This window comes from Apium graveolens, chromosome 2 (genome assembly GCF_009905375.1).
Source record: "Apium graveolens cultivar Ventura chromosome 2, ASM990537v1, whole genome shotgun sequence".
NCBI classification, from domain to species: domain Eukaryota; kingdom Viridiplantae; phylum Streptophyta; class Magnoliopsida; order Apiales; family Apiaceae; genus Apium; species Apium graveolens.
Window position 1 is genome coordinate 143951189 of NC_133648.1, and position 72089 is coordinate 144023277.

Below are 72089 nucleotides of genomic sequence, written 5' to 3' on the forward strand. Positions count from 1 at the left end.
CTCACCAATCTCACTACCCTTCACACTCCCCTTTTGGTTTTTAGTGGATTTCACAACAAGCTTCTATTGAGAGAAACTTTTGACCTTGATTTTGGAATTTTTGGTTTTGTGGCTTGGGTAGGCATCTATTTGGTCACATTCACAGATGCCATTGCCACAGTTGATGACAAAGAAGCATGTGGTTGAGAAATAGTGGTGGAGACAGAAAAATTTACCTTACTTACCTGAGGCTGTTCTATGATTGGCATGTAAACAAGAGCAATGTCCTTGTGATGATTTTCCCTGTTCAAGTCAGCAATAATTATCTTCTCTAAGACCCAACAAGCTAACTTGTTTGTTGGGTTCTCAATGGTGAGATTCTCAGAAACAAAATTAGCTAGCATCATGAAAAATCTAGCATAATAGATATTCTTAGACATCTTCTTAATATCCCCTAATTTACTCTCTATCTCATAAATGACAGAATTGCTAAAATTGAAATACTTATCACTAAGAAGCATGTAAAGCATATGAACAAGTGAGTAAGATACAACATCAAAATTGCTTATTTTTCCAGAAAACACCTTGATAAATGAATCACACAAAAAACTCCATTATTTTCTAAGACCTAATCTCCTAACATCATCACCTAATTTAGTGGCATCAAGAGCATAACCCATAAAAACTAGCATGTTACTGACATCAGTGTCTGTGTGTGGAGCAAGTGTGTTATTTTCAGGCAATTTAAAATACTTTTCAATTGCATCACAGTTAACACAATGTTCATTACCTTTAAGAGTGAAGGTAATAGTATTGTCCTTTGAGTTGAACACAACTGTAGTCCAAATTTCCTCTACAACCTCACAGTAAATGGTTGGGGACTCAAGAATGGCATAACTCAATTTGCAGTTTAGTATGAAGTGCATCATCTTATGATAGTCTTTAGATACCGGAATTTGCTTGTTCACCAAAGCCACAAAATTGTTCTTTTCATAAACAAACCCAGTTGAGGACATGATTTTGACTATGAGTGCCATTGCTGTGATTGAGATTAGTTGCAGAGAGAGTTTTTGCTTCTTTATTTTTATCGTAGATAACCCGCAGCCGCTACCCTTCGGGTGCGCACTGGGTAAACCCTACGGGCTCACGCAAGAGTTTTTGCTTTTAGGAAGAAGAAGTTAGAGAAATTGCTTTGAGAAAGATAAAAATAAAGAATAGAAATGTAATTAGCTTTTATACTTTCTCAGAAATAAACTGTCAAAAAGTAAAAATTAAAATAAAGTGACCAATCAAATTAACCCAAAATAGCCGTTTAAAAAAAAAGAAAAACTGTCAAAATTCTAAGATTATCCGTTGAAATATACATACAGGCTGTAAGTAAATTCAACGGATGATGCTCAAAATTAACGGCTAAGACTGAGTAAAATTCGACGGATGATGACATTATTACCCAGAGTAATAATTGATACTTCTACAACTAATAAAGTTCAACAGATGTTCATTTTCAACGGATAATGAACATCCGTCGAGATATAAATTTTGACTTAGCCAAAATTTACATTTCTAACAAGAAATATCAAATATTATTCTGGCTGTAATTTGATTTGCTTAGACATCAAAATAGATTATGAGTAATTAAGAATATCTAACTCACTTACCAACCTAGTGAAGGTGGATTCATTAAGTGATTTGGTAAAGATGTCTGCAAGTTATTTCTCACTTGGAACAAAATTAAGTTCCACAGTACCATTTATAACATGCTCTCTAATGAAGTGGTACTTGATGTCAATGTGCTTGGTTCTTGAATGTTGTACTGGATTTTCAGTGATGGCAATAGCATTTGTGTTATCACAGAAAATAGGAATCTTATTCACTTGTAAACCATAGTCTAACAGTTAATTTTTCATCCACAAAATATGTGCACATCAACTACCAGCATCAATATATTCAGCTTCAGCTGTAGAAGTAGAAACTGAATTTTATTTTTTACTGAACCAGGATACTAGCTTGTTTCCTAAAAAATGACAGGTTCCTGTTGTACTTTTTCTATCAATTTTAAAAACATGCATAATCTACATATGAATAACCAGTTAGATTAAAGCCAGAATCTCTAGGGTACCAAATGCCAAGTTTTGGTGTTATCTTGAGATATCTGAAAATTCTCTTAATAGCTATTAAATGAGATTCTCTAGGATCATCCTGAAATCTATCACAGAGACAGGTAACAAACATTATATCTGACCTACTAGCTGTTAAATATAAAAATGAGCCAACCATGCCCCTATAGCTTGAAATATCCACAGACTTTTCAGTTGTGTTTAATTCAAGTTTAGTTGCAGTGTCCATGGGAGTTTTTGCAGATATGAAATCCATTAGATCAAACTTCTTCAAAAGATCATAAATATATTTAGTTTGACTAATGAATATTCCATCACTAACTTGCTTAACTTGTAAACCAAGAAAGTAAGTTAGTTCTCTCATCATGCTCATTTTATATTTATTTTGCATCAATTTGGCAAACTTTTTTCAAAGTTTATCATCTGTAGAGCCAAATATAATATCATCTACATAAATTTGAACAAGTATACTATAGCTATTAACATTTCTAAAGAATAAGGTTTTGTCAACAGTACCTCTAGTGAAGTGATTTTTGAAGAGAAACTTTGACAAAGTATCATACCAGGCTCTAGGTACTTGCTTCAATCCATAAAGTGCTTTCAAACGATAGTAGACATATTTTGGAAAATTTGGGTCTTCAAAACCAGGAGGCTGACTGACATAGACTTCCTCCTCCAAATCTCCATTCAGAAAAGCACTTTTGACATCCATTTGATAGACTTCGAAATTGGCACGGGCTGCATAGGCTAAGAAAATTCTGATGGCTTCAAGTCTTGCAACAGGGGCAAAAGTTTCATCAAAATATATTCCTTCTTCTTGACAGTATTCTTTCGCAACCAATCTAGTTTTGTTCCTTACAACTATGCTATTTTCATCCATCGTGTTTCTGAATACCCACTTGGTGTCAATAGGATTCTTTCCTTTAAGCTTGGGTACCAGCTTCCATATTTTATTCCTTTCAAATTGGTTTAGCTCCTCTTGCATAGATAAAACCCAATCAGGATCCAACAGAGCTTCTTCTACCTTTTTAGGCTCTTCCTGTGATAGAAAGATGCTATATAGACATTCATCATGAGTTGCTTTCCTAGTTTGAACTCTTGAAGATGTATCACCAATGATCAGTTCAAATGGGTGATCTCTAGTCCAATTTTTCTGTTGAGGTAGATTAGCTCTAGATGAAGAGGCCTCATTGTTGTCTTGATGTGTGACAGAGTTAGAAGAAACTCCCCCTAAGTTTGTGGATATTTGATTTGTAGTTGGGGTCCTTTCTGATTGTGATTTGTATTGGCCCTCAATCTCTATTGATGATTCAACGGATGTTGAGTTTTGCCTTTCGAAGGATGATGCAGATTGTCTCTCGACAGATGTTGAATTATATGCTTCATTGGTTGTAGACTTTTCTGCATTGTCCTTAGGTCTTTCTTCTTGATCACTATCATCACAAATCATCTCAACATTATCAAATTTGAGGCTTTCATGGAAATCTTCATCTTGTAGTCCTTCAATCTTTTTATCATCAAACACAACATGTACAGATTCCATAACAATGTTGGTTCTGAGATTGTAGACTCTATATACTTTTCTAACTGCATATCCAACAAAGATGCCTTCATCTGCTTTGGCATCAAACTTCCCATGTTGATCAATTTGATTCCCTAAGATATAGCATTTACAGTCAAAGACATGAAGAAAGTTTAGTGCTCGCCAAAGAAATATGCTGAGTGTAGCATGCAGTATTTACAGCTTCAGCCTAAAAGTATGTTGGTAACTTTGATTCTTCTAACATAGTCCTTGCAGCTTCAATAAGAGATCTGTTTTTCCTTTTCACCACACCATTTTGTTGTGGGGTTCTTGCTGCTGAGAATTCATACATGATCCCATTCTCTTCAAAAAATGATCTCATCATAGAATTTTTAAACTCAATTCCATTGTCACTTCTGATTCTTCTTACTTTGAAGTCAGGATGATTGTTGACTTGCCTTATGTGATTGATGATGAATTCACTAGTTTCATCTTTGGATTTTAGAAAATATGTCCAAGAGAACTTTGACAAATCATCCATAATTACTAGGCAGTATCTTTTCCCTGAGATTGACAACACATTGACTGGTCCAAATAAATCTATGTGCAATAGTTGTAGAGGTTCTTCAATTGTTGAATCAATCTTCTTTCTGAATGATGCCTTGATTTGCTTTCTTTTCTGATAGGCATCATACAGTCCATCCTTTGAGAATTCCACTTCAGGAATACGTCTCATTAAGTCTTTCCTGACTAGCTCATTCATAGTTTTGAAATTAAGGTGAGATAGCTTCTTGTGCCACAACCAACTTTCATCTTGACTTGCCTTGCTAAATAGACAAGTGACAGATTCTGCATTTGATGAATTGAAGTCAGCTAAGTACACATTTCCTTTTATCACTCCAGTGAGAACCACTTTGTTTCTATTCTTGTTGGTCACAACACAGGCTTTAGAATTAAATGTTACTGAGTTGCCCTTGTCACAAAGCTGACTGATACTTAACAAGTTGTGTTTGAGTCCATCCACTAAGGCAACTTCTTCAATGATGACATTGTCCTTTGAAATCAAGCCATATCCCACAGTATAACCCTTGCTGTCATATCCAAAAGTGATACTTGTGCTAGCTCTCTCCTTAAACTCAGTGAGCATGGTAAAATTTCCAGTCTTGTGCCTTGAGCACCCACTATCCAAATACCAAAGATTCTTTTTATTTTCCTGCACATAAAAAAATCAAATCAAGTTGATTTTGGTACCCAAGTTTCCTTGGGTCCTGTTTTGTTAGCTTTTTCTTAGGTTTCTTAGGCTTGTCTTCATTTGACTTTAGAATTTGAGATTCATCCTTAGCCAATTGAATAGAACCCTTAAAACCATTCATCATTGCAGAATTATCATGCACAGGCTGATTAACATGGAAAGCCATATTTTGTGAAAACATGTTATTCCAGTAAGGCATGTTAAATGGCATCTGTAGCATACTAAATGTAGCATAGTAAGGATTTTGTGTAAATGCCATATTAGCAAACTGTGTATTCAAATTATGTGCAGGTATACCATTCACAAGCATTGTAGGCATACTGGGAAATAAAGGAGGTGCGGACATGGAAGCAGGCATATCAAGTTTGCAATTAACAGACAAATTATTAACACTACCATACTTAACACAAATTTTTCTTGATGCATATTTATCAAGTGTGTAGTTATTATATTTGTTAATTCCTACTTTCACATTTCTATTGTTTTTCCTTTTAGACTCTGTTCTCACTTCAATTTTCTCCAATCTATCATTTAATTGCTTAATGGACAGATGCCCTATATTGACTCTCTTGTTCTGTTTCACTTGACTTGTTTCTCCTGGAACAAAGTTCTTAGAAACTGATCCATATTTTTCATTTAATTTAGCTAGCTTAGCTTTGCTAACTGGTTTACTTGCACTCAACGAATGCGGCTCATTGTCTTTCAATGGATAATCTTTTTCATTATTCGACGGATAATTTTCATCATCCGTCGAATCCACATCCGTTGAAAGTCCTTCAACCAGATTGGAATCAAGCTTCTCTTTGTTCTTTTTCCAGGCTGTATCACAAAAGGATTCTATAACTTGAAATTTAGTAATTTGAGCATGGACATCTCTAGATGATTTCCATGCCTTAATTACTTCCTATTCTCGTTCAAGCTGATTTCTTAAAATCTTCTCTTTCTTTAGAGATTCAGTCAATTCATCTTTGGAAGTCTTGCATTCTATTTTCAGTTTTTCAAACTCAACAAATTGAGTCTCTAACACAATACTTCTTTCACTCAAAAATAGATTGTTCTCTTTAAGATTAGTGTTTTCTTTAGTGAGAGACTTGAGTGTAACACGCAAATAATACAACTCAGTAGACATGTCATTTATGGCATCATTACACTCAGCTTTAGATACATGTGATATATTAGTGGTGATTACTTGATTACTTGATGAACTCACCTCTGTTTCATCTGATTTGGCCATAAGTGCCAGATTGACATAGCTTGTATCTTCATCATCTTCTAATCCATCTGCAGCCCAGTCATTTTCATGTGTGATGAAAGCCCTTTCTTTTTGTTTGAGGTACTCAAAATATTTCTGTTTGTAATCAACAGCCTCAAACTTCTTTTTACCAGAATCAGACTTTGAGCATTCACTAGCAAAATGACCTTCCAAGCGACACTTGAAACATTTGAATTTAGACTTATCAACCATGTTTCTGTTTGACTTGGCTGCTCCAAAATTCTTCTTGAATTTGAGCTTAGCAAATCTCCTGGATAGAAAAGCAAGATGCTCATCTATGTCATCCATGTCATCTTGATTAAGATTGTCTTCATGTTCAGCTACTAGCCCTTTTCCCTTGCCTTCACAAACTCTATGGTTTGGTGCAGATTCAACAGCTTCTACATTTATCTCCTTCTTCTTTTCTTGCTCAGCAACTAGTGCAATGGACCCTCCTTTTTTTCTTCCTTTCTCTAGCTTTTCATCTTGCTCTATTTCAAACTCATAGGTCTTTAGAATTTCATACAATCTATCCAAGGTGAATTCCTTGTAGTTTTGAGAGTTTCTTAGTGAGACTGTCATGGGTTTCCAATCCTTTGGTAGAGATCTAAGAAATTTGAGGTTTGAGTCCTTTGTTTGATAGACTCTTCCATGCAATTTTAGAGCATTTAGTAGCTTTTGAAATCTACTAAATATGTCAGTGAGTGACTCACTTTCTTCATTGTGAAAATGCTCATATTGCTGAATCAAGAGTTACATTTTGTTTTCCCTTACCTGCTCAGTTCCATCACATATGACTTGAATTGTTTCCCAAACATCCTTAGCAGTTTTGCAGTTTATGATGTTGTCAAACATGTCACCATCAACACCATAAAACAAAATGTTCATGGCCTTTTTATCTTTTTGAACTTGTTCAATGTCTGGATCAAACCATTCTGCTCTAGGCTTTGGGACAGATGCTTCATTTCCTGTAGCAGCTCTCATAGGGACATGTGGGCCTTTCTCAATACAATTCACATGCTTCATCTTGAGATAGGAGATGCAGGTGCATCTTCACCTTCCAATGGTGATAGTTGTCTTTGTCCAGAAATGGAATCTTTACTCCAACATCCTTTTTGCTCATCTTGTTAGTTGTTGTGATCTTTAAACTCTTTGTTCTTTAAGAGTTTGCTCTGATACCAATTGTTATTCCCAAACAATCTTAACGAGAATTACAGAGGGGGGGTTTAATGTAATTCTGGCTCCTTTTTTATTTTAAGAACATTTATACTATAAATATATAACTGTGTTTGATTTAGAAATGGTGTGGAATGAAAGTAGAAAAGAAATCAGATCACAAAGTAATCAAATACAAGTATTTAAAAACTTTTTGGTGGATTGAACTTTTCCACCAAAGATATATATATTAAGTTGAGAACTTTGTGTAACAAAATTGTTCACAGCTGATTACAAGTTAAAAATACAAGAACTGAGAAATTCTTTACATACTTTGCTTTTTCTATTTCTCAGGTAATTGCTTACTTGGATACTATTCAACTTGCTACCCTTGGTTTATATATCACCAAGTTACATGATAAAAAGACAATATAATAACACAAGTTATATCTAATCTAATCTTCATGCTGCTACACTTCTCTTTCCAGTATCTTTAAATATCATATGTTTAGCATGGAAATGGAAATACTTCTTTATTCTCTAAATCCTTCAAACAGGCTGTCACATTCCCTTTGCATACAACCAACGCATGTGACTATCAAGTCACTATCAGCTTCTCTTTTGAATTTGAACATCCATTGGAACTTAGATTGATCATCTGTTGGAACTTAGATTGATCATCCGTTGGAACTTAGATTGATCATCCGTTGGAACTTAGATTGATCATCCGTTGGAACTTTGGTTGATCATTCGTCGAGACTTATGTTGATCATCCGCTGACGCTTTGTGAATCATCCGTTGAAACTGTCTTCTTGGCAGTTAACTCTATTTCATTGATACAAGATTATAAGGCATCTAATATTTATAATTCACCATCCTATCTTGCATATCAATCTAGTAGTCAACATGACTTAAGCATTCTACAACTCCTAATTCACTAAGCCATTTAAGTATACAGAAATGTGTTGCTAATCTTATTGTACATAAGCTACTCTTTCAACAGATGTTTAAATGATCATCCGTTGAAATCTACAAAATCACTTAAATAAAGTCTACTTAGTATTTTGTTCAAGTTATCATCAAGTAAACAACATATTCCTAACAGATACCAATTGTTAGGTCATGAATACAACTGTAGAAAGGGGTGAATACAGTTTATACAGATAAATCGAATTAAACAATCAACAAATCATAATTAAAGTGATCTGTTGAGAGTTTAATTATGATTTGTTGAGTGTTTAATTCGATTTATCTGCATAAACTGTATTCACCCCCTTCTACAGTTGTATTAAAGACCTAACAATTGGTATCAGAGCTTGTTTTTGATACAAAAAAGTTTAAGAACTACAATCAATTTATAATGGCAGATAAAGAACCTCAACAAAATCCCCCACCTCCTCTACCGGCCAATCAACCTATCAATCATAATATGAACAAATAGGAGGCTATCAAGGTTCCAATCCTGAAGATATATGAATATCCAATATGGAAGGTGAAGATGGCCATGTGTCTGGAAGTAACAGATCCTGAATATCTGAACATGATTTATGATGGTCTTCATAGGCCAATGAAGCTAGCTGTTGTTGTTGCTGGAGAAGAAGAAAAGATGGTTGATAAGGACAAGAATGACTATTCTCCTGGAGATCTTTCATCCATTATGAAAGATTCAAAAGTGAGACATATTCTTCACAGCAGTCTTGACAATGCTATGTCTAACAAAGTTATTGGATATAAAACTGTCAAAGAGATACGGGATACTTTGGAAGTCAAGTGTCAAGGAACCACTGTTATTAAGAAAAACATGAGGACAATACTGACTCAGGAATATGAACAGTTTGACTCAAAATCTAATGAGTCCTTGACTGAAATCTATGATAGATTTCAAAAGCTGATCAATGACTTGTATCTGGTTCATAAGGAATATGATCTTGAAGACTCTAACTTGAAGTTCCTTCTTGCACTCCCTGAAAAGTGGGACTTAAAAGTCACATCAATCAGGGATAATTATGAACTGGATGATATAGTTATGATAGAAAAGTTTTTAAGTAGCACACCTCAAATCTACAATATTTAAATTTTAAATTAAAATTTTAATCGTTAAAAATATGTATCAGTTAAAAAAACGTAATATGCAAACACTATCAAACAACTTATTCTGACTTAAAAATAAGCTAAAAAATAAGGGCTGCTTATTATAAGGACACCCATTAAAAAAATAAAAACTAAAAATAAGACATCTTTATAGATCAATTTTTAAAAGAGGACATATTAGAAAAACACCCATAAATATAATCAAATTTATTATAATATTCCTACTTTGTTTGATTTTCCTGCAAGTAATTTTTGCTCATAAATACATGTAGTTGAAGTTCCTAAAAGGCTGAGAGGACCGACGGGGATGGATAAGGTTCATACCATAAATATGGACCATCAAGTTGTCCTTCAGATGAATGAAAGGTTCCAACCCGTTTCAGATTAGGACAAAGTAATTTTTGAACTTAGTAACTTCTGAGGGAAACTCGTGAAGCGATGCATGTCATTTACTTATGTTTCTTGGCGTGATGTTCCAAGAACTTTAAAAATACATTATGGAATTATGTCAAGGTATCACATACATTGTTCAATTATCGTGATTTATTTTTCTGCAACATTATCTTTGATTAACTGTACTTGTGTGTTTTCCCTTTTTTGACTTTTTCCAACAAAGATACATTATACCTGATGAATGTGAAACATGGGTGTTGAAAACCATTCAGTCATCTTGGAAGACACGTTAGAGCCGAATTAAGAAGGCACATTATAAAGCATTTGAAACTGATGAAGAACGGCTGGAAAATAGGCCAAATGATATTCCCCCTAAGAGTTTCAAGATGTTGCTGGAGTACTGGAATGGTGAAAGCAAAAAGGTTTCCTAATTCCCCTTGAAATTTCATATTTAATTCTATATTTATATTTGATCTAAGTGACACAAAGGTACTTCACATTTTTATAGAAAAGAGCAGCGACAAATGTAAGAAGTCGATGTGAGTATACAGACACGCACACTACTGGTCCAAAGACTTCGCACAAATTCGAAACAATATGGTATGTTAGTACTTATCATGAATGAAAAACATAAAATTTATATAGGCCATAATCTCAATTATGCAAATTAACCTCAATAATCTAGTTGTTATGCAAATATATGAATGTGGGCGACCTTCGGGTTACATATATTGTTATAAATCTCGAAATTAATTTTCTATATTTCTTTTGCCTAACTTGTTCATTTTTGTTAAAAAAAAAGACAAAGAATCAGTGTCCACCACTGGAAGCAGAGGTATTTGTTAAGAATCATGAGCGTACTGATGGTCGTGAGTATAAGACCAACACTAAAGAAATAAAAAACAAGATTGTAAGTCTTTTTTATTAATTTTAGTGCTTCGGAATATCCGTTAATGTCGCAAGATGGTTAATTAGTTGTGTTTTGTGATTTGTTTGGTGTTTAGTAGATTTATTTATGTACCTAAATGTATTTTTGATTTAATGATTACTAATTGTGAATTTAATTGGTTTAAATTGTTCGATTATTTTAAAATAAGTTAGTGATGCATTTAAATTATTGTGTGACCGAGTGTTCATTTATTTTTCTGGTATGTAGAAATAGATTAAAGAAAAAATCAGTATGAGCAAAGATCCCAACAAGGAACTACTTTCTGATGGAAAAAAACATGGGCCATCTTAGCTCCATGGAAGATGTCCTGATGCTACAAAAGGTTACTCCAGTACTGCTGTTTGATAAACACTTATGTACTGGAGTTGGCAGGATAGATAAAGCAGATTCTGGTGAGTGAAGTCGAGGCATCGATGACCAAGAAGGTAGAATAAGAAGTGGATATGCAAGTCAACAAGAAGGTGCAGGAGAACATGGCCTGGTTACTTAAAAAAAATAGCCGACGCAAATCCAGACATCACAATCAATCATCAAGATTTCTGCACAACTAGCGATGATGACAATTACCTCACACCAGTTATTGGAGGCTCTGAACTTTAGATTTTAGATGTGTACCTTTTTACATATACTAGTACAAAGTGTTATCGTACTAGCTTTCAAATGTTTATTTATCGTCCTAGACTAAGTACCTATTCTTTTGAGTATGTGGAGTTGGTGAATTGTGTGAAAACTGTAGTATTTGGTGGGGTTTGTGAAAACTAATTTGGAGTTTGGTTTAAATTTTTTATTTTGTTGACTTGGATGAAAACCAGGTTCTATGGCATGTTGAATTTACAAACCATTCCTGTCAAATTTTTTTTTGAAAAATATGTTACATTGGGTACTTAAATGTTACAAAGAAATTGGTATAATACAAATCATTACTGTTACAATATGCATCAAAGGTAATATTAAAGTATGTCTATAGTATCACATTATGTATGTTATCTTTGCAAACAAATGGGGCCTAACATGTGGGGCCCACACGTGGGCCCCACCGGTGGGCCCAAAATGGGGCCCACCTGTGGGGCCCACCGGTGGGCCCCATTTTTTTTGGAAATTCTAAGTGCAAAGGTAACATATATATTATGATACTATAGACATAGATTGATGTTACCTTTGACAGCTATTGTAACAAAAATGTGAATGTTACACCAGGGCAAAAATAATGTTACCTTAAGGGCCAAAGGTAACTCGAAAAAAAGCAAATTAATTTTTATGTTCCCTTAGGGCTTTTTCTGGCTGTGGTAACATTGTTTTGGGCCTGTTGTAACATTTTCTTGATGTTGCTATAGGCCAATTCATGGCGTAGTGTGAAGATGTGAAGATTAGAGATATCGACCAGTCAATTTCTCATTATCGACAAGTCAAAATGTATATAGAGATATCAGATATATCGACAAGTCATCTCTACATATAGAGATCTAGAGACCTTGACAAGTCAAGAACACTTATAGAGAACTCAGAGACCTCGACAAGACAAATACACTTATAGAGAACTTATCGAGATGTCACTTCTATATAGAAAAAAATGGAGATCTCGACATAAACCTCAAATACAGTAATATAGACAAGTTGAAGATTCAATATTACCAATCAACAAATGATCTATTCACTTAGATTGTAAAGTATACAAAAGAAGCTTGAAGAGTACAAGATCAATGTCTAAGATTAACTGACAAAGGATGGTCACAGACCTACAAGATTTGCAAAGATTTACTAAGCCAAAAATAGAAAGAATCAAAGGTAGCTTAGAAAAGGGTTTAATATATCTTATTTCATGTTGTGTAAACCCGTGTTTACTAATCTATAAAGTAAACACCGGTCCTTTATTTTAGTTGAAATAAACAGATTTAAATTTTCTTGTACTCTCTCAAGGAAGAAGTTGAGTACTTATATTTTTAAGAACACAAAATTTGTAGAAAGACAAACTTAATTAATACAAATTAAGTGAGTTTTGAAATATTATGCTTGTTGTTTTATTTCAGTTAAACACAATATCTCTGCAAATTATAAACTGCTTTATTAACAATTATCCAAACTTTTAAAAAGGCTAAAAATCAAGAAAACACATTCACCCTCATGTGTTGTACTCAATATCTAACAGAGAGATTGAGTAGGTATACTGGAGATTCGGAAAGAGGAGAAAGAAATAATAATGGAAAGATGATCAGGGGCGCAATCCCCAGCCACGAGGACCAGTGATTAATACAATTTTTGGAGGATCGACTGCAGCCGGATTGTCTAAAAACTCAAGAAAAGCTTATGTTAGAGAAGTCATGCACATCATTGGAGAAGCTACGAAAAGGGTCAATACAAGAGTGGCAATGACATTCGATGATTTTGACTTGGAAGGGGTCATGTTTCCCCATGACGATCCCCTAGTCATAACACCAATCATAGGAAACATCTTGGTAAAGAGAGTCCTTGTAGACAATGGACTATCGGTAGACATCTTACACTATGATACCTTCATAAGAATGGGATACAATGATTCTCAATTAACCCCAACTGATATGTCGATATATGGTTTCGCTGGAGTTGAATGTTCGGTCGAATGCATAATTAAACTACCTCTAATAATGGGGTAGGATCCCAGACAAGCCACACAGATGTTGAATTTTATGGTGGTTAAGGCTTGATCAACATATAATGCGATCATGAGGAGGACATGTATATATGCCTTCAAGGCAGTCCCCTCATCCTACCATTCCGTAATCAAGTTTCCAACCAGAGACGGGATAGTAGAAGAAATAGGAGACTAGAAGATACCAGAAGCTATTATGTAGCCTCGCTGAGGGCCGATATAGCCGGGGGACAGTTCGTGCCCATCGAATATCAGGATATCCGTGAGAATGATGAGAAGCAAGGAAAACAGGTCAAAGATTTGATCCCGATCCCTTTGGTTCCCGAGGATCCCGAGAAAGTAACTTTCATTGAAGCATCATTGGAGGAGCCCCTTGGAGGAAATTTAATAAGGTTCTTGCAAGAGAATAATGATGTTGTTGCATGGTCGGCAGCATATATGCCCAATATAGATCCGGAGTTGATCACCCACAAGTTGAATGTGGATCTGAATTGAAAGATTGTAAAGTAAAAAAAAAAGAGTTTTGCCCCTGAAAGGCAGGAAGCTATCAAACAAGAAGTTGAGAAGCTCTTGGAGGCTGGTTTCATTGAAGAGATACAGTTTCCAAAATGGTTAGAAAATCTGTAATGGTAAAGAAGGCTAATGGAAAATGAAGAATGTGTATTGATTTCACTAATCTGAATGATGCATGCCCGATGGATTGTTTCCCTCTCCCAAGGATAGACACTCTGATAGACGCTACCGCGGGGCACGATATGCTGAGTTTCATGGATGGATTTAACGGATACAATCAGATCAAGATGCATAAATATGACATCCCCAAAGTATTATTTATCACTAACTTTGGTGTTTTTTGTTACCTCGTTATGGTATTTGGTCTCAAGAATGCATGAGCCACATATCAAAGATTGGTAAACAAGATTTTTAAGGACCTTATTGGGAAGACCAAGGAGGTTTATGTAGATGACATGTTAGTCAAGAGTCTCAAGAAGACATATTATGTAATCCACCTGAGGGAAGTTTTTCAGGTCTTAAGATATCACAAAATGATGTTGAATCCAACCAAGTGTGCTTTCAGAGTAGCATCTGGAAAATTTCTAGGATTGATGGTTTCTAAGAGGGGAATTTTTCTAAGAGGGGAATTGAGGTCAATCCAGAAAAGATAAAGGCCATCTTAGACATGGAACCTCCACGTTCCGTAAAGGATGTTCAGAAACTTACCGGAATGGTTGCAGCTTTAGGACGTTTCATCTTTAAGTTCGGGGACAAGTGCTTACCATTCTTCAAAGCTTTAAAGAAAGTAAAAGGCTTCGCTTGGACTAATGAAAGTCATATGGCATTCGAAGAGTTGCAGAAATATATGGGTGAAGCACCTCTATTGGCTAAACCAGTCTTGGATGTGACCCTGTACTTATACTTGGCTGTCTCTGAAAATGCCCTGAGCGCCGTATTGGTGAATGAGGAGCTTAAAGTTCAATTCCTATATATTATATCATTAAGATTCTGCATGGGGCTGAGTTGAATTATTCGACCATAAAAAAGTTTGCTTTGGCCTAGTTGATGGCCTCAAGGAAGTTGCGTCCTTACTTCCAAGCTCATAAGATTGAGGTGCTAACAAATCAGCCTCTGAGAAACATCATTCACAATCCTAAAGCCAGTGGAAGGCTGATCAAATGGGCCGTAGAGCGGGGGGAATTTGACATTAAGTATAAGCCACGGACGGTGATAAAAGCTCAGGCCTTGGCTGACTTCGTGGTTGAGTGTACCATCCCCAACCAAGAAGTCGGGGGGCAGGAAGATGCTATACCTCAAGGCATGGAGGGCAAAAAGGAGAATGAAGGAGAACATATCAAGGATAAGGAATTCTGGGTACTCTATTTTGATGGAACATCAAAAACAAATTCAAGTGGAAAAGATCTAGTTTTACAAAGTCCTAATGGATTCCTAATTGAATACGCTATGAAGTTAGATTTTCCTCCCACAAATAATGAGGCTGAGTACGAAGCTCTAATAGCTGGACTAGGACTAGCTGGGATATTGAGAGTCAAAAACTTGAAAGTTTGTAGAGATTCGAAGCTTGTGATCTTTTAGGTCAGGGGGAATTCGAAGCAAGGGACGAGACTATGGAAAAGTATGTACGCCTAGTGAGAGTTGTGATGAGTCAATTTGACGAGTGCCATGTCGAGCATATCCTAAGAGAAGAAAATGCAAAGGCGGATGTGTTGTCCAAATTTGCCTCTTCGGAGGTGGAAGAAAGTTTCGGGAGTGTGTACTTTCGTGTATTAAAAAACACGAAGCATTAATGTTAAGTTTTTTGCACCCATTGGCTTGGGGGATCGTGGATGGATCTCATTAAGGCCCATATCCAAACTGGCTGGCTTCCAAATGGTGTGATGGAAGCACGAAAGTTGGCTGTGCGAGCACTGAGATACTCTTTGATCGACGGAATCCTATACAAGAGATCTTATGTGGTTCCTTATCTTAGATCCCTTAGGCTCGACGAGGCACGATTGGCCCCTAAAGAAGTACATGAAGGTATTTACAGACAACACTTGGGAGGCCGGGCCCTTGCGCACAAGATAACTCGTTTAGGCTTCTCTTGGCCGGAAATGATGGCTGATGCCAAAGACTATGTGAAGAATTGTGATCATTTCCAGAAGCATGCACCGGTTGTTCAAAAGCCTCCCAAGATGCTAACTTCCATATATTTTCCCATTCCCTTCGCCATGTGGGAAATGGATATTCTCGGGCCCTTTCACATGGCCACAATGCAAAGGAAGTTCTTGATTGTGGCTATTGACTACTTCACTAAATGGATCGAAGCCAAGCCTTTGGCCAAAATTACGACCAAGCAGGTTGCATAATTCCTGTGAGAAAATATCATTTACAGATTTGGGATTCCTCACATCTTGGTAACCCGATAACGGAAACACAATTAAACAATGAGGAATTCAAGAAGTACTGTGAGGATAATGAGATTGAACTACGGTTCACTTCCGTAGCCCACCCTCAAGCCGATGGGCAAGCGGAAGTGGAAAATAGAATTATCTTAGATGGATTAAAGAAGAGGATTGAGAAGTCCAAGAACAACTGGGTGGATGAGATACTTCCAATACTTTGGGCTTAAAGGACCGCATGTAGAGTCATGATAGGAGCAACACCCTTTATGTTAGCATATGGGGCAAAAACGGTCGTTTCAGTGGAGATATCACATTCATCTCCGAGAATCCAAGCATACAATGCTAAAGAAAATGAGGAAGGACAAAGGTTAGCCCTGGATTTAATAGATGAAGTGTGGGATGAAGCACATGCAAAGATTATGGAATATCAAAGAAAGCTTCTTTCTATTACAACCTAAGGGTGAAAAAAAGATTCTTCAAGCAAGGAGATTTGGTCTTAAGGAAGGTGGAAGCCTCTAGAATAGGGTAGAAAGGAGAACTCGCCCCAAATTGGGAAGGGTCATACAAGGTTAAGAGCGTTCAAGGAAGAGGATCCTACAAGTTGGAAACTATGGATGTGAATGAAGTACCAAGGACTTGGCATGCTCAAAACCTTAAGACCTATTATATATAGTTCCTTTGAAAAGGAGAGTTTACATATTGGCAATAAGGTTCATAAAAACCATGAGATTTGGCTTCTTAGGATTTTATATTTCAGTTCAATAGGATTTCTCGAGTTTAGTTTACAAAAATCTATGTAAGGGATGAATCCCAAAGATTTATGAAATTTATGAAGTTTTCAGTTATGCCATTAAGTTTCTGTGAAGCATGGAATTGTGATGAGAAAATAAAACTGCGTAAAGGAAGATAAATTTAATAGTTCAATGCATAAAAAGCAAGGACGATGGTTTAATGTATAAAAGCACGAGTTCTAAATAAATAACAGCCACACAGGGCTTAATAAATATATCAGTGAGTGGGAGAACCCTCAACGTCAATGCCATCCTCTCCCTCACTCTCGATGGATATCCCCTCAGTGCCGCTCTCACCAAAAGAAGAGCTGGACTCCTCTATGGCAGCCCTGGAAGATGACTCGGGAGAAAGAAAGAGCTCAGTGCGAGGAACGTTCTCGGAAACCACCACGCAAGCACGAAACCTCTAAAGGAGGGACTCATAATCTGGACAAGGATAGTAATCGGGACAAGCATCATTTACGGTCCCGAGGGCCAATCCATAACCAGTCCTAAAGAACTTGGGAAACACCGTGTTATCTCTAACCTTCACAGACTGAGTAAACTCCTCTGTATCCAAATATGCATCAATAATCTCATCCTTCTCAGCTTTAAACTACACCAACTCTGCTTTGGCCTCCAAGAGTTCTTCTTCCTTATGCTTCATTTTCATCTCCAAAGCAGTATGTTTGACCTTCTGCTTCCTTAAGGCCCTGTCGGATTTTTCCGAAGCCTTCTTCCAAGATTCAGCATGTCGAAAAACTGCTTGAAAATGAGCATTAGTCTGAAACAAAAATAAACATGAGATAAGGCAAGAGTAATGCTTCAAAAAGATGAATAAAATAAATAGGGAAAAGGCATACAGAAGCGTTGGATTGAGCTCCCATGAGCTTCACTCGCTCTAGGTCTTGACCAGCCACAACATCTGTAAAGTCCTTAGGGGTAATGGAATGGTAGGACCAATCCCAAGCATGCTTCGTGGAGCCAACCACGGTGTCCCCTCGACAGAATCCCCAGAGAGGTTGAAATAAGCCCGTAGGGAGAGGAGCAGGAATGGTTGTGGCCTCAGTTCCAGATGAGAAGGCCTTTATCGCAGGTTCTTTCTGCTTCCTCAGGAAACTGCGCTCAGTAGCCTTCCCACGGGTATCTAGCCCTGCAAGCCGAGATTTCATCATCCTAGACGTTTCTTCAATGACCAGCACGGTGGCGTTATTTATTTCCTGAGCCACTGAGAAGAAAACAGAAACAAAGAATAAGTTATGTTAATAACAAATGAAAAACAAAAACAAAAGTAAAAAGGATGAGAAATACTCTGTAATGTGACTGAGGAAAGTCCCACATGGATCATAGAAAACTCTTCCAACAAAGTCCAACTCACGATCTTGCCCTCATCTTTTATAAGTTCTCTATATATGAGATTTTTCTCATCTGATAGGTGAATGATTTTGGGGCTACCATCACTAAATTTACCAAAAGAAGACCTAAAAGGTTTGCCCGAATCACCGTTTTCCAATTTTAAACCAACAAAATTATCCCTCCAATGCTGGTTGTTATCTGGAATGGAGGCACCGTTGAAAATTTATGAATATTTGGGCCTCTACCTGATGTAAACCCAAACACAAGAGGTCTGGGCACTATTATAACACTGAATTTTTTCCTAAAAACGGCTATAGAAAGGGGAAAATCCTACCTAAGGCATAGGACCATAAAACATATGACATTCCTCCAGGCATTGGGTGGAAGTTAACAAGGGTTAACTTATAAATCAGCTAACAACCTAGGAATAAACTTCTGAAAAGGAAACCTGAGCCCCGCAACAAGGGCATCTGCATAAATAAAAAGAGTATCGCTTTTCCAGTGGCATGTACGATCACCACCGTCAACAGGCATTATCCTAAGGGGAGGACGAACATTGTAAGTTATGTTAAGTTTATTAATGTCAGCTACGTTATACCATTTATTGCAATAATCAAAAGAATCTAAGTGAACATCAGATATGTATTCATCTCCCCTAGAGTTGATCATATCTAATAGAGACATATACGATGAACGAACTTGAATTTCGTTACCTCTTTTTGAAGATGAGGCAATCTTAGCATCCCTTTATGCGCTCTTATCCGCCATTGATAAAGATAGGATGAATGCTTGAGACTGGAAGCTGGAGGAAGAAGGTGAAAAATTAAGTAATCTTCAAGCAAAAAAACAGAAAAACCTTAACCTGAAAACTTTGCTGACCACCTGAGAAACCTTAGGAGGTTGGGAAAGGAGAAATGAGAGGATATTTGGAAATGAGAAAGTGAAGTGTGAGTGATCTCACTTCACCCCTACGCATATATAGCCCCCCAGCCGGTCATTGGGCCGGTAAATGAAGAATTTTAACCGATTATAACCGGTCAAAAGCCCAGCCCAAAAAGCCTGGGTCCAATTTTAGAAGCTTCTAGGACATTCAAAATAATAAAAAATATATATATAATTAGAATTTGAGGAAACTCTAGAACATTCTGGAAAAATCACGGAAAATAAAGTAGGAGAAGCCCAATGTACGACCCATATAGAAGGCCTAGTTTATGGCTCAGTTTAACAAAAGGTGATACACCCAAAAAGAGGCCCACAAAAGAGCCCAATTAGGGTTGAATTTCAATTCTAGTCGAATGAATCCTGATCAAATTCGATCAAAATATGATCATAATTCTGGTCGAAAAACCCACGACGAGGAGAAATTGGACCTTAATTCGGTCAAAAATTAAGTAAAAGGGTAAATCATGACCTGAATTAAGTCAAGATTCTGATCGAAAATCCTCCTTGTCGAAAAACCCATGAGCAGGAATTATGGGACCTTAATTCGGTCAAAAACTAAGTCAAAGGGTAAATTCTGGCCTAAATTCGGTCAGGATTATGATCGAAAATCCTCCTGATCAATAAACCCATGATCATGAATTATGGGACCTTAATTCGGTCAAAAATTGAGTCAAGGGGTAGATCCTGACCTATATTCCGTCAGGATTCTGATCGAATTTCATCCTGGTCGAAAAACCCAAGAACATGAATAATGGGGGCTTAATTCGGTCAGGAATTTAAACCAAGGAAAATCCTAACCAAAATTCGGTCAGGATCCTGGTTGAAAATCTACCTGACCGAAAAGCTCACGAGAAGAAGAATTGGGAGCATAATTCGCCTAGGATCCTGGTCGAAAATGTATTCCTGGTCGAAAATAAGTTCATTGTCGAATAATTTTTCAAAAAAAAAAGGAAAATTAAGGAAAAAATCCTGCAAATTAAGAAAAAAATCCTGAAAATTAAGGAAAAATCTTGAAAATTAAGGAAAAAACTGAAAATTAAAGGAAAAAATCCTAAAAATTAAGGAAAAATACCAGAAAATTCCTAAAAATAGGAATAATGTGAGAAAATGAGCGTGAAAAATTACGAAAATTGTAGAGAATATGTGGTAGCCTCGGATAAGGCAAAACATTGTAAATGTGTAGTTCGCTCTATACTTTATGTTAAAAACCCCATGCAAAGGAATAAAGAAACTTAAATTCTACAAAATCTGGTACGATTTCCCAGAAGTTGGGGTTCCAATGATACATAATAAAATAATTCATGATTACATAATTAATGTGGAATTAATTATGCCCAGTTTGGGTTATAAATGAAGCTCAATTAAAACGCTCAAAATCCTGAATATTAGTTAATTTCGTAATAGTAAATATGTGAAAAATCAGATGACAAGAAGATTTCAAATAGGGGTGTAATTTCTTGAAGATTGGCCTCCAAGAAACCTCATAGGATAAGGAATCAATTTCCTACATTTTAGGACTCTCAAGTCTATTGTAAATCTGAGATTTACCCACCAAGTTTCCTAACACTAATTCAATTCAAGGGCATCCCATGCCTATATAAGGGGTCTCACCCCCGACGTTTTTTTGACTTGATCTTTAGCACACGGCAAGTTACGTAGGTATTTTGTGATGGCAGATTGAGTCACGAAACACGAGAGCAGCCAAATAGAGTCTTGAAACTCACGAACCCTAGTAATAAATACAACTTTAAATACATCCTAAGTTTTCACCTATAAGAAATAGAAATAAAAAACTATACAATACAAATAATAGAAAACATAAAATTATGTCAAAATTTTACCTAATTATATTATTTTAATTTATAATTAATATTTCATATAATTAAAATAATAATTATAATGCTAAAAAAGGTTCACTTAACTTTCATATAAATAAATTAAAGTAAATTTAATATATAATTAATAGGTGTAATTAATGACCATAATTATGTTATTAAATGCTAGAAAAATATTTTAATAAAACTTTTCAGAAAAATGAAAATTCAAGAAAAATATCATGAAATGTTTTGAAAATTCTCTGATCCTCTGCTATAATATTATTTATAGATTAATTTTATCTTAATTGTGAAATTCTGATGTGTTGGTCACATGACTTGCTGATAAGGAAAAAAAATAGGGTAAAAAAAAAATGCCATTTTGAAGTTTTACTAATAATTTACTTGTGTAGGCCGGGATCCAGTATTTTCTGAATCCTTATGTATAAGTTTTTAACATCCCTATAATTTCTTAAGAAAAAATTAGAATAATGACTTGTAATTTTGAAAAAAAGATTCAAAAAAGAAAAAAAGAAACAAAATATCTTATTTCAACCGGCCAAAATAGAAACCCAAAGGCTTGAACCAAAGTCTCCCGGTATAAATAGAAAGCAGATTCGAAAAAAGCAAAGATCTTCTTGTTGAGTCGCTGTCAATTCCTTACTTGTTCATCCAGACTCCCTCTCTAATCATTTCATTTTTGCCTCCTTGAACAATCCAAGAATAACACTCCTTTCTCCTAATATATAAATCATCTTCTTATACACACAATTATTATGTTTCTTAGTATACGTATTTTTGGCAATTATTTCCAACATTATTCTTCTAGTGATTGGTACAAATGGCGAGTTCGAGTGGGTCGACGGCCCCTCCTCGATCGTTTTCGAGGCGGATTGAAAATGATGCTGCTGAGGCTGTTGATAGTGAGCTGGTGCCCTCCTCTCTCCCCTCCATTGCGCCTATTCTTCGTGTCGCCAATGAAGTCGAAAACAAAAACGCTAGGGTTGCTTATTTGTGTATGTCCCCCCTATCTATTTGCTAAGCTGTTTTTTAGTTCTAGTACTAATGTACTCTAAATTCAACTCACTACAAAATCACGTTATCTATTGGTGCGCCTATAAATTTGATTAATTATTGGTGAATGTAATGCATAGATTATATGTGCAAGTTTTCATCTATTACACTCACTTGGAAAGATAAATTTTATGTAAGGGTTAATTATCTACCGACTCACCTTTTTCATTCTAATGTATCTTAGTAGATCACCCACAAATTTTTGGTGTCATATGAATCCCTAATTTCAAATTAGGTTACATTCCATTAAGTTTTAATATTATAATTAACGGGAAAGCCGAGTAGGATTATTTTTCTGACTAAGCATGCCAACTTAGTCTGGACTCTGGACCTGCTGATATATAATTTCATTATATCTGATTTGTAGAGTTCACCCATCTCTCTTTTCATTAGAATTCAACCTGTAAATTTACAAATTTCTATAATTTTTATAATTACCGTGGCATACTATCCTAAAGCCCTATCATCACATTGCCAGGTGGACAAAGCCGGTAAGTCCACATCATAAAATTTCACGAAAAATATTTATTTTAACGCTATTTTTTTAAATATTCAACGGAGTGTACCTTATTTTGTGTCAAGTGATTTAAATTAGACCAAAAAATTATCGGTGATCCACTTGATATATTAGAACAAATTAAGTGAGTCAAATGATAATTAACCCTTTATTGTAAATAATGTAATGATAATTCTATGTTGTTCAAAATATAAAAAGTAATAATAATAATAAAAATGAAGTTGCGATATTTTAAGTTATACAAAATATTTTGTACAATTTTAGTTCGGCACGAATTTTGCATCGCGCAGTAGGATTATGGAAAAAACTAATATGTTCTGTACTTTAAGAATTTTTCCTTAGTTTGATGTTATTAAAATTAGCTTGAAATATTTATATTATCTCATTAATACTTGTAATTGAAGAGTAAATTATTTTGGTGTTTAACCTTTGTGCCCCAAAATGTGTATTATGTGAATAATTTATAACTGCTATGATGAAATTGATGGAATTTGAAGAAGGAGCTCTGTAGTTGAAAATTAACTAAAACAACAACATATTTTTTATGTAAGGCAAAGGGGTTGTTTTAAGTTTTCAGTTGCTACTTAATAAATTGGTTCTTAAAGTCCCTAAACAAGAACACATAACAAAATTACTATGTAAAGTACATTTATCATGTTTAGACTGTTAATTTAGAAAGGACTTATTTAGTCAAAAAGGTTCAGTACCTTGTATAGTTGAAATCAGAACTATGACCATTCATAATGTCTACTAGAATAACATCTATTTCCTATAATTAAACCTGAGTTAAAATGTTGACACGTGGACTGCCTTTTCAGTTTGCGCTAAATGAGAAAAATGGAGGAAGTAAAAGATTCTGTCGAATTCTGTACCTAGAAATCAAAGGCAGCAAGTTGCTTGTTTCACTGATTAATTCCTAGAATGTTTGCAGTTGAAATTTTCAATTCACATGTATTACAATGGATTTATGTAACGGACAACAATATTTTTGTATATGTTTTCCTTGATTGATTTTATTGACAAACTGTGTATCATACTTGACAAATTGTGTGCCGTCGCAAGGTTTAAATTTAAACAAGCTTCAGGTACCTACTCATGTAGCCATTATAAAAATGGAGAAATAATCCTTTATAAAGAGCATCATACTTGGTCATGGATATCAAACTGTTTTATTTTGATTTAGGTCGCTTCCATGCATTTGAGAAAGCTCACCATATGGATCCAAAGTCAAGTGGACGTGGTGTTAGGCAGTTCAAGACCTACCTGCTGCATAAACTTGAGAAGGTTGACATAAGAACCTTTTCTTTATCCTAATTTTTTCCATTTTAAATGTTTCTTGGATAGTATCGTGAATGTGATATATTTTAAAAATAAAAATAGTTTCTTGCATCTGTACAATATGTATTATGAGAAATATTTGTATATATGTTGGACCATTGGTACATATAACTTTCTGTATTTGTTCACTTCTCTAGAGTGATTGTAAAAGGATAATATTACTGAGGTTTTGGCTTGTGATTAAGAAGGTTAAGAAAAGCTTGATTTATCTAACATTTATCAACTTTACTTTAATATAAGCTGCAACACAATTCTATATAACAAAAAATACTTCAATATGACATAATGAAGAAAGTTCTTCATGTGACAGCTGATATCTTTAGATGTGGACATATTCTTCCTACACTAAAATTTCAAACTGACGCAACAAACTATGTCCTTATTTTTGTAGGAAGAAGAAGAGGCAAAGCATCAACTTTCAAGAAGCGATCCAAAAGAAATACAGCTATATTACCAGAACTTTTATGAGACCAATATCAGAGATGGACAATATACAAAGAAACCGTAAGCTTGATTACATAATTTAAATGAATATATGATCTATTCAGAGGTGTTGCTACTATCTGTTTAACTTCTTCGAATTCATTATCTTGAAGTGAGGAGATGGCTAAGATTTATCAAATTGCTTCTGTATTGTATGATGTTCTAAAGACGGTTGTACCTGCTTCAAAAATTGATTCAGAGGTTTGTTTTGCATAAGCACTCAAGTACATGTTCTGATGAAAAAACTGTGATACCTGACAATCTATTGGATTAAGACTTTAATAACCTCGACTGAGACTGTTGCTGCAGACCCAAAGTTATGCCAAAGACGTTGAAGAGAAAAAAGAACAATATGAGCATTATAACATTCTTCCCTTGTATGCTGTTGGAGTTAAACCACCAATAATGGAACTTCCAGAGGTTGTCCTATGAAGGGTTATTGAAATGCGATTTTCTGGGTCTATTTAGATATTACAAACCATTACGATTTTTGTTAATTGTCAACATTTAGGTCAAAGCAGCACTTCGAGCTTTACGTGATGTCCAAAATCTTCCGATTCTCAGACCACCTGATGATGGACATAAGTCTGTAAATGATATTCTTGAATGGCTTTCTTCTGTCTTCGGCTTCCAGGTAACCTCTGTTGCATATCTAATTTTCAACTTCCATTCTTTCCCTGCATCTTGCACCTATCACCTAAGGTAGACTTCTAGACAAGCAGGTTTAGTCACTGAAGGACTTCAAAGAAGGAAGTTTCAAGTTCAAGGACCTATCAAGCTGTTGTTCTTACCGGTAGAAAGCCAGCTGTTTGATTGACATTTATTTCTTAAAGATTAAACATCATTCGTAATATTCTCAAATATCTTGAATAGAAATCTGACCACAGTAGAAAGCAATATAAGACTAGGCATACGATAACCAGTAATTTAGTTTTTGAATTGATTAGTAATTTAGTTTTAGTTTGATTAGTAACTTGAATATGTGTAAGGCGCCCCCGCGTGAGAGAGAGAGACAGAGCTCTACCGATTAGAATTACGTTATAAATTAAATAGTTATGTTGTGATGTTATTATCACAAGTAGAGTAACTGATATGATCAAAGGGAAGCTGCCACTATAAACTATGAAAATTGACAATGTATAACTTAACTACCTATTAGTGTTCATTTATAAGACATTCTATCTAGTCTATTATCATTGCTTCTTAGGTAGTAATGATAATAATAAATCTTATTATTGATTATAATTGTATGACTATGGTCACTTCATTTTGCTTGGTATTCTTAAGAAAAAAGCTCATATCAACTGACCGTTTTCTCATCTTTCATGGTTTAAAGAAAGGAAATGTTGCAAATCAGCGGGAGCACTTGATACTTTTACTTGCCAATATTGACATAAGGACTAAAGGATTTGAAAATTATGAACAGGTAAATATACATATAAACAGACACATATGAGTTAACATATAAGAAATGTATATATACATGTGTGTGTGTGTATGTGTGTGTTACATGCAGTCATGCATAAGTTTATTAGTTGGCATCTCTGCGACTCTGCGCGTTTTATGCAATTCCTAATGCAGTTCTACATACTTCTATTATGTTTAGCATTTAATTTATTTTTTATGTTGAAGATTTAATAAGATTCATACTGCAGCTGGACAACAATACAGTACATCATCTGATGGATAAAATTTTCAAAAACTATCGGTCTTGGTGCGCTTATTTGCACCGTCCGGTAAATATAATGTAAGTCCACTCTGTGATCCAGGGAGCTATGTTATATGGAATCATTTCAACACCATATGCTATTATTTTGGTGAACTCAAAATCACATGTTTACTCCCCCCCTCCCTCCTCTTGTTTCCAGGTATCCACAAGGTTCCGATAGGAAACAACTAGAGCTTCTGTATATTGGCCTTTATCTTCTTATTTGGGGGGAAGCATCAAATATTCGATTCATGCCGGAATGCTTATGCTATATTTTTCATATGGTATGCATTGTTTATAATTTGGCAAGTAACAATGAATTTGTTTTGAAGTACCAAACCCAGGTTCTTGTATTCTGTTTAGAAACATGCTCAATTAATAAAAATTAAACAAGCCTTTAACATTTAGCTCTTATAGTAATAAAATTATCCAGCTTATATTTATATTGTCAATCTTTATTTAGTGTAAGCCTTTAACACTCTAGAGCTTCTGTTTGAGTTTCTTATGATTATGGGTTACTCTGTTGACCAGAAGGGGTGAGTGCTGCAAAAAAAATTGTAATTGACACCTGAGTCTTCACAGTTCTACTGTACATCCCTGTAGTTTGTTTGACAATAAGAAACATTCCATCTTCAAACAGAACCAGTGCAATTGTAATCATGAGAGACTTTTACCCTTTGCTTACTGTCTACTAGTCTAGCATTACCCCTCATGTCTTAGTCACAAAAGGTCTATGGTTTCAGCCTTGTCGAAGGCACATGTGTATGGGTTTTTATATTCTTGTAGCAAACTTTTAGAAAAGACAATCCTTGGAAACTTTGTTTCCACAAAAAACTTACATGATCTTGTATAAGAATGTTGCTTAAGAATTCTCCTTTCTCTTGATGTACAACGATGCTCCATTGCTTCTAATATACCCATAAAAGACGATGCAATTTGAAGGCGCTTCTTGGCACGATTAGTATTAGGATTCGAAATCTAATCACTTGAAATCAGGTCACCCAACTCAACCTCTAGAAAATTGCTAGGCACGATCAGCATCAGATTCAAAATTTAATCATTTGATTTCAGGTCACCCAACTTAACCTTCAGAAAATTGATCTCCATTGACCAGAAGAAACATAACATCTGATGTTTGTTGTCAATAGTTATTTATTTGTATAATAGTATTGAGGCTTTGAGGAACTTATGTTTCAGTCAATTGCAATGAGGATAGAACAATTTTTCCCAAGATGCCAAAATTCCTACAAAGTAGAGAAGCTCTTGAAGATCTTTGCCAGAATAACCAGAGAGTGTATTGTGCATCTTCGCATTAAAATGATGTAATTGGCACATTCTTCTGTTAAGACTGGTGAAGTATCAAGTACTACCAATACATAATCGTAGATGCATTTTCTTAATCTGTTCTAACTTTTATAAGAGTCTAGCTTCTTTCACTAAGATTGAGCTTTTGACGTGTACGTAGTTCTTACCTCTAGTTATTCTTTTCTCCGAGTGAGTTATTTGTTAATTGTCATTAATACGTGTTTCTTTCTAATTGCCTAAACACTTTATATATCAATTTTTTGGGAAGAAGAATAACAATTTAGTTCCAAGGGTACCCAACATAATCCATTTTTCAAGTATTCTTTTTTAAGTTCCTTCAAAATGAAGAAGGAATTTAATGTACCTAATTATAAAAATTACGGAACATAAGGTGTTGTCAAATTTGTGATGCCCGGATGTATTTGTGCTCACTGTTAGGGAATAATTAAGATTTGTTAAGTCAATCATTTTTTTTCTTTCTACACTAATTTGAAATTAACCAGTTTGTTTTTATTTTTGTTATTTTTTTTAAAATAAGATGTCGAACGAGATCAATGGAATTTTATTTAGCAATGTCCAGCCGGTAAGTGGAGGTGCATATCAAACAACAATGCGCGGTGAAGAATCATTCCTTCAAAATGTTGTGACCCCAATATATGAGGTCTTGCTTAAGGTAGCACAACTATACTACTATATAACTATTAATTTTCTCCAACAAGGCTTTATTTAAATATTTGATTATATGTATATTTGTGTGCAAAAGGAAGTCAGGAGACATAATAACGGTAAAGCAAGCCATTCAGCATGGAGAAACTATGATGATCTGAATGAATATTTCTGGTAGCAATTTTTTCTTTTTTAAAGAAATGTGGGTTGTTATTTGCTTGAAGATCCGCCATCATTTTCCGGCTATTTCGTTTCAGGACGGACAAATGTTTTAAGCTTGGATGGCCTATGGACTATAAATCAGCCTTTTTTGTGCATTCAGAGGAGAAAATGCCTACTACACCAGTAAATTCATGCAAAAACACATATATAATACACATCAACACAAGTGCATACACACATAAGTATTTAAATCCAGTTGAAATATCTTATGCTTTTTTTGTGGCGCTGATCTATTATCTATTTATTGTGCCAAAAGTGATGTTTTAGAAAATGTGAAAGGAATGCCTCAAGTAGAAATACCCTTAATAAGTTGGAATACAGCCTAGATGAACAAAGAATATAATTATGAGAGTAGTAGGTTTTCAACATGGGGAGAAATAGTATTGGTGTTGAAACTGTGATGCTTTCAATATCATTCAATGTTTAATTTTTTGCTTTATGGAGATGCTGTTGAAGGACTGTTTTTCCACCATCAGTTCTAGCAATTTCCAACACTTTGGATATTGTAGTGTATGGTTTTAGAGTATGTTGTAAATTTTCACTTTCGTGATCCCTAACCTAAAGACAGTGATGCCACGAGACTATCAAGGAGTTCAGTGTCTATGAACTATGAGGACTAATGAAAAATAATAACTGGCCAGGTAGCTGAGAGTAAAAAAACGAGTATTAGAGGTATTAAAAACAATTAGTTAATTAACGATTATTGTAAGGAAATGGAACCAAAGATTTCACTTAAAAAGTTTATTGAGTACCTTCTTCTTTACATGGAAATGGTGGAGAGCAAGTGAGCAACCTAAGACTAAGAATCTTAACTCTTAAAAATCTAAGAGAAGATGTTATATAAGCTTGGAGCAAAGGGATAAGTATCAGTTGTTTGGAAGCCTATCTGTACACCTTGCTCTAATAGTTGTTTCTATAGTTAATCTAATTAGTTGATCTTGATGTTCATAGGTCATTATTTGTGCATGTTAGTTGCAGGCCTATAATGAGCCTTTTAGTCTCCTTTAAGTAGTTCATTTGAGGATCAAAGTAGCTGATAACGTAATTTGAATCTAAGTTTCTAAGTGGCTAAGTTTGATTCCTCTGTTTCGTATTCTACTCATCAGATTCTCTAATCTCCATGCATCTTTTCGTAGTATATAACTGTTCTTTATCTTAATCCGTGTCGGCTGCCTTCCCCTTCAATTTTTCAAAGCAATGTAATCTTGACAAATAATTTTTACAACTTCCAGCATAGTGTGAATAAGGCCGATTCTACTCACTGCCAATCACTTTTGGTTGAATTTAATTCAAATTAATAATATCAACCTTGATGTAAGTTCTGCCTCAGTGATGAGGCAGCTATTCTTTTCCTGTCCATAATTTTTAGTCAAAATACAGGAATCTATATTTTGTTCAATTTGTTCTTAGATCTTGTTTCAATTAGTTTCCTGTCTTGCAGTATTTGCGTCTTGTCACCTTGTTTCATCAAAATAATGCATTTATATTCCTTCATTACAATTTTGTTGCACAAATTATGTCTAGCTGTGAATGATGGTGATCATATGATCAACATAATGACAAAGAAATTCAAGGCTATCCTTTTATGTAGATAAAGTTCAATATGGAACTTTTGGTAGTAAATAAAATGTTTCATAACCTTTGGAGTCTTCTTTAGTCTGTTGCATCTTTCATCTTATTATGTAAATAATGTTCATCAACTGATTTTTTATCTTCGTACCATGTTAAGGTTTTTATTGACATTGCTGAACTATTTTTTACGCCATCTATAATATTCTAAGATATGTATGCATCAACTTGCAGGGAAGTAATCAGGTCATTTCCGGAAAAAGAAAGCCGAAGACAAATTTTGTTGAAGTCAGGACATTTTTGCATCTCTACAGAAGTTTTGATCGTATGTGGGTATTCTTTATATTGTCACTCCAGGTAATTCTAAAACCTCGGTATTTAGTTAAAAAGCATTTACTGCAAATATATATGCTTTAACACCATGTCCTTTCAGGCTATGATAATTATTGGATGGAACCATAATGGATCTCTTGCTGTGATCTTTGAGGAAGAAGTCTTCAAAAACATATTGAGCATTTTTATCACTCTTGCTATCTTAAATTTTCTGCAAGGTATTTGTAATTCTTTACCTCTGCCGTTTTCTTTGATGTAATACATACTCAAGTGGCTAGGAATTTAACACAGAATGGACCGAATACACTAATGATCTTATACACATCGTTTGTAAAAAATCTGCTCGTTTGTAAAAAATCTGCTACGTAAAATCTTTGTAGTAAAAAACTTATGATTAAAAAGGAAGACAGTGCATGTATTGTATGCTCTTATCCTTCATCAGAAGAGATTTGTTTAAAAAAAAATTGACCAAATACAAATAGATAATTTGTGTGTATCAAATAAAATCTTGGAAGTCTCTCGCTGTCTATATAAATATTTATGTTTAAATAACTAACTAAAACCAAATAAACTATATAGTTATTCTAAAGTTGATAATGATTAGATAATCGACAGATTACACTGGCTAGATCTATAATATTTAAATCACATATGCATATACGATATGTGCAAGGAACCTGTAGAAGCATGGGTTACATATCAAAGGTGTCACTCAACTGAAGGTCATATATCAGTTTAATTATTAAACTTAACGGGGTATCATTTGAATCACTAAAATTATAATAAAATATCAAACAGATACCTCAAAATATGTGTTCAAGAATTAAAAATTATTTTATGGAGTTTATATATTTTTCTTAAATTCCATTACAACCCAATGCAAATATATGAATTCTAGTATTTTATGTAATATAGTAAGATTTTTAAAAATTTATCTACTATTTATTTTTATTTTTGTAGTCATTTTCTTTATTTAAATAAAAATAATTAGTAGATAAAATTTTAAAAATCTCACTACATCATCTAAAATACTTTGAATTTATAACTTTTCATTTGGTTGTAATAGAATTTAGGAAAAATGTTTAGAACTCCATAAAATAAATTTTAATCCTCGAGCACATATTTTGAGGTATCTGTTTGATATTTATTATGACATTAGTGACTCAAATGATACCCGTTAAATTTGATGATTAAACTGATATATGAGTTTCAGTTAAGTGACCGCTTTGATATTTAACCCGTAGAAGCACATGCTTTAAAAAATTCAGGGTGGCCCTAGTGTGGCTCTCCCCTTATAATTATATACTAAAAGACTTTCATTTAAGTTCATCTATTACTTATTCATGATAGTTTATCCTTAGAATTTGTCATTCTACCAAATATTGCACAGCAACTCTGGACATAATCCTCAGTTTCAATGCCTGGAGGAGCTTGAAGTGGACTCAGATCTTCCGCTACCTTATAAAATTCTGTGTTGCAGCCTTCTGGGTTGCTCTCCTGTCAATTAGTTATGCGAGATCGTTTCAGAATCCAACAGGAATTATTAAATTCTTTAGTACCTTAGGAGGGAATTGGCGGGACCAGTCATTCTTTAGCTATTGTGTTGTAATATATTTGATACCCAACTTTTTGGCTGTCTTGCTTTTTGTGCTTCCTCCTGTACGAAGATCAATGGAACGTTCAAACTGGCGTATAATTAGTCTTCTTATGTGGTGGGCTCAGGCAAGCACATTAATCTTTTCTATTTTGTGATGAAGTCAGTGTTGCACTATATAATTCATCTATAACGCTTCTCAGCCAAAGCTCTTTGTTGGAAGAGGCATGCATGAAGACATGATTTCCCTTTTTAAGTAAGTAATCAAACTAATTAGTAGGTGTATGGTGTATTATAAGTATGAATGTATTTTTAATTTTGGTGCTTCTCGTTCTAGAAGCAGAGTGCTGCCCCCCCCCAACAAACGCCTCCTTCCTTCCCCAACCCCCCTCTTTTCTGATATTGGCCAATGATATTTTTAGCTTTTATTTTTATCTTGCTAACATATTAACTGTTGCTGTTAGGTACACACTATTCTGGATTACTCTTCTAATAAGCAAGATAGCATTCAGCTATTATGTGGAGGTAATGTCATCTATATTTCATGCTGTTATGTGAAATTCTGTCTGCGGAGTGAAAAAACATGGAAGTTGTGTCATATGCGATCAATATACTAATTATAGTACCGATAATAATCAGCTCACAGAAGAGAACTATTTTTTCCATGTTGCCCTTTTGTTTTAGGAAAATTGAATATTAGTTATCAAGATTAAGTTGCAATCATATGGAGATGACCAAAGATCTTATACAAGTTAGCTTAAGGAATATTACTTGAGCGTGTAGGTTACCGCTGCCTTGAGACCTAAAACACTGATGTATATATATAGAGGCTTGTATTTCTCACCTGTTATTGTCGCTGTCCTTTAGTTTACGTGTTTCTTAACCATGTCTTGTACTGTCTAGTTTGATTTTGAGGCTTGACAAATTATGAAAGCACAGTGTCATTGTGCAGGGAAAGTCAAATTAGTATAATGAATCTCTATGAAAATGGCATTCCTATATGCTTTTTTATGCGAAAAAAGTGTAATTAATGATGAAATTTACAACTATGTGAGTCAAGGTGTGTATTGTTCCTTGGCGCTCCAACTATGTATAAGTTGGGCCATTTTTCTACTCTATAGAAATATCATGGCAGGAACGCTAAAATAACACATCAATATGTTGATTAGTTTTGCAACTGTCCTAGATTACTAGGACAGAACTACTTCCAATGTATCTCGTGCATGTTTTTTTTGTGGTAATCTGTTAATGCCTTTTGTGTCTAGATCCTCCCCTTGGTTGCACCTACAAAGGTGATTATGAAGGTGAAAGTCAGTAACTATGAATGGCACGAGTTCTTTCCAAATGGTAACATTTTAATTCTTTCTGGCTGAAGTCGAGAAGAAGAAAATATTTTGCTTGTTTACTGCAGAATATTTCATCATGGTTAAGCCCCAACTGTTTTAAACTTGATTAGGAACTCGCAATATTGGTGTGGTTATTGTTATATGGACTCCAGTTGTCATGGTAAGTAGTATAGAGTATTTCGGAAAGCGCCTATTTTCATTTGTGATATTAACAAAATACTAATAATGTAATTGTTTTATAGGTCTATTTCATGGACACTCAGATATGGTATTCTATTTTCGCCACCATTGTTGGTGGGATCAATGGAGCTTTCAGCCACCTGGGTGAGGTTAGCTATTAACTTTTGGAACTTTAGTATATTAAACTAAAGAATTATTTCAATGGTAACGATTAAAATCCTTTAGTTAGATTATTTTTCCGTTAAGTCAGATACAAGCATGACTACTGAAATCCTTTAACATTATGATTAGGTTCGGACACTTGGAATGCTGCGGTCTCGATTTGAATCTGTTCCTTCAGCCTTCCGTGAGCGTCTTATTCCATTTTCTAAAGAGATGGCCAGGAAAGAGCATATGGTAACACAATCTCTATTAGAATTCCTCTAATCATTGGGAATTATAATGCAAGTTGGTACCAGTGGGAGTTTTGTTTGCGTAGATTATCCTATTATTGGAACATATGAACAAGACTTTAAATCATATTTGACTCTGTTACCCCGATGCTTCATTTCACTTATAAGTACCGGTGAAGGACACTTGACACTAATTTTAGACCAGAAATTTAAATATATTACTTTCACTCCTCGTTTTGCCTAGTTCTTGTTGCTCCTTGTCCCGAAGTTTTAAAATATTCGTCAAGTCCAACACTTGTACCCGTATCCATGTTGGACACTTGCAGCCAAGTCTGGGTATCAAAGGCATGCAATGCGCGCGCACACACAGTTCGATAACTACGATCTGTTAGGCATAGTAGAGATAATTTTCTAGTCATGCCATTTGAGACTGTTGTTTTGATAAAATTTTCGGCAATTAATCTTGAAAAGTGGGAAAACATTCGTTAAGTATGAAAGAACCCTGTGTCGGTCACAGTGATCCAAGAGAATTCACTACACGTCGAACAGTAAATTGTATATTATTGTCTACGAAAATAAACAGAATTCAGTAATTGTATAAAATCTGGATTCGGTTTAGTATTGAACATATAAAAGTTCATATTCAGTTTAGTGATATAAGCATGGGCTACGGGCTATTTGCACAAACTTTCAGAATTGATTTATACGAATTCTTCTCTTGTTTTTTCTTGTTAAAAATAATTTTCTATAATTTGCATAAACACTTCTTATGTATGTCAGGATGATCCAACGGGAAAAAAGAACTCCGCGAAATTCGCCCAGGTGTGGAATGAATTTATTATTTCTATGAGGATGGAAGATCTGGTTAGCAACAGGTTAGACTTGCCTCCTCCATCATGCATGCATCATTTAATATATGATTTCATTTGTACAGATGATAAAAATGTACTGAGTTTTGTTTATTTATATGTATCGATCTATTTATCTTTGTATTTATCCTTCTTTTAATTTTTTAGAGAAAAAGATCTTCTTCTTGTGCCATATTCATCGACTAGTATTGTCTCTGTTGTGCAGTGGCCTCCCTTTTTGCTTGCTAGCAAGGTGGGGAAATTAAAGTTTTTGTTTTTCATTTAGTTATTCAATGGACTTCTTTTATTTGGCTTCTTGTTTCTTTGTTTAGATTCCGATTGCATTAGACATGGCAAATAATTTCAAGAGCAAGGATGATGCTGAATTGTTTAGGAAGATTACTGCTGATGATTATATGCGCTCAGCAGTTATTGAATGCTACGGAACACTCGGGGAGATACTATATGGCCTTCTCGAAGATGAAGATGAAAAACTGTAAGAATGTTTTAGAGACCTACGTTGGGTCATGTCTTAAGCTGACACCGATTCTTTAATATATATTATAACTAGGAAAACAAATGAACCTCCTACTAAGTAATTGTAATAAAAATGATTTATTATGTTCATGAAGTTATATATATATAACCACATGAAATCTATTAAAATAAATAATTAAATTTCAAATTTTCTGGAAGCACCTTCTTAAATACCTTAAAAACTATATTTCCCATAACATAATGGAAGTGCTTAAGTAGAAATTAACGCATTACAATGTGATCTGAAATCATTATGATAATGTAATAAAAGTATCGACTTTATGCATTGTTACCATTCTTTTTACAAAATCATCCTGTATAGTTGCACACTTAATAAAGCATTACTTTCTAATTATTTTGAAGCATTCGTATCACGGTTTTTGTTTCTCCCGCAGGATTATTAGGCAGATTTGCCATGAAGTAGATGTTAGCATTAAACAGAGAAAATTTTTAAGTGAGTTCCGGATGAGTGGTTTGCCTCTACTCAACAATAAGCTGGAGAAGTTCTTAAATCTCTTGGTAAAATGTTTGTTATGGCTGACATGACTATAAATTCAGTTTTTTGTATTTATAGTTATAAACTCTCTCTTTTTTTTTTCTAGAATTTCTGACCGCTGAAAGTTTACCAAATAATCGGGCATAATGTTGTATATTTGCAGCTAAGCAATTATGATGCTAATGATATAGAGTCATACAAATCCACAGTAATTAACATTCTCCAAGATATTATGGAAATTATCACCCAAGATGTTATGAATAATGGACATGAGTAAGTGTTGTATTCCGACAAACTAGTGGTTATTAAATTAAGTTTGAGGATCACTAAAATTTGTTCGTGACTTAGCTTCCTCTCATTACAGAATTCTTGAAAAGTCTCATCAAATTGACATACATAATGAACATGATAAAAAGCAGAAGTTTGAAAAGATAAATATTCACCTTGCAAAGAATCAAACCTGGAGAGAGAAGGTACGTATTCATAAACTATAATAGTTGATTCTACAGTATCTTTATGAATGTCTCTTCAAAATCCTTCTTTTTTGTTTTTTATAGGTTGTAAGGCTTCATTTGCTTCTCACAGTTAAGGAATCGGCAATAAATGTGCCTATGAATTTGGAGGCACGTCGTCGCATCACCTTTTTTGCAAATTCCCTGTACATGAAGATGCCAAACGCTCCAACAGTTCGTGCTATGCTTTCCTTTAGGTTAGTTCATTGTAACTCATAGCTCCTACTCATGTCTTCTTAGACATCTTATTCCTAATGTTATTGATGCTAACATTCGATCTACCGTCTAGGGAATTTTTAAACTAACTATAATTTGACATTTACTTGAGAACAAAAAAAATCAATAATATTTATACAACTCTCAAAATAAAGTTATGCAAACAGGAGTCTACACTCAATGTATCATGTATGTCTCTTAGTTAGAATTAAGTCGTCTTTCTCTTTAATCAAGATTATAAAAGTTAAATGATATGCAATCAAATGATATCATCACGCTCCAAATCTTCCTTTGCCTCACAATTACGCTTCTCGTGGCTAGAAATAGGTGGACTATCTCCTAGATGATTACCTCCTATCATAAATAGATAAATCAAAATTCTTGTTAAATTCTTAAGTCATTCAATTTAATCTAAATCTGATTTTTTAAATTATTTTTGTTAGAAATAGATAAAGGTAATCTTTTTTTATAGATCATAAAAATAAATAGTATCAATTCAAAATTTCTTCTCAAGTTTATAAGAATTTGGTCGCCAAGATGATAAACATAAGCAATTCATTTATGCTCAAATGACTCAATTTTTTTCAATAAAGAAAATACAACTTGATCGTAAAGCATTTCAGTAATCTGTGTTAAAAGCAATGTCACTTACACTACTCTCATACATTTCACAACTTGCAATCAAATAAGTCGCGTATGAAACATAACAATTATTACATGTGTTATATACATAAATATTTCAGTAATGCGCCTATTAGTTAAAAGATAAAAATTTCCACTGTTTTTATATTAGAGGTTTGTTATATTGATCTCCCCATAACTAAATATGTTTGAGGTTTGTTATATTGATCTCTTTGGGCTCAGGAATTCATATATAACTTAAGTGACGCAATAAACGCCTTTTCTATTCTTTTACTAACAGTTTATGTAATGGATTTCATTCGCCTTACACGTTGTGCTCAAGATCATGATTGCAAAATAGACTTATGCGCCTTGCAAAGAGAAGAGATTATAACTCATGCAGCTTATTTAGGAGGTTGATCGTTATGCGTTTACCTATACCTTAAATGTTTGTGCGGTTTTTTGCTCTTTTACTCCGCAGTTTATCCGGGTACTACTATGCAAATGTGTTTTTCTCTTGAACAACGCCCGAATTAGTGACGCCCGAAATACTGATTTCCTACAACATTTTTTTTAAATTCAACCAAGAAACATGTGCAAAAAAATAATAAAATGAAGTAAAAATGATACAAATATCGGTTCGGTGCGCAATCCAAACTCTTTCAGGATAAAGAATAAATCCGGATCCTAAATTTCAGGTTCGATAAAATCCTCAGGTCGGATTTCCAGCAAATCGTATTTTTTGTCATATATATTCAATTATCCCTTATTCCTTCACGCTTTCGCTTTCAGATTCCATATTTCTTTAAAGCACCTCACGCTTTATAAACTAAACTTTGTCTTTAAAATCTAATAAAAAGTGTATCAATTGTGAGTTTCCATTAGGTTGGGATGTGTCCGGAGTTTCTACGTAGTGGAAATGTGCTTGTCAATATTTACCTAGTGTACACTGAATTTATCTCTCTAACAACTTAGATTCCACATTAGATGATCAACTCTTCAAAAACTTTCATGTCGTCTTATTTGATCCTAAATGAGAACTACATAAGAATAATTAATTTGTTATGAAACATGGGTTGTGATTGTAAAATTGATTCAATTTATTACAATTCTGTATCTACAGTAATCATAAGTCGTTGTACATAATACATTTTTTATACTTACATTAAATTCCATGGTATTCATTTTAAAAGTTTGAATCATATTTTGGTTCATAATTGAAAACTTTGTTATCCATGAACAAATACTCGTTTTAGTAATATTAAAAAAAATATTTACATTAAATATATAGTTTTCATTTCAAATTCCGTTCCACATTTTGGTTCATCATTCAAAAACTTTGTTATCCATGAATAAATACTCTTTGTAGTAGTAATAAAAAAAGATTCTCCTTCTCTTAGCAAGTTATATTCTAGTATGCTCCTTTAAAGGAGGCAAAAAACATGTGAATGCCGCACATGACTCAGCCTTCACCACTAGGCTAGGTCATCTGCAAGATATACTCAACTATGCATAATCAAATTAGTTAATCTTTATGATTTTGACTATTTTGTTTCCCAATCAAATTGTTTTTTCATCTATCTTTCGTGTGCACAATAATTTCATTAGATTTCTATCTTCTATACACAACATTATCAACTTGTTTTTAATGAATCGATTTGTGTGTAAGACGTTACTTGCATACATCTTTGGGGGGGAGGGTTTCCACATTTTAACATAATTTCTATTAATAGTAATTAAATTTTAAAATTATTTTTTCCAAGTATGATATATGATGATTCTTAACATTTATTTCTGCAATTATATCATTTTATTTCTGTGAACTGTTATTTATAAATATTAATATACATCATATATACTTGAGTTTCAAAATTAATATTAATTGTCAGCCTTTAAAATATTATATTTTGGGATTGTTTACTATAATAAAGATTTTCGTGTTCAGTTTATTTTATTATTTCTCCTTATGTTTTGTCAATTTTTATTTCGTTTTAAATTTAAATAGATTTCGAGGTTTGATCCAATAATGTGAAGCCCTAATGGATTAGATTTTGATTGTGCTATTAAAAAACCGACAACGATATGATTCGAATCTAACCAAAATTTAAATGGATATGGATATGAATTTAATCAGATGCTTCCATGCCAGATGTGGATTATCTATGAATATTTGATTGGACTTTGAATTGAGGATATAACACATCTTGAAGATAAGTTTCAATTGGTAGTGGTATAGTACCACAATCATGACAATTAGGATACAATTAAGATAAATGAACATACCGCATCGAAATCCAAAAGAATATGATCTAAAATATTGTGGATGTACATATATATTTAATAGTTTGTTAGTCAACATAACTTTGTACATCAAGGAGCCAAGGGAAACGTCAATTACCAATATCGAGAAATTGGTGAATTGTTACCAAGCTGTTACAATCGTGTGAAGTCAGATCTATTAACGTGCCATATCATTTTTTTTTGAAGAATCAGACAATAAGAGGAGACAGTGAACCATTAAACACCATGATTCAAGATGATCTTGTTCATGGTTAATAAAAGGAAAACTTATTTTTTGAATTGGGCCTCCAATTCGGAATTTCACAATATAAGATTTGTATGTAATTGATATGTTCTTAAGATAAACTGTTTAGTGCCTTTGGTTAGACCAAACTCCAAGTTATCATATCTTTGTTTGGATTTCAACTAAAGTTGATGTTTGAATCTACAGATATATAAAATTGATCAAATGAAACCAGTATTAGAATAGAAACCAAAAACTAGTGATCGTTATAGTTATAGTTGGTGACCATTAGCTAATATATTCGTAAATTTCCAACTGTTGTCCCCCGCATTTCCCCCTCATTTAGTAGTTAATAGTAGTTAAGAGTATGTAATAAGTGATCGCTTGTAACTTAGTGACTTAGTGATCGACACCAAATTCTCAGTATACAAATTATACAATTTGATAATCTTATAGCTTAACTATTTCTATATATAGTGATTGTTTGTATGAAATTTAGTAATTGTAAAATATTTCTAGTATCTGGCCTATGTTAGTTTCTAATTAAAGCAGTGCCCTGTATATATGTGTTTCAGATAAACAAATTGAATTTTGGCGGTAAAGATATCCAACCAATGTATGTTAAATCAAATTAAATGATCTCAGATCCTTTATGAAAATTTATCTTAAGTTCTACAATTTTCATGATTGTTGCTTCAGCATCAATTTACTGCTTTAGTGCTTACATGCAAGGTTATCACGGCGCCAAGTCGACCCTCGAAGCCTGAGTACCTTCGTGAAGACTAGTCGACAAGTCGTCCGACTAGTCGTAAAAAGTCGACAAAGTGTTCATTATACGTATAATTACTAGATTTAATATATAATATATTTGAACACGTTAATTTTATAATTTAGATCAAAAGTAATAGAATAATTAGTTCAAAATAAGCATGGTACATCACAATTATGGTTATGAAGCCCCCAAGTCGGGCTACGAGACTCTTGGGTGACCTTCACGTCAACTAGTCGACGACAAGTCGGGCTTGGAGACTTTTGGCTAGTCGCTGACTAGTCGTCGACTAGTCGTCTTCGTGATAACAATGCTTACATGCCCTTAAAAAATATAGTAATAGTTGCATTCTTTAATAGCATGAATCACTTATTATTCTAAGTTTCCTTGTTAGTGTTTTGACTCCATATTTCAAAGAAGATGTTCTTTATTCCGAGGAGAAGCTCAACAGAGAAAATGAGGATGGAATATCAACTTTGTTTTACCTGAAAAAGATATATCCAGGTATTTTGACTTTGATTCTTGAACAGGCCCGTCTTAATTTATAAAGTGTGAAGAGCTTAACTGCCTAAATTTCCTGTAAAATAGATGAGTGGAAGAATTTTGAAGAGCGGATGGAAGATCCAAATTATTCAAGCAAAGACAGGACGGAATCCACACGTCATTGGGTTTCATACAGGGCTCAAACACTTTCTAGAACAGGTTTGAAAAGAAAACAATGCATGCAATCTATCTTTTCCATCAGACTAGCTTTCAAGTTTTAAAGCTTTTTGTTTTTATTACTCTCCAGTAAGAGGGATGATGTACTATAAGCAAGCTCTAAATCTTCAGTGTTTCCTGGATTATGCTGAAGATGATGGTAAGTGGTTTCTATCATAATTTTGTGTTTACATTCTATATTGATACTTTCGCCTCCTATATCCAACTAGCAATATGTTGACGCCAAGTAGGACCAGGCTATTGCTATTGATTGATCACTCATGCTTTTTTGCAGCTATCTTTGGTGGCTACCAGACTATAGATATGAACAAGGAACATAAAAATCTCGTGGATCGTGCCCAGGCATTGGCAGATTTGAAGTTTACATATGTTGTTTCCTGTCAGGTCTATGGTGCTCAGAAAAAATCCAGTGATAAGGAAGATCAGAATAGTGCTGCCAACATTTTAAATCTCATGCTAACGTAGTTCACATTGGCTTTTGGATAATTATTCTGCAGTACATAGGAAGTTGACTGTAATATTAATCGATGGTAAATTTCAGGTATCCGTCTTTACGTGTTGCATATATTGATGAAAGAGAGGAAACATACGATGGAAAATCAAAGAAGGTTTATTACTCTGTTTTAGTCAAGGGAGGAGACAAGTTAGATGAGGTAAATAGTATAACAAAAAAGGAAAAAAAAATCAGAAAATGATTTGCATGATAGCTATAATGACAATAATATACTGGTTTCTCCTCTTGCACTCATTATATAATGGTGAAATTTTACTAATATATTATAATATCAGGAAATATATCGCATCAAACTTCCTGGTTCGCCAACTGAAATTGGTGAAGGGAAGCCTGAAAATCAAAACCATGCAATCATTTTTACCCGTGGAGAAGCCTTGCAAGCCATTGACATGAATCAGGTAACTGTATTGTTTCTGTTTTACCTTTTGTATGTAACCACCTGCTTGCCAAGTGCCTAACAGCTTGCATTTAGGATAACTACTTCGAGGAAGCTTTTAAAATGAGAAATGTATTGGAAGAATTTCATAAGACTCATCATGGACAAAGAACTCCGACGATATTGGGATTGAGAGAGCATATTTTTACCGGAAGGTTTGATTACTCATTATATCTCATGTCATGAAAATAATTTGCTGGATTTGTATTGTTCTGCTATGTTTAAATGGAAAAATTATACAAGAGAGATTTCAAAGTCGTAAGGTATATTTTGATGAGGTGCCTTTATATATTTCAGTGTTTCATCTTTGGCTTGGTTCATGTCCAATCAGGAAACTAGTTTTGTAACTATTGGCCAAAGAGTATTAGCAGACCCACTAAGGTATGCCCTTCTTTCCTTCTCTATGGATTTTGTTATGCAGTGCAAGCAACATTTCATGTTTTTTCACTCATATGTGTGCACCCATCGCGATTTTTTTTGTGTTGATGGGAATAGAAATAATGTATTGATGTATGAAACGTATGCAGGAATAGGATAATTTTGGACTCTACTGGTTTAAGCAACTAAAAGTTAACTTCATCTGACCCTATAGTTTGTACCAAATACACACACACACACAAACACATATATATATATGTGTGTGTGTGTGTGTGTGATCAAATCCTTTGCTGGCATATTGTTTCACAATTGGTGGTCTCTTAAACCTCGTTTTCCATGCTTCTGTAAGAAAAGGGACATACTCAATTATCCTGCTTAGAGCAGGCCCTGAGGAGGGCAGGATGTACGCAGCCTTACCCCTATTTCCATAGAACAAAGAGCATGTTTCCAGAAAATGACCCCGGAAAAGCTGGATGAATCGAACCAATGAGCTTTAGTTGGGAACCTAACCACCAAACTTTAAAATTGTATCCACAACCAATTTTAGGAGATATTGTGTCTCGATGTTGTTTTTAACTTTTTTTAAGTTGCTCTTTATGTTATAGGATTGTGCTAAGTAGGGTGTTATGTTACTGAAATTTAAATATCGTGGACACTGCTTTGTGAGTAATATTCCCAGAACCAATATCGTTGACCAAGTAGGTTATTTATAGTAATATTTGCATAAAATGTTAACTATGATTTCCAGGGCACCGAACCAATAATGTGTAATCTAAATGTTCTCACCATCTAATGTACTATGAATTCGAGTACTTCTTTTCCGCTCTGTAATCCCTTAATTCTGATAATTGATCATAGGCTGCTTGAACAATCTTTCATCTGAAGTGTGAACTGTACCTGTACTTGTGATTTCTAACTTTGGTGATTTTTTGGCTCTATAGTACATTTTAAAATAAATTAATAATACTTCTTTGTTCTAAATATCTAAACTGCATGTTCTTGTTACACAGAGTACGGTTCCATTATGGACATCCTGATATATTTGACAGAATTTTTCATATAACAAGGGGTGGCATAAGCAAAGCTTCAAAAAAGGTTAACTTGAGTGAGGATATATTTTCAGGTAAACCTCATCTTAATCTATATTTCAATGGCGTAATGACCTTTTATCCCTTCAAGTATAGACAGCTATACCCATAGAACCTTAAACTTTAAAAGCGTTCCTTTTCGCCACTCGGGTATCAAATATATACCTTTTAACCATTTTTCCTATTTTTATTCCATTAATACCCTTACAAGATTAATATATCCCTTAAAGTATTAATGTACCCCTTAGCCCTTCAAATATAGATCAGTGTACTCATAAACCCCTAAATTTTAAGTTCTACTTCAGAAAGTTATCATATGGACCCGGATTCAATCATTTTTGAGTTCACTTCCATGGGATTACTGATACCCTGGGAGAGGGTGGCATGAGAATTCTTAAAATGAGCTACAGAGTAAATGAAAGTCCGAGGGGAAGATCTTCAGAAGTTAAGCATAATAAAACGAGTCAAACAGTGGATAGCCCATGTGTTACTATTCCAATGAAACAAAAATAACGTAAGAAGTTGGACATGTAGAACATGTATTTAGTTGAGAAACAACAAGGAATGATAAATTGAAGACCCAAAAGATAACGCCCAAAGTTGTTGAAGTATTGGCAAACCTGAAGAGGCAGGCTTGCTCCAGACCACTGAGTAAGATTTGTCTGCACTTAAAATTTAACGAAAAGTTAGTAGGAAATCTATTAATATGAAGGATCAGCTGAAGGCACTTCCAGTTCCAGATCAAATAGTGTCAAAAGATAATAGAAATAGGCCACTGCATACAAAGAACGTAACTCTTCTAAATCTAGAACATTTTGTTAGGTCCAAATCTTCCTTAGAATTCACATATTACAGTCTAAGCAAAGTATGGAACGCACCTTGTATCTCAGAATGAGCACGCGGGCATAAGAAAAGGAAGACGAAAGCCATTCCCCAGGCCAAAAGGTGCCTTGCTTGCCAGCTTCTTCGTCAATTTTCTCCACAAGAGCTTCTTCGTCAATCTTCTCCACAAGACCAGACTTAGTTGATGACTTGTCCTCAGACGAGCGCCATGTTTTGGAAGGGCCACATGGAAACCATGAACAAGAACGACATCCAGATTAGGAATATCTAATCTTTTGCTACATTCTCCATCAGCAGTAGACAAATTATTATCATTTACCACTCCACCAAGAGGCTTATCCCCACTGTCAACATAATCACCATCACCACTTGTTCTAGAATCTTGTTTCTTGGTAATTCATATATTTTCTCAGGACACTTCCAGTGCAGCTTTTCAGGATTGATCAAATAGATCATGTCAGTAAATTGAGAACAAGTATTCTTTTTGTCTGACATATCATCATTTACAGAATCTTTGACATTTAGATCATTGCAAAGAACATTTAATAACATCGCTCAGGCATAACTTTGAGTTTTCAGGTCATTGGAACCAGTTATTTTACCATTAGCACAATTTTCAAGCCATTCACGCCATGTTTTATCCTCTACATTCGGTAGAACTTAAAGTTTCAGAGTATGTAGGTATACTGGTCTATACTTGAAGGGTTAAGAGGTACATTAATACTTTAAGGGCTAAGAGGTATATATATCTTGTAAGGGTATTAATGGAATAAAAATAGGAAAAAGGGTTCTTAGGTATGTTTTTGATACCCGAGTGGCGAAAAAGAACGCTTTTAAAGTTTAAGGATCTATGGGTACACCGGTCTATACTTGAAGGGCTAAAAGGTCATTAAGAGTTGTCATTCACTGATAGGAATGTTCTTCAGGTTACAATTCCATTCTACGGGGTGGATACATAACACATCATGAATATATACAAGTTGGAAAGGGCCGTGATGTGGGGATGAATCAAATATCCCTTTTTGAGGCTAAGGTTGCAGGTGGGAATGGCGAGCAGACGCTCAGTCGTGATGTCTATCGACTTGGACGACGCTTTGACTTTTATAGGATGATGTCCTTCTACTTTACCACAGTTGGCTTCTACTTCAGCAGCATGGTATACTTCAATAATTTTACATTAGTTAATTGTACATTATCCCCCCTCCCCTCTTTAAACCCCTAGAACAACACACACACATAAAAAAGGTGACTGGGTGATTGTGTTTCAAATTTAACTCTTATGATAGAAATTTCCACTTCCTTGGATTGTTTATTGTTAATGCTCTGGATAAATTTGAATTCTCGCAAAGATAACAGCATGTATGGTATTGACATCCCGTTCAACATTGTATATTGTTAAAACCAACAGTTTCTAGGTTGGATGCAATATCATGTATGTGTCTCTAAGCTAAGATTTTCTAATTAGAACCTAATATTGGGTTTTAAAGATTTGATTCCTCGTATTAAAGCTGTAGTACTTAGTTTCTATAGTATTTTCTATCAAATTAATACACTTAAAATGTACTTTGTATGAACTACAAACTCATTTTTTCAGGTAACCGTGCTTATAGTATATGTATTTTTATATGGTCGCTTATATTTGGTTCTGAGTGGATTGGAAAAGAGGATTATAGACGATCCGAATCTTCGCGTAAGCAAATCCCTGGAAGATGCTCTGGCCCCCCAGTCCGTCTATCAGCTGGGTTTGTTGCTTGTACTACCTATGGTCATGGAAATTGGTCTTGAAAGAGGCTTTGGTACTGCGGTGGGTGATTTTATAGTCATGCAGCTTCAGCTGGCAAGTGTGTTCTTTACATTCCAGCTAGGGACAAAAGCCCACTATTATGGGAGAACTATTCTTCATGGTGGTTCTAAGTACCGAGCTACGGGACGTGGATTCGTTGTTTTCCATGCAAAATTTGCTGAAAATTACAGGATGTACTCCCGTAGCCATTTTGTGAAAGGACTGGAGATGGCTATTTTGTTAATTATATATCAAGTCTATGGAGAATCATATCGTAATTCAAGCCTGAACATGTTTGTCACTCTATCAGTGTGGTTTTTAGCAGCATCCTGGTTGTTTGCTCCTTTTGTCTTCAATCCTTCTGGATTTGACTGGCAGAAAACAGTGGATGATTGGACGGATTGGAAGAGGTGGATGGGAAATCGTGGTGGTATTGGTATATCACTTGATAAAAGTTGGGAGTCCTGGTGGGATGACGAACAAGAACATTTAAAACACACAAGCATAAGGGGTAGAGTGCTCGAGATAATCCTTGCTCTCCGCTTTTTCATTTACCAGTATGGGATTGTATATCACCTTGACATTGCTCATGAAGATAAGGACTTAATGGTACCTTTTGTTTCTTTCTCTATCTAGATTTTATTTTTCTATATCATGCACATAATGCGGCCATCAAAGAATTCTCTAATATAGGTTCTGTAGGTTTATGGACTTTCTTGGTTTGTCATGGCAACAATTCTTTTGGTCTTGAAGGTATATATGATTACAGTTTTTTTTAGCCTGTATGCTAAGTTTAGTGATGCAAGCATGTCACTTTTTAGTCACTGTCTATATGGAAAGTGACAGGGATTTTGATGTGTAATGTCATTTCACATATTGGCAATACCCAGTGAATCTCAGATAAATGATGTTTATAATATCTAATTATCTGTGTACCTCCAGCTTTTATCAACAGGCAGACGAAAATTTGGTACCGATTTTCAACTCATGTTCAGGATTGTGAAGGTGCTTTTGTTCTTTGGGTTCGTCACAGTCACAACTATATTGTTTCTAGTATGTGGACTGACTGTAAGTGATGTGTTTGCTGCTATCCTTGCCTTTGCACCTACAGGATGGGCTATTATCCTGGTTAGTATAAGTTCTGTGCCAATTTTTATCAATGTCTGGTGCAAGTTTTCAACCAAAAAACTCAAAGATGCAATTGATCGACAATCTTTTGTTCTTCCTTTCACAGATTGGTCAAGCGTGCAAACCTTGTTTGAGGCGTATAGGATTCTGGAAGTCGATAATGGAGTTGGCGAGAGCATATGAATGTGCAATGTCAGTGTTAATATTTATGCCCGTAGTTGTTTTATCCTGGTTCCCTTTTGTCTCAGAATTCCAAACAAGGTTGCTCTTTAATCAAGCTTTTAGTAGAGGTCTCCAAATTTCTATGATTCTGGCAGGAAAGAAAGAGGATAAATCATCCACTTGAACTTTGTAGTTAATATTCACTATCCATTTGTGAAAGATAATGTTGCTGTCCTCTGACTGTGAAGTAAAAGTATGAGTTCAAACTAACTAATTTGGCTATCTGTGCGTGTGTGGTAATTTGGCTATGTCTGGGGCAACACTCCAATGTGGAAACATGTAGGATTTAAACATGTGTACCACTCATTTGTAATTTCATAACATACAATTTAGAATTAAAATCATAACATACAACACAAGTTCGAGTGTGTACCTTCTGCGGTGTCCTATTTGATGGAAGTATTGCCGGCAACTCTATTAACATGTACGCACATACTGCATGTGTCTGGATGTGTATATGCGCTTTTACGAGCTTCAGTTAACCGAGCAAGCATAGTAGATACTAGTCACAAGTGTTGTGCAGATTTAACCCAGGACACCCCTCAGACAAATTTGTAATTTTCAATGATTCGGCGTTAGGACAAGCAAAACGACCGTACATCTGTACCTTTTTGGTGAAACAAAACACCAAAATATGTGAAACACAAATGTACCAAATTACCGAACTCACCTTACTTAATTTCACTCTTCTAATTTCTAATATTATTTATTTATATATACACTTTCAGTTCTTTGGGATTACTAATTTTATATATGATATTATTTCAATCTCGATCCGCACGTCTTATCAACTAGTAATCTCTAATTGTCTTCAAAACTATTAATTATATGTGATTGAATTGATAACGCAAACTCTTCTGACTTATTTGGGGTTTCTTAAAAAATATAACTTATAACTTAAAGTTTAAATGTGTCATATAAGTGATATGAACCTCGTAACTTATAAGTTATTAAAGTGTTTGGATAATTTTTTCCTATAAGTTGATAATGTGTTTGGTAAATTATATTCTCTCATGTTAGTGTTTGTGCCCTAAAGATAACAATATGATATTTTAGTTTAAGACATTATGATTATTAATGTTTATGTTTTATTGATTATTCCCTTTATAATTTATTAATTCTTAATTTACTGCGATATAAATGTTAAATTAATAAATGTCCTTGTAATATGATATGCAATACTATATCTCTAAATACGTGAGTTAAAAATGAGATTTTGAGAATGGTATCAATATTCGTAAAGGTCTCTAGTCGAGTATTATTATTAAGGGACAATAATAATGCATTAAGACTGATGTATTTGTTGACTGATGATCACATTTCATTAATCATAGGATGATGATACTAAAGTGAAAAACACATGCAGATGTATATGTATTGGACATACCCAACGTGAGATTTTACATGTCTGTTGTATAATAAGTGATTCTCACAGTGATAATGATGTAATGGTCCTTAGACCTGAAGTCATTATATTTCTATACGAGAATTAATATACATTTATTCCATTAAAAGTTATCATTGACCGGGTAATGATAAAAGTGGACATTGGGTATATTATGAATCGTATGAGAAATATGAATGATTTAGATGAGATTTAACCCTCCTATTTTAGGAGTGATATTATTGGCCTCTTGTGTGAGCTAGACTATGAAATGCGTGACCACACTCAAATGTTGATTTGATATGATAGTTTACTCGTTGATCAAAGAAACTTGGATTAAACTATGATGAGAATTACACATTACATGCCTCCAGTTTAATCTATAATATTTGGTTAAAATGATTATATTACATTGTACATTATTCACAAAAGGTTTAATCTTCAGTTATTATTACTTGGATAACAATGATGTATTACTAGATGCCGCTCATTGTTTACGATTTTAAATTAGATTTAAAATTCGTTGTCAACGTAATAATAACCTATAGGGTCACACACTAAGAATGCTTGAAAGATTATTTAATTTAAATTGAATTTAAATTATATTAAAATAATTCGAATTATTTATAATATTAATTAAGTATGACTTAATTAATTAGATAAATATTGATATTCGAATTTACTAATATTAATTATGAAATTTATTTGTTAAATAATTAAGTGAGACTTAATTATAATACAAATAGGAATTTCGAATTAATAATAACTCCTAATTAGTTAAGAGTTATAATTCATTTTTCAACTCTCTATATAATATATATATATATATATATATATATATAATATCTCTTGTGTGGCTGATTTTGCAAAAAAATATTTTTTTTTACTAAATCTCTAGCCACCAAAGGAGAAGATGGAGAGAGTAAGAAGAAACGAGTTTGTGCTAGTACACAGTCAATCATTGAGTTCAAGCATTCGCGTGGATACCGATAGAGCGTAGATCGCGAGAGCGGGATGCGTGGTGATTGAACAAGTTTTGGATCTCCATTAGTCAACCAATTGGTAAAGCTTCTTAAGGTAAATAATCCGATCTACGAATTAAATATATGTTTTTCGCATGGATCTTGCGGTGAGTTTCGAAAATTCTGATTTTTTACGTTTTTAATTATTATTTCCGTTGCGTTTATGTGCTCGAAACCCAACATCTCTGTCCTTCTAAATTTTTAAATTTTTTCAAAAAATTTTATTCTGAATAAAAAATTAATATTTAAATTTTTATTGAGAAAAAAATTAAAATAAGTTATAGAATTATACTTTACATACGTCTTAAGATGCGTGCCGAACCGTGAAAAAAATGTAAAATAATGAGAGGACGGATGTAGTAATTTACAAGTTATAACTTTTTTTGAAATTAAATAAAATAATGAAAAAGAGAAAGTTTTAAAACATATGCATAATGTAAAAATTATATAATATATCTTAAAATTTTGATTATTTTAAATTAAAATTTGGGTCAAAATTTTTTTAAAGCTATTTTTGTATATATTCCGAAATATAAATAAAAATAAAAATTTATAAAAATATTACATGAAAACAGGACCAGAGAGCTTGACGGGTATATGAAACGGAGAATGTACCTGATACCCAATTTCTGAATTTGACCATTTATGATGAGAAATGAGCATTCACTTTAATTGCCCAAACGGTCCTGTAAAATTGGAAATGAGCATTGAGGCCATTTAAGCTCAAATTCTGTGCTGCCAAACATGCATTATATTAGCTATGAAGAATCAAGGAATGCTACTCATAATTAAATTTTAAGATATTGTATTAATAATTGACTAAACAAATTAATTTGGAGCCAAGTGTCTGTCTCTTTCCTGCCTGTAGAAAAAGAAAATGAAAGCAAATCGGAAGGCTGGGAAGTAGACAAAGCATTGCACTCATGGAAGAAAACTGTAAAGCATGGAAGCAAACAAAGCATTACAATCCTGGAAGAAATTGGAAGCCTGGGAACTAGACAAAGTATTGCCCCCTGTTGGCTAATAAGTGTGTACATTAAAATCCAACTACATAACTCACACTACTTTCTTCAACTTAAATAATACACATTACACGTTCTGCTCCATATCAAATCATTGTTGTTGTTTATTTATCGCTCGCAATAAGTTTAAAATGAAATCCTTAAAGCTTTGCTGTAAGTGCAGTAAAAGTCACCCATCTGTCAACAAAAATTTGATGCAGTGACTAATTAAGAGTTCGACTCCTAATATATGTGTATATAATAAATTAACAAAAAAGGGATTGACTGACCCCTTGAATTCAGGGTCGGAAAAAGGTGTTATATTTCTTCAAAGATGATAATAAGGTTGTGTTCACTTGGGGGAATGGAATGAGAAAGGAATAGAATGAAAAATTATATACAAATTGTACGAAGAAAAAAGTATATATGAGTGAAATTATGATGAATATGAGATAGTCTAAGGTAAGAAAATTGATGCAGAAATGGAATGAGAATTCCTTCCAAAATATGTGGGTTAGAATTCTAATTCAAATACTTTGGAATGTAATGGAAGAAGGAATGAAAATTTTAAACATTTTCATTAAACTCAGCCAAATAAGAGTTCAAATTTCATTCCATTCTCGCCTCATTTCATTCCATCAATGTGAACACAGCCTAAGTAGTTTAAAATAGGAGGTAACAATTATTCGCAGAAAACTGTGCTCTACGTTTATATATGCATGCGATAATAACTTGTGAATAGTGACCCGAAAATTATATATATATTTATTGCTTCTAGTGATCAGAATTCAGTTGTCAAGGGCAAAGACTAATAATCAGAAATTAAAATTTAGTGGAAAATAAAGATATAGAACATCAATATCAAGTTTCAGCATCTTTTTATTATGCTTCTAACTGCTAGCTTGTGAAAATTTAAACCTACCACCACCTTCCTTGCCCTACTTATTACTTGCATACTGCATATGCATACTAGCTATATTATATATAAATAGATCCTTCGTTACCCTCAAGAAGAAAACAAGTAGATGTCTCAAAATTATTGACTAAATCAATAAGACTTCTTCTTCCAATATTTCTCTTCTGTGTCAGATCTTCTATCCTTTTTTGTCTACATTAAAAATATATATATGGGGAAGAAAATGAGTATTGTGCAAAGAAAGAGCAGTACTTGTAGCAATAGTGCAATTAGTCACGAAAAGGAGAATCTTAACCATTTGGTTGAGGTATTGAAACCTAGGGTCTATATTACTAACCTTTCAAACTTCAAATCTCTTGTTCAGGAGCTTACTGGAAATGAAATTTCTGTTTCTCCTCCACTGATAATTTCGTCACAATCATCAATATCCTCCATGACATCGCAACTAGCCGATGATCAAGTCCAGCTTATGCAAAGTAATAATTTTGTAGATCAGGATTGTTACTATGGTTTACAAGAAAGTAGTCCTGAGCGGTCTTTTGAACGTTCATGTTCTGATATTATTGATATTCCTTTAACGACGTCTGATACATGGGATACTTCAGAAGAATTAATTAGGTCCACTGAAATTCTGAGTAATGACATAGTATTTGATCAATTTCATTCTTCTTCATTTGGGAGCTACGAAGACATGAGTCTTCTACAATATGGGGACGTGGTGGATTATTCATGGATTTCGGAGATGGAAAATCCTTTTGTTTACTACCATGAGGCTCCTATAATGCCAGCAGAGGTTGGTGAGTATACTTATGATCATGTTTCAGAAATGTTGTGATAGCAGTATTGCTCGATAGTTTATCAACGTGCATGAATGTGTGTTTGTATTCAGGTTCATAAGATGTAAGATGCTGTGTATATATCAAGGAAACTTATCTCAACTATTATGGTATTTGATTCAGCTTATTCAGACAAACATAGTTAATAATTTCTCTGAGAAACTACTCTACCTAAGCTGGACCAAACATCTCCCACCGACATGTATAGCTGCTAGCTGTGGAAATGGCTAGCCTTAGTTCGGTTATCATTAACAATTGTATATAGATGCTATTATGATTCATGAGTCTGAGCAATGTATGTTTGGTATGTGATATATGCGTCATCTTAACTTAATATAGATTCATTCATCTTTGTACCTCCTCAACTTGGATCATATCTCTGTCGTGCAATCAAGAACTTTAAATATATTTACCATCCTTCATCTAATTCCTGCACATTTGTTCCTCATGTATTACTTTAGTTTAATTTTGATTTTCAGTCTTCACCGCGTTAAAAATAGGATTAAAATCTTATATGCAAAGATTTTTATCAAGAAAAATGTGACCCTATTACATATACACAGCATGAATATGTGACTGAAAAAAAGTTCAGATTGGTACATTGAAATTGAAAATTTACCAAAACACTTAAAAGTTAAAATGCAGTAGCAGAATAATCAAAAGTGATCCTTTTATCTTTTCCATTGTCAACATAGCCGCATTTGTTAATGTCGAGTTCAGATATGAGAACTGGTCACATCTCTCTATATTCATGTACAAAATATATAATCCACTGTTAATTTTGTTTCTGTGTAGTTGTCTGTTTTACAAATTGATTAAATTATTGCAAATTACAGTTACACACAATTTTAAATTCAAGTCACAAAGAGTTACAGAAAACAAGCAGTAAATATACATAATAAACCTATGAAACAGACACAGTTGGATTATTTGAATATGATTAAAGGTGAGAGTTTAGTATTCATTCTTCATGGTTTGTTAAAAAATACTGAAGCACTCACCCTTCCAACTTCCAAGTGCTGTTAAAATGTCAACCTATAATGCTAATATAGCAGTAAATTGCAATCATTATCCGTAAAACTTAATAAGCAAAAAACAGATATCATTCAAAAAAGCATATTGTTTTATAGTATCAGAAGTGGTATCAGGTATGTAATATAAACAAGTTCCAGCTTCAGTTATCTGTAACCACAAAATGTATAGCTTGTCCTGGGCCTATAATGTATCAGCTAACATTCTAAGAACTAGTATCTATCTTGTTATCAAAAATTTGGGAAAATACCATATATTCTTGTATAAAAGCTGCCGATTAGCTTGAGTTTGAGTATACAAGGACTGCAGCTGCGTACTTATGAGCTTGCTATTACATAAAGCCAACTGAAGTTCCAAATCATCAGACCACCATTGCTTCAACCCATGTGCCTCTTGAAATTTTTGCCTTCCCTTTGACAACACAAAAAGCTTTGCTGCAGCAGCTTGCCTGTTTTCCAAACTAGCATTCTCATTGTCATTCTCTTCTGCTCCAGCAGGATCACTATAATAGCAGCAGATATAGTCACTTTCGTTCACATACAAGTGAGGTACCCATCCAATATTAGAAGTACTTGCATATGCCCTGACTTCACTGCTAGCTGGAGTTTCATTACTATAAGAAAGCATTGATTTGAGCCACTTCCAAGAAAAAACCAGCTTTCTCTCTAAATTTCTTTTAACTTAATCCTAGTGAGACAGAAGGTGGATTAAACAAGTGAGTGTCCACAAAGATACCGTCTTTAGCTAACGTTTTTCCCACTTGAAGGGCAAATCCAGCTCCTAAAGAGTGGCCTGCAACACATACATTGCTACCTCCATACATATCTGAAATCGCTTTCAGTGTCATTAGTGCTCCTTTGAATCTTACAGACCCTTCTAAACTCTCCCAAGCTACAAAACGAAGGTCATCTTCTATATCGCGTCTAAATGTCGGTCTTCTAAGTAATGTACCTCTTAGTACTAACACAGCCCTAGGAGCACCGGTGGGTCTCATGAGGATGTAGTCTGCTAAAGCAGCAGTTGGATCCCATTCTAGTATAGCACCATATATGGAGCCATCTCGGTTGTCAAATAAAGTTTCTGACAGCTTGTACTTCAAAGGTATCCACCACTTTGGGGAAAGAGCATTTCCTTCTGTCTTGTTTTCTTGCCTGTCAAGTTCGAGCAGGTACACAGCTTGTACGAAACATGCAATGACTGTTCACCTGTAATCCTCATTCTTCCTGAAAAAATTCATTAATGTAGCATGAAAAGATTAAGTCACAGACCTTTTGTACTCTAGAAAAAAGTTGATAAATTGTACTTTGTATCTATGTTCATAAAGGCGTACAAGAAGTGTAGCCACCTATATATAACTCTCTTCATTTAACAACGCATGGATGATATATACGACTCCACAATCCCAAGCTACATTATGCGGCATACTGTATGCCAGTTTAACTAATTCACTATCATATATAAGCATCTCTCTGTTAGGAGTATGGATTTAGAATCCACTGAAACAATAAAAAACAGAGACAAATATTGTTACACTATAGCTGGAAGCTGGTGAGCAGTGACCGTGCATTCTGTGAAGGGACACAGAAGCTCAAGTTGCTTATGAAGGAAGAATGACAATAAGCTGAGACCTTTCTTTTCGAGGGGTTTCTCCTAGATCAGACAAACCTCTGGAGACTTATAGATAAGTTATACCTAACTTCTTTTACTGCAGCAAGACAATGACCACCTAGATTGTAAATAATTATCAAGCAACAAACTCACAAGACTTTAGCGCTACCTCTACGCACATTCATCCTCATAGACCTGAAAGTTGGTTCCTACGATATTATTTGTCAGAAAACTAAGTGTCAACGTAAATAGTTTGTTAAATTACCTTCAGACCGTTAGTTAGTTGTATAATAACAGACGAGTAAGATAAATACAATACAAGAATCTCCAAATTATATAGATCCTGCCATAGACTTAAAAAAAAAATCTTATGCTCACAGGATATATTTCTTAATTTGTCACCTATCACATCATAAGTGAAGCAAGAGGCCACTGTAAAGATTCTTTCATTGACATTATACAAAATCTGAATCCTGTATGGCCAGAAGAGAAGTCAATGGGGGCAGGACAAAGGAAAAGTCACCCTATACTATTAGTAGAATTTTTTTGAAAAGATTTAATTACCAAACAGAACAATTAAAAGTTTATGTATAAAACCTTACTGTAGTTTGAGATATTCCTGGATAAAATAGTACTTAAGTTGTATCCAGTCCCCCCCCCCCAATGAAAAGGTCACAGTTGAAATTCTAAGAAGGGATAGGAGATAGGAGCTCTATTTTACATGAATGAACTAGGCTCTTTATTAAAGACTTCAAAAATTAGAACCTAGAAGAACCTCAAGTAGCTGGACCATATATATACGTTTTTCCCCAAACTACCCTTTTACATGCTTTTCTCCTCCGTGATTTCATTTACAATTTTGCATTCCATTCTACTCATCAAAACGAATCATTAGTCCTTAAGAAACTAAACACCGATTTAAAGCTGAACTAGTGACAAAATTAAATTCCAATCAAACATATCTAGTATATCTCACTCAAAAGTAGAGTCTCTGCTGAGACACATCTAATCTTTGTTGTAATTATTTAAGATAATGTATATATATATATATCCAACATTTAACAAAAACCAATACTCCCTTGGCAAAACACATGTAATAATAGTTTAAGAGGTAAACAAACAAGATATCAAAATACAAGTCTAAACAACATCAAATACACAGGACAAAGTGATTAGAGTAAAACCATACCAACTAGAGTTAGAGAGATCTCTCCAATTAAGAGAAGAAACTTTACGGGGTCCTGATACATGAAACGCGTACGGATGATTACTATTATCACAATTTTCGTTAGAAACAGCACATCTATCTGTAGCCTCTGTTTCTTCTGCTGCTGAATTTTTATTCTCTTTCGAAACCAGCACCGTCTTATCTGTCACCATCTCCTTTGCATTGTTCTTCTTGGCAATTCCTAGCGTGTTTGTATATGCACATGTTTTGTTGCGTGAGGGTGAGGGAAGAAAAGATATTAGGGATGAAATTTGTACGTGCATGTTTTGTGTACGATTTGCATCCTGTTGTTCAACTGATTCCGAGGATTATTAATGGTCCAGATTTGTTTTTGATTAAATATAAAAGCTTTAGGACAAAAAACTGACCGACAGTTGGACACTTTTCGTTACACGCAATTACACGCAACTCTCCCTGCCATTCATAATTCGTTAAACTTTCCGACGAGCATTCTCATTAAATTTCTGTTACTTCTTTGCCGTGATATCTCTTATTTCATATTATTAAATTTCTTCGATTTAATCAGGAAAAATTACTTGTTCTTCGAATCAATTTGAATCTTGTACTTTTAGAACAGTTACATACACGTCATTGTTCCGTTGATAGCTTCCCGACGATCTTTATTTGACGTTTCAGTCGTATTTGTCTTCTCTTTCTAATTCTATCGGTGTATACGGAGTCTTCTTCGAATCAAACTCAACTTGATTCTATAGTAGAAAATCATTCTTCATCAGGTTATTTTTTAATCTATCATATTTAATCTTTTTTCATATTAGTTGAAAGTAGTTTCAGTGAAATATCATTCTAATTTATAATTTTCAGATGAATTTCGTTTCGTTTATAATTGCTCAAATGTTGAGTTTATCCTATAGATTTGTTGTAAGGTTTGCTTAATTTTGATTTGTATTAGGCCTGATTCTAATTTGTTATACAAATTAATCCTTTTATGGTAGATTCAACATGAAATGATCTGGTTTGTGAGTTTTTTTATACTACCTATCACTATAAAATGATTTTTTATTGATTAAGATGATTTAAGGTTCTATAGTAGCATTAGATAAAATATTGTAGTCTTTAATAGAATCAAATCATTATTCATTCAAATATATAGTTTTGTCTGTGTTATAAGTTCTTAAATTGATATTTTTAATTTTAATTATATTCTATACTTAAAATTAAAAAGGAAATGTTGATAAACTTTACAAAAGTCGTTAGTTGATTCTATGATTTTGAAGATTAATATATAAGAGTTTTCCATGTGTTTCACTTCTGATGTCCTGAGTATGTATAAATGTTTACGTTGATCCATGTTCGGATAGTATTGTAGAATATTTCTTCAGTTACACAAAATAACAAAACTGATACATTTTTAGATAGTATTGAACTGCTTGTTGCTTGAAGGAGGCATTTTGTAGTGTCATCCCCTGCCAATAGTGTTAATGAGCTTCGTATTTTCTCTGTATTCAAGTGCATATAGCCCTCATTAAATATGATACATGTTCGTAGATCAAGAAGAAAATTAGTAGGATCATAACCTTGTCCTTTCAGTGTCGTGTACTATGTTCTTAGTTTTGACATATAGACTCCCTAACTTTGGTGTGGCAAAAATTGGGAGCAGGCAGCATGATAATGTTTCCTATTCATCTTGCTAAAAAGTAACTGATAGGTATCACACATGCAGGCTATTAGAGAAATTTTTGGAACACTTGATTGGCATAAATATATGCAACTAGTCATTGTGCCCGCTGTGCTATGGCGTTGAAAATATAAAATTGAGTTTTCGAAAAACATTGAATTGTCACAATGTAAAATTTTATAATCCACTGTAATTATACTTCTAAGTGTTTAAAAATAAATTTGATGTCCCAAGACATTACATATGTACATCGTATATTAAGAAATTGGTTGTTCAATAAGATTTTAGAAAAGTTCAATTATTTAGGCAAAACTAATAAATTTGGCAAATCATAACACTGCCACAAAACATATTAAGGGAATAACTTGATGTTTTAAGTCCCAGGAATGTTGATAGTATTGTAAAGGGTATACAGTTTCCTTGTAACAATTATTGGTTTAAAATTTGTCCAATTAATATCAATTTTATTATATTTATATTCTTTGTAACTGTTTACTTTCTCTGTCATTAACACTGAAAGTAATTTACCAAAAAGTGGAGACCTTGTAAGTAAAAAAAATGTAGAAAATGAATTTAAAGAAAATAAAATGTATTTAGAAGATTTTATATAAGTTTTGTGTGCACCGACATTGGTTTCAATTACAAATGTTGAGAACTGCAGGTTAGTTTGTAATAAAATAATATCAATTATTATAATAAATAATTATGCATAAACTCAGTTATCTTTCCTAATTATGGATGCAGGTACTATCACAAGTTTTTTCTTTTTACAAAAGTCATTTACTGTCTGAGAACGCGTTGCTGAATGTTGATAAGTTTCATATCTGACTTGAAAAACTCGAAAACGATGGTAAAAGTACTCAAGAATTGGATGGTATGATGGATTATTATTGAGTAAAGCCATACTATTTGGTCATTTTGCAATATGATGGATCTGAAAAATTTTGCATGCAAATATATAATACATATGCCATTGAAATTAAATACTCCTCTCAACACCGAATAACACATGATGTTGCATTGTGCGATGAGGTTGCAATAGAAATCCTTCGTCATGAGTTTAATTATAATACAGTTGCAAATGTAAGCGTTGTCTACACCTTGATAATAAAATCAAAATAGCCGACCATCGATAACTCAATAATAGTGAGTAACTGTACATTTTTTGGGTAAAATATTACAAATTTAATGTGACCATTAATAGTAGAGTAATCAGTTGCCAACTTAATAATATATATAGTCTTATATATTTTAATTTGGTTCTTACAGTTTATTCTCTAACATAAGAATACTACGATGTATTTCTCCTCTAGCTAAATAATTTGAAAATTATGAAACATGAATATCAATGATCTAATTTTAACAGTTATTTTCAAATTACAGGATTACAAATTTGTGAACTTTCGTCCTTTTGAACTATAATGACAATTACTTGTCCATCCAAGATTTGTTAAACAACTCTTGAAATCTTTGGCCAATATCATTAATGAAGGTAACATTGACTTTATTTCTAAAATTTTAGGTTTGTTAGTCACAACTATATAAAAATGAATAATGTAATTGATTTCAATAGACCTTCTATATAAAATGTGAACAGAGTAATTATTTTTTAATACCGTCTATCTGTTAAAATAAATTTCATATATGACTTAGTCGGGTACTCCTTTCTAGAAACAAATCTCGTAGTAGAAGGGTCTACATTTTAATAACATCTAATAATTTTAATAAGATACCAAATTAGATGAATATTGAGGCAAATTGATTAAAATGTAAACGTTTAATTATATACAAGAATAAATATGCCTTAAAAATTAAGAAATGTTATCATTTAAAAACTTAGGAACATCTGACAGAGCAAATAAGTCAAAAGCGTATGGTTTGATAAGTGACACATCCTTTGTTACTCTCTCACACCTTGTTTGTTATGAAAGTAAATATGATTCTCGTCCGTGCCATGTTTATCTCATCACCATTATAATTATAAACTTTGAAATTAACTAATATAAACATGACTCTCTTTAAGATTTTCTCCAAAGCCATCACATAACTTCTCACTCATAAACTCATAAATGCATGAATCGTAGAAAAATAATATTAGGAATAAAACCTATAGTTGAACTCATTTTATTACATCAATGAAGTGTAAAAGTTGTTGTCTCTGGTCATGAATAATCATGATTTTCTCGCTCTTCAGACATAACCATGTGGTAAACTTAGTATGCATTTTACCGAAATGAAGAATTTGTTTATTTCTGTGATGGGGGACTTCAATTAAAAGTTGGAGGATACAATTATCTCTTTGGTCACTCACTTATAATTGGCTTATCACTTATAATAAACGTAAGTGTTGTCTGCACCTTGATAATAAAACCAAAAGATGTGATCATCTATAACTCAATAATAATGAGTAATAGTACATTTTTTGGGTAAAATATTACAAATTTAATGTGGCCATTAATAGTAGAGTAATCAACTACCAACTTGTCTATAATCTTATAAATTTTAATTTGGTTCTTATAGTTTATTCTCTAACATAAGAACACTACGATGTATTTCTCCTCTACCTAAATAATTTGAAAATTATGAAACATGAATCTCATTGATCTAATTTTAACAGTTAATTTCAAATTACATGATTAAAAATTTGTTAACTTTCGTCCTTCTGAACTATAATGACAATTAATTGTCCATCCAAGATTTGTTAAACATCTCTTGGAATCTTTGGCCAATATGATTAATGAAGGTAACATTGACTTTATTTCTAAAATTTTAGGTTTGGTATCACATCTAAATAAAAACGAATAATGTAATTGATTTCAATAGTCTTGCTATCTAAAATGTGAACAGAGTTTAATTTTTTAATACCATCTATCTGTTAAAATAAATTTCATATATGACTTAGGCAGGTACTTCTTTCTAGAAATAAATCTCGTAGTAGAAGGGTCTATATGATTTCTAGAAACGTTATCATTTAAAAACTTAGGAACATCTGACAGAGCAAATAAGTCAAAAGCGTATGATTTGATCAGTGACACATCATCCTCCATTACTCTCTCAAACCTTGTTTGGTTGTGAAAGTAAATATGATTCTCGTTACTGCCATATTTGTCTTGTCAATATTATAATTATAAACTTTGAAATTAGATAATATATAAACTTGACTCTCTTTAAGATTTTCTTCAAAGCCATCACATAACTTCTCACTCATAAACTCATAAATGCATGAATCGTACAACTCTATAGAAAAATAATAATAATACGAATAAAATTTATAATTGAACTTCTTTTATTACATCAATGAAGTGTAAGAGTTGTTGTCTCTCGTCATGAATAATCATGATTTTTTCGCTCTTCAGAGATAACCATGTGGTAAATTTAGTAAGCATTTTACCGAAACGAATAATGTATTTATTTCTGTGATGGTGGACTTCAATTAAAAGTTAGAGGATACTAATCTCTTTGGTCCTCACTTATAAGTGGTTTATCACCTATAAACTCATAAGAATTTATTTGAGAGTTTGCCGACTTATTAGTGGCTTATCACTTATAATCCCGTAAAAATTTATTTGAGAGTTTGTTGGTTTATAAGTTTAACTTATAACATATATAAGTTAGTAACAATATAATCTTTTCTAACCTATTTTGATTTTTTTAACTTTTTTATTAATTTAAATTCTAAAGTATCTGCTTTTAAATGTGTTTGTAATTCAAAACTCATGAATTAAAATAATTGAATTTAATTATTATACATTTAAATTTATCTTATTTTTTATTGATTTATATGTAAATTCATCCAAATACTATTATAATTTATAAATATATGTAATTATTACTTATATAAAACTTATTTATTTTAAGTAACAAATTATTTAATATTCCCAAATGGGCACTTAGGTATGTATGTTCGATGTTCATGAAAAGAGGGTAATACATTATTCACTTTTTTATTTTTGCCTGATGCATGCTTAAATTTAGCCGGTAATCAGTTAAAAATGTACAAACACATGGTAATGCTTATCATGCAATAATTGTTTTTGTAAAAGTTTTAAGTGCAGGAAATTGAAATATGTAATTGGGAAGTGAGGCTCAAATTCAAAATATTTATATATTAAATTAAAACCCAATCATATGGATATAAATATCATGTATAAATAAGTAAGTGTGCAAATCATCCAATGATTTTTTTTATTTTAAGCGGTCATTTTATAACAACAAATAATCGTTCAATCTATAAGTACATAAGAAATTTTTTTATTAAAAAATCAATGATATACTACTTGAATTTGCATGAAATTTTTTTACAATTATATTTGAACTTAATCTTCATATCCCTAATGCATAATCGTGAAAAAACATTGGATAAATGTAATTTTAGGTTAACTTTTTTTTATTATGTCCTCTATATATGACATTTATATTTATAAAGCTAGTATGGGCTTATTTGCACATTTTTCATTGATATATCCGCAATATAGTAAATAAGACGTTAATCAATATCCCTAAACTCATAAAATATATAGATGTATTCATACCACGCAAATTAGTCATTCTGATCATGGTTAAATTTTATAGTTGTATGTATCAATTAAATATGTTGGAGTTTTATTGTTGTAAGTTTTATATAAGAATAATGATTTTAGCTTAGTAGATTATAATGTTTACAAAATATAAATATGTTTTCTGTTATGGAATTGCTTTCTTAAATTTCATATAAAAAGTGAATAAAGTTATTTTCTTTTGTAAAACTGATTCGTATTTTTTCGATAGTGTTGAACATACATCAAATAAAAAATAGTCGTAACAAAATATGTATATGAACGTGAAATATCATTGCATTATGAAAATGCTATGAGTCAGTAGTGATATAGTACATTACTGTATGTGATTTTAAACAAATTAAAGCAGTACATTAAGGTTAAACAAATTAGTAGAGTAAAGTTGTAATGGATTTATAAAATGTTTATAGTTGAGAACAATGAGTTTGCAACCAAAATAGTGTTTGATGCAAACAACGTATACTTCGTATAAACCTAAAGGCCAATAATTAAAAGGTCATAGAGTTTGATAACAAAGAACTTGAAGATATTACATGCAAGGAATCATTCTAGTTATATAGAACAACTGACATAATAATATTATATTTAAAACAGATTCACAACTACCATTGATAATAAAAATCATCCATCAATCCTTATTTGATGGTTTATTTGATCTCGTTTCTCACATTCCTTTTCTTCAAGACAGAGGAAGCGAGAACTGCTGATGCTTGTTGAAATTAATGGAGAAGTATTGGTAAGTTTTGGTGACACCTTTAGCATTGCAACATCATTTTGGTAATTTTCACAATCAGGTTGGTCAGAAATTTCTCGATATCCTCACATGGGCCTGTTTCACAAAGCTCAATTATTTGTATGAGATAATCTTTAAAGAAAGGTTAAATACTTAAATTGACTCTAAATAAGGGACCTAATACATGTAAGAAAACATGAATATTAATTGCAAAATATTAATATATTTATATATGAACTACTCCCTCCGTCCCTCCCAATTGTTATCATTTCTGGGAGAGTGTCCGGCACGCATTTTAAGATGAAGAGAAAGTACAGTTCTTTAACTTTTTTTAAAAATTTTATTTTTCTGAATAAAAGTTTAAACATTCTATTTTTATTCAGAAAAAGAAATTTTTTAAAAAAAGTTATAGAACTATACTTTTTATTCATCTTAAAATACGTGCCGGACACTCTCCCAGAAACGATAACAATTGGGATATATATCAATAACAACAAAAGAATATTGAAAAAATAAACAGATGGTGTAACCTGTGTAGAGGAGGAGGTCATCTTCTTTTTGGAGGTGTAGTATTACTAAGAGCATCTCCAGGAGTCATTTTGGTTAGTTAAAATAATATAAAATAATAGTTAGCTAAATTTAGATGATAAAAGGGTATTTTGCTTCAATGTTATTATCTATAATACTTAGCTATTCTTTAAAAATAGTAATAATAAAATATTAGTTTTTAAATTTTAAGATCATGTAAATGATTTTACACCATAAGATCTATAAATAGAATATTATTTTAATATTTTTAATTGGCATGTGTCAATTATAGATAATGGCTTTCCAATTAATAAATTTGGAGGATCATTTTAGACTTATCTAAAAATTTAGTTAACATATTGTATCTTGGGACAGGAAAAATCAAGACCATTAACTAAAATTTGTTATGCACTTAGGATATAGTTAAGAAATGAGAATGGGTCGGAGATATTCTTAGTTTGTTTACAATATCAAGCAATTTATAGTCAAAACTTGGGGTTACTTGAAAAGTCATGTATTTACTCATTCGTGGGAGAGAGTTGTCTTGGAGACCGGAGACGCTACATTTACATTTTTTAAAAGGACATTACCACGTGTTAGTAGTAAATAGTACTCCCTCCGTCCCATTAAACGTTTCCTAATTTGACTTTTGGTACTGTTTATGGTAAACGATTGACTACTAATTTACGTCTAATCTATAATATCAAACATAGTCATGAGTGATTCCGTTGGATTCGTATTTATCTGTACTTTAATACAGTGAAATTTTTATATTTAATAATAATACGAATTTAAAAATATTAACAATCAAAAGTGTGCATTAGTAAACGTGTTCAACACAAATAAGAAATATTTTTAGGGATGGAGGGAGTAACATATCTGTGTATCTATACGCATGCGCTAGTAGGTAGTACTACCCATGCCCCTCAATGTACTACACTGTTAATCTTTCCTGCTACTCCCTCCATCCCTAAAAACGTTTTAGACACGTTTGCCAATACATACTTTTGATCGTTAATATCTTTAAATTCGTATTAGTATTAAATATAAAAATTTCACTGTATTAAAGTATTGATAAATACGAATCCAACGAGATCACTCATGACTATGTTTGATATTATAAATTAGACGTAAATTAGTAGTCAATCACTTACCGTGAACAGTACCGAAAGTCAATATAAGAGCATCATTTTGGGACTGAGGGAGTAATTTTTTTCACTGCAGGTCTAAACTGCAATAGATACTCCCTCTGTCTAGTTTTGCTTTTATAAAGTATAATTTTATAATTTTTTTGTTAATTTTTTTGAATAAAAATTTAAACATAATTTTTTTTTGTTCAGAAAAAAAATTAAAAAATATTATGGAATTTTATTTTAAAGAAATATTGAAAAGCGTGCCAAAAAATAATGTATATTAGATTTCATTTTACTATGGTCAAATATTTCCTAAAAATAATATTCCCTCGTGTCATTTTTTAGTTATCTTGATCAAATTTAAATCTTTTTTACCTAGATTTGAACTTATTTATTTGTTATTTTAAAAATCTAAAACTTATATAAATAAAATTGATTTGTTGTAACTTTAAATGATATAATTTTTTAAAGATATTTAATAAACTTTAAATTCAGTTGTTAATTTCACCATCAAAATAAAAAACACGAAGGAAATAATAAACTTGAATATTTATGAAAAATCTCGAATTTTAGTGATACTATTTTTTAATTGAATATTAATTAATGGTCTTGTAAAAATAAAAGCCGGAAGGACTGCATGTGCTTAATTATTCAAAACGACTTACCACTGATTCTCTTATGTGTATAATTATGTGGATAAATTAAATTATATCAAAATATAAATAATAATTAACTAAAAGTTATTAGATTTAAAAATATTAAAAAAATTGTAATAATGTTTGTAATATATGGATAAATGTATTTACACACATCATATTTTGTTAAAAGATATTTATCATAATATACTAGCTACTTAAATCGAAAAAAATAGTACAAACTAAAATACTTTAAATTATTAATGTTTAAAATTGATGAGCCTATATAAAATTCTATTATTTTGTAGCTAAATGTCACACTATGTAATAATAAAAAATAGTTTTTTTCGTTATATGATTAAGAGTTTTTTGAAATTAGAAGTTTTTTGTATTAAGAATTACGGAAAATATAAATGTGTAAAGAAATTCAGTTGAGTATTTACTTTTTCCTTGATTTTGTTATCAATATATATATATATATATATATAACTTTTGTCTATATATAATGGGACAAAATGTATAAGAAGTAGCTGGATTGCATTGCAATGCAAACAATTGAAAAATATAGGATATGAAAGTATGACATTGTCACTTGTATCAAAAGGGTCTTTGGTAGTTTTTCTAAACCAACCGAAAAAACACTTCTAAGAACACTTCTTTATCATCTTTACCAACTTTGAAAACAATTACTCATTTTGCTTCTATGAAACTATGAATTTAAATGCACCTCATCCTAGTGCAAATGCACCTGTATCAATACTAAAATCTAAGCCACTTATAATCTCCGGTGGATTCAAATCCAGCACTTCAGTTATAAGAAAATCAGCATTTAATTAGATTCCGATCTACTGGTGTTGCTCAACAAAAAAAATAATAATTGAGCCTCTTCATGCACTGTCTAGTTATAAGAACCAAATCATTTCTGGAAACAAATCATACATGTGATAGCCATATAACCTGTTGGTAAAATAAAATATCTAAGATAAGGATACAACCAAAATAAGAAATATTTAAAAGGGTAGGGAGTTAACATAAAGTTAATGATGAACATGAGTATTCTGTAATAATATTTACCTAACACACAGAATACCTCAATTCAGAACAGACTGGTGACATGAGCGTACGAAATAGTTGTTGGAATAATCTTAAATTTAGTTATTAATTATTTGTTTATTTAATTATTAGATATTTAGCAATAGATTAATTATTAGAGAAAAATATTATTTTAGAATTGTTTAGTAGTGGGGTAGTGGAGTTATGGAGTAAATTATGGACATGTAATTTACCCATTAATTAGTAGTGGTTAGTTTTAGTAATAGTTAGTTTTAATATGTTTGTAAAACCTATATAATGGCTAGTTTACCTTGAGTTTTAGAAGAAGAAAAGAAATAACAAAAAAAAATATAGCAGTACAAGTTCTCTGCAAAAAAAATGTAGGTGTCTTTTTTCTCTAAAGTTTTTCCAACATTGGTATCAGAGCCATATGATCCGGGGCTTATAAAACTTTTATAAAAATACACATATACATATATATATATATATATATTATCCTTAATATTTTCCATGGCATCAAACAATTTCTCCGTCTCTATTCCATTATTCAAAAGAGATCATTATAATTCATGGGCTATCAAAATGAAATCATATTTGAAAGCTATGAGTTTGTGGGAAGCAATCGAGAGTGATGTTGAGCCAACCCTTCTTCCACAAAATCCAACAGTAGCCCAAATAAAAAAACGTGATGAAGAAGTGGCTAGAGAAGCAAAGGCACTTTCATGTCTACATTCGGCTGTGTCGGAAGAGATCTTTACAACTATTATGAGTTGTGATACTCCTAAAGAAGCATGGACAAAAATTAAGGAAGAATTTGAAGGCAATCAACAAACCAAACTGATGCAAATTCTGAACCTCAAGAGAGAGTTTGAGATGATGAGAATGAAAAATAATGAAGGCGTCAAGGAATATGGGAGTAGGTTGATGTCCATTGTTAACCAAATCAAACTACTTGGTGGAGATTTCTCAAGTCAAAGAGTAGTGGACAAACTTTTAGTGACTCTTCCTGAGAGGTATGAAACTAAAATTTCCTCACTTGAAGATACTAAAGATCTTTCGAAATTAACTGTTTCAGAATTGATCAATTCACTTCACGCCGTGGACCAAAGGAGATCAATGAGGGAGGAAGAAATTGGAGGAAAAAATGAGGGACTGCTATTAGCTAAAGTTTCATCCTCAAAAGGCACAGGTAACAAAGTTCAATGCAACCATTGTCATAAGATGGGACATGACGAAAAAGACTGCTGGTACAAAGGAAAGCCACAATGCTACAAATGCAAAAAATATGGGCATCTGGCAAAGAATTGTAGATTTCAGAAGAATGATGAAGAAAGGATGACACAATTGATCGAGGGAGAACCACTCCTTTAGAGTTGTGGAGAGAAAGTGCTCCAAAGTGTTTTTGGAGAGAAAGTGCTCCAAAGTGTTTTTGATGAGATAGTGCATCAAAATTGATGGTGGTGAGAAGTGCATCACAGGCGAAGAGAAAGTGCTTCGTAAATTTAAGATTATGGGGGTGAATGTTGGAATAATCTTAAATTTAGTTATTAATTATTTATTTATTTAATTATTAGATATTTAGCAATAGATTAATTATTAGAGAAAAATATTATTTTAGAATTGTTTAGTAGTGGGGTAGTGGAGTTATGGAGTAAATTATGGACATGTAATTTACCCATTAATTAGTAGTGGTTAGTTTTAGTAATAGTTAGTTTTAATATGTTTGTAAAGCCTATATAATGGCTAGTTTACCTTGAGTTTTAGAAGAAGAAAAGAAATAACAAAAAAAAATATAGCAGTACAAGTTCTCTGCAAAAAAAATGTAGGTGTCTTTTTTCTCTAAAGTTTTTCCAACAATAGTTAAACATTACAATTACCTGCAATATACATGGTGATGTTTCAAAAAGGTGAATTAAGAAAGGTCGGATTCGAAATGATAACATTTGCTGAGTCAAGCATATGAGGCCTGATATAATTTTATATTTCAGTTCCGAACAGAAAAATATAAGTCAGTATTTGCAAACTATATAAGAATTGTACTTACATATTGTGAATTCTAGCAAATCACATTTACTGCCAAATGTTGCATTCACAATCAATGACACGTGGACAAATTATTTGAAATAATAACATTAATGATTAATTATTTTGAAGTATTACAAATATTATCTGCGATTCAGTCTTATACACCTATTCTGATTATAAATAAACTTCAATATAATTCATGAAATTGTGTGGGTTTGAGGGAGAGACCTGCAGAATTGACAATCCAGTAACATCCTTTATTTTTAGTTTACCATCTTAAGCTGGAGCAAGATCCCTTACACCAACTTTTCCAAATGCAGCTGAAAAGAAGTCTAAATTTCAATTCTACATGAAAAAGCAATACATGTAATCACAAACAGAACATAAAGAGATCATTTTACCATTTTTATATTTATAGTCTTTTTATCATGAAGCTAATGTGTATAGATTTTAGAAATTTAGAAAATAGTTGACAACTTTAGCAAGATTTAATACTTAATCAATCATTTATCGCAAGTTCCTATTAAGTGAGTTGGGATATAACATGAATAGACAATACAAAATCTTAGTTAGTATAAATATTACACATAAATAATCCTAATTATTCATAGCTACAGGCTACAAAACAAAAAAATCTTAATTAGTATATACCTATCATAAACTCCATCAAATGAATAATTTTAATTAAAAACAAAATGAAACTGGATTAACTTATTATGTAACCCAGAAAACATACATACTTACACATGGAACTATATTAATACACAACTTCACAAGACACACCTGCATATCTAAAAAGCTTTTCAATACATAAAAAGATCTTCAATTTATTGATAAGATAAAAATAAATTCGTATATATGGTCACACAATAATATAGAGCTATTAATAACTCATGATATACACGCGGAGATCTGAAATATATAAGTAAACTCATCATACCTTGGTAGAAATCTCTTCTTTTTTATACCCTGATACAGTCGGAACGATAATTAGGGAGATTTTTTTTTTATTAATAAAGCAGTGAATTAAAATATATAAAATGAAAAATAAATTTTTTTATACGTGCAGGACTGTTTTTTTTTATCCTTATTTTTTTTGACATTTATTGTTATGTTATGTTTTCCTTTTGTCATGTAGGAAATATTACAAATGTTAAAAATGATGATAAGGTTGAAGACGTTTTTGATCCTGCTTGTCATGAAATGCTTAAAGAGTTGATAGAAGGGTTTGATGAATCTTTTAATAGGACTACTCAAGTTTGGAATCCTAAAGTTGCTGACATTAAAGTCAAACCTTATGCCGGTCAGCGTTTTAAAAATATTGATTCATGTTTTGATTTCTACACTGAATATGGAAGGGAGGACGGTTTTAATGTTCGCAAATCATCACATAAAGTGAGGAATGGGATTATTATGACAAAGTATCTTGTTTGTCAGAAGGAAGGCACTCATGAAACTGTTATGTCAAAGCATTCTGATTCTAAGATAGAAACATCCCATTCATCTAGTTCTGTTGGTATGGAAATTCGGCGGAGGAACACAGTCACAAAAAAATGTGGTTGTGCTGCCAAAAATATTCTGAAGTACATTGGTCCTGATAGCCCTGATAAATATGTTATATCCGGCTTTATAGAGGGTCATAATCATCCGTTAGCTTCTGAATCGGGAAAAGAGTTTCTTCATGCTAATCGAACTATGACTGCTTTTCAACGCCACTTTCTCTTAAATGCTGTAAAATCAAATATGGGGGCTTTTAGGGCTCATACCATGTACAAGTCTTTATTTGGCTTATATTCTGATGTTGGTCCTACTGCTGTGGATTTTCAAAACTGGATGAGAGATATCAAGTTGTTTATTGGAAAACATGATGCAGATATGCTACTTCAGAAGTTCAAGAACAAGCATGAAACTTCAGATGGAGGTTTTTTTTACGAGTTTCAGACAGATTCAAATGGTCACTTAACTCGTCTATTTTGGGCTGATATTCGTGGTCGAAAAAATTATTAAGTTTTTGGAGATGTTGTATCTTTTGATGCTACTTATCGTACCAATAAGTAAGTTATCCAATTTAATTTTTAACTGTTAATTTTTTATGTCATTACATTCATGTTTGTATTTTTAAATTACATATATCTTTTTGTATGAAGTGTATTGATATATGCTAATAATGTCTTATGATATATTGTGCAATTCTATAACTATGGACATATTTTTTTGTATCTTATTATTTAAACTGATTACGTTGCAAATCTATTCATTGTTTCTAATCTACTGTGCTTTATGAACTAATCTAACTAGGATGCGATTATGTTTAGAAGTTTATTTAAATAATTTTTTTAATTATTTTAAAAATTGTTTAAGTTATGTACGTTAGCGTTTTTTTCATTCCTGTTCATTTGAGATAAAGAGTCCTTTTTAACTTATTGTTGTTTTTTATTTGTAATTCATGTATGGCATGGTTTTTGTGCTATTCATTGGCATCAACAATCATTGGAAGAGTTGTACTTTTACCTCTGCTTTGCTTAATAGTGAGAATGAGAGTGATTTTACGTGGTCCTGTGAGATGTTACTTAAAGTTTTTCCTCTTCCACCAAAGTGCATAATCAATGATCAGTGCCCTGCCATGAAAGTTGCAATTTCTAAAATATTTCCTAATTCTGTTCATCGATTCTGTATGTGTCATATAATGCAGAAGTTTCTGGCCAAGGTATATTCTGCTTCTATTAAAAGTTGCAATTAACTGACCATTCATGTTTAGTTTGCATGCTCGTGAACCTCTACAATTTAAATTTTGTCATCTTAATAAAATTATATTAAGTGCTCCCTACATTTGATCTATTATTTTTATTTCTTTTCTTTCTTGCATTTATCATCAGTATATTATGCTTGTTATATTTTGTGTTATTTTTTTTTTAAAAGAATATGTGTATAGTTTTATTTCTTTTTTGATAGTCATTAATTTTCAATTCTTGTTTTTGTGATTCTTAATTTCCTATCATTTGTTATTTGTACTCTGTATTCTGACTTTCACTTTTTCTTTTTTTTTATAGGCTGGACCTGTATTTTGTGCTGAATCTAGATTTATGGACAAACTAAACAAATTTATGTGGTCATCACATTTGACAATAGCCAAATTTGAGCAAGGATGGAATTCTGTGTTGAATGAATTTGGATTGAGTGACCATATATGGTTGAAAGATATATATGCAATTAGAAAATTGTGGATTCCTGCTTTTTCCGGGACAAGCCTGTTAGGTCACACACACTGTAGAGGGGGTGAATA

General features: G+C 33.0%; 1 protein-coding gene, 1 long non-coding RNA gene and 1 pseudogene across 4 annotated transcripts; 2 read left to right on the forward strand and 1 right to left on the reverse strand.

Moving 5' to 3' along the window:
• Positions 1-9662: 9662 nt before the first annotated feature.
• Positions 9663-11542, forward strand: LOC141707898 (uncharacterized). 2 transcript variants are annotated; one of them, XR_012569210.1, is made up of 4 exons: positions 9663-9881; positions 9985-10183; positions 10270-10361; positions 10918-11542. It is a non-coding gene; the product is annotated as an uncharacterized LOC141707898 (long non-coding RNA). The 2 variants fall into 2 exon arrangements; XR_012569211.1 differs by having other exon boundaries at positions 10034-10183.
• Positions 11543-21731: 10189 nt separating this feature from the next.
• On the forward strand, positions 21732-47839 carry LOC141707899 (callose synthase 7-like). Of its 2 annotated transcripts, XM_074511341.1 has the most exons (42): positions 21741-22134; positions 23893-23993; positions 24439-24551; positions 24644-24731; positions 24840-24950; positions 25042-25164; positions 25867-25956; positions 26186-26277; positions 26399-26522; positions 28082-28216; positions 28307-28383; positions 28467-28554; positions 30235-30357; positions 30434-30551; positions 31724-32055; positions 32131-32183; positions 32392-32452; positions 33193-33274; positions 33384-33433; positions 33516-33602; positions 33745-33849; positions 34626-34720; positions 34862-34946; positions 35026-35189; positions 35626-35749; positions 35890-35999; positions 36091-36199; positions 36284-36435; positions 40763-40872; positions 40957-41070; positions 41159-41227; positions 41363-41549; positions 41630-41741; positions 41878-42000; positions 42075-42193; positions 42336-42419; positions 43427-43539; positions 45274-45503; positions 45942-46739; positions 46833-46883; positions 47073-47258; positions 47365-47839. In XM_074511341.1, exons 1-42 carry the CDS (start codon positions 21960-21962, stop codon positions 47602-47604), a joined length of 5703 nt encoding a protein of 1900 aa, XP_074367442.1. In that variant the 5' UTR covers positions 21741-21959; the 3' UTR covers positions 47605-47839. The 2 variants fall into 2 exon arrangements, 1 of the variants encoding a protein (XP_074367442.1); XR_012569212.1 differs by lacking the exon at positions 47365-47839 and having other exon boundaries at positions 21732-22134; positions 46824-46883; positions 47073-47150.
• Positions 47840-53730: 5891 nt separating this feature from the next.
• On the reverse strand, positions 53731-56856 carry LOC141707900 (GDSL esterase/lipase At4g10955-like; annotated as a pseudogene).
• Between the last annotated feature and the right edge of the window lie 15233 nt (positions 56857-72089).

Excerpts from the sequence above, each read along its gene's own strand:
- LOC141707899 (XM_074511341.1), top strand. The coding sequence starts at position 21,960 with ATGGCGAGTTCGAGTGGGTCGACGGCCCCTCCTCGATCGTTTTCGAGG. Across the intron at positions 33,850-34,625 it reads TGGCCAGGAAAGAGCATATG|GATGATCCAACGGGAAAAAA; the intron begins GTAACACAATCT and ends TATGTATGTCAG. Across the intron at positions 42,420-43,426 it reads GTATTAGCAGACCCACTAAG|AGTACGGTTCCATTATGGAC; the intron begins GTATGCCCTTCT and ends CTTGTTACACAG.